The sequence below is a fragment of the Xenopus laevis genome, chromosome 4L, assembly GCF_017654675.1.
Source record: "Xenopus laevis strain J_2021 chromosome 4L, Xenopus_laevis_v10.1, whole genome shotgun sequence".
Classification (NCBI taxonomy): Eukaryota; Metazoa; Chordata; class Amphibia; order Anura; family Pipidae; genus Xenopus; species Xenopus laevis.
Genome location: NC_054377.1, coordinates 103,830,637 through 103,891,126, shown reverse-complemented (window position 1 = coordinate 103,891,126; position 60,490 = coordinate 103,830,637). Strand labels below are relative to the sequence as shown.

Sequence of the window (60,490 nt, the reverse complement as noted above, 5' to 3'; positions counted from 1 at the left end):
GGTGCAGTCAGTTCATGTTTATATTTAGTTTATATTAAGTATACAAAATACTGCATTTCTAGCCTTAGTCTATTTTAGACTTGACATGCCCTTTAAGTCTACTATAAAATCATGTAAACATGAAATGAACCCAATAGACTGGTTCTGCTTCCAATAATAATTAATTAATTGAGTCTAGGGGAGTTGGCCATTCCGTAATTTGTAACTGACTGGATAATGGGTTTTCAGATAACGTATCCCATACCTGTACTTGCCACAAAAGGTCAGATTCATCTGTTTCAGTATGAGCCACAAGTAAAAAAAAAATAAAAGTGAAGAAATTGCTCCAAACCTAAGTACTTCTAGGCAGCTCCAAATAAAGCACTCACAGTTCTCTAGAATGGTTACAAAAAACACTTTTATTGTCTTTAAAAATAAACATTACAAATATTAACTGAGTCATGAAATATACAATGTTACGGATCCGAGTATTTTAACCAGTATCATCAATAACATTCTGCAATTATATTTTCCTGAATACACCAGAAGGGTTAGAGGTAAACATGTAAATATCCTTCCCAGTCTTCATCCATGATCATTGCATAGCAACAGTAATTCAGGCCAGGTTAGTTGAAGCTGTTATAATCACTTTAATATAACATGGGATGAGAATCTATGTAGAACAGAAAGCACTGATGGCTAGTACATACACAAGGACTCTGTAGATTTTCCTTTATATTATCAATAAGGCATTTTGAAACTTTCTCTTGAAGTTATCACCCAATACATGGACTCTATCCCACATTCTCAATGTATGCATTTTACATTTAAAAAAAAAACTATTTATAGACTTTTCGTCTATTCCACACTGTATACTCATAACCCCATGTGTAATAAAATGCACAATGTTTGCCCAGGAGCAGCAACCCATAGCAACCAATAAGATGTTTGCTTTTAAACAGGTGACAGGTGAACACTACCTGCTAGGGGTTACTGCTCCTCTGAAAACATATTACCCCCTTAATATCATGACTGTGCATCAAGCACTAATGTATTACAGATTTCTAAATCTTCCAGCTAAATATTATCTCATACTTTTAGGCAATGCTGGCAGGTGGAACCAGTATAAACATTGTTGCAGCTACCATTTTTCTACAGGTCAATCTACATTTATAGCATTGTTTGAATTACTGAGTGAGAATGGTGACAACTGCTATCTGGATGCTAGATATGGAAATGGACTAAAAGCAGAAGCTAATTTGCATTAAAAAAAATTAGATTTTGGTGGTATGTAATGTTTTGTTTGTACCAACACTACTGAAAACAAAATATAAAATTCCTGCATGATGACTTGGTTATTTGAAGCACATATTAGGGTTCAATACATTTGGGGGTGATTATGAACAGTGGGCAAATTTGCACTTGGGCAGTAACCCATAGCATCCAATTAGTGATGGGCAAATTTGTCCTGTTTTGGTTCGCTGCATAATTCGCAAAACGGGTGAAAAAATAGCGAAAAGCAAATTTTGCCGCTGACGTCAATTCGCAGGCATCAAAACTGTCAGAACTGTCGCCAGCATCTGAACTGTCACCGGCATCAAAATTGTCGACGGTGTCAAAAAAAACTTTGATGCCGAAACGTGGAAATTTACTGTGAACTCGCACCTGCCGAATAAATTAGCCCGTCACTAGTGAAACAGGTGAAAAATTAGCGAAAATCTAATTTTGCAGCTGACGTCAATTTGCAGGCATCAAAATTGTCTTCTCAAACTGTCAGAACTGTCGCCAGCGTCTGAACTGTCGCCGGCGTTGGAATTGTAGACGGTGTCAAAAAAACGTTGACACCGAATCGTGGAAATTTGCTGAATCATGGAAATCCGCACCTGCCGAATTAATTCGCCCATCACTAGTGACTAACCACCTGCAGGTTTAACAATGAAAGCAAACATTTGATTGGTTGCCATGTATTACTGCCCATGTGCAAATGTGCCCACTGTTGGAGACTTTCATTGTTGGGAGTTGAAAGAGGGGGAGCCTGGGCCACATATTAGGTATCTCTAGGTACTCCTCCTCCTTGTGACTTTTTAAACACATATTTATAAAAGGCTTGATGGAGAGAACTCCATATCTTTAAACAGACCATAGGCCTCTGGTCTACTAAACATACAGATTAATGTTACCAGACCACTTGAAAAATCAGGATCACTTCCAATAATAGCTGGGTTGCAGTGATATTAAACCGATTGCAATGAAATCAAGGGAACCTGTGCAGCCCTTCTTGCTGGATTGCCCAGAGATGACTCCATTATTTTACATGATCCTTACTTTAGATGGGGCAGAACACTGAAGCTGTCATACGGGAAACAAAACTGCAGAGTAAATGTGTTATGTTACCATAATACTTAAGAGGCACAGATATAAACCTGAGGAAGATAAATTTATGTTGTATACATTTCATTGCAGCCGGAATGCCAGGTACAGAGAATAAAACTGTTATATTACATACGTGTAAAAACCGTGCATACTGCAATAATGATTTTATTCTCCATTCTAATTCATCTGATACATCTGATGCCTTTTACAAATGCATTGATTGCAATAGATACAGCAGACTCGCTGTCTGCCTTGGACCACTCTGTAGCTGCATTGGATTCTGGCTTGAATGGACAGTACGGCTGTTAATCAAACTAAGGTAGATCTTTCTATGAGTTTTGTTACGTACACAATTTCCTTGCTTAGTAACACTTATTGTTGTACATGAAAAGAAAACAAAGCTTAAGTCAGGCAGGTCCAATTGTGCTGATCATTATGTGTCACATACTGTATGCCTTGCCTCATTAGCAGATCGGAAATTAATAATGCAACATGCATCTATATTAAGCATTTCTTATTTCTCTTAATCCCTACAAGATGGGGTTTCTGCACATAAAGTGGCCAAAGCACAGAGAATAGTCGGAAGCTTCATTAGCGGTTGTTCCTCTCTAGTTTGTGGCTTCAAAGTTAAGCTAAGCTTACCCACCCCTCTGTATTTACCCCAAGCTATCTAGCAGTCCTCTCTGTCATGTCTTTTCACAGAATATTCTCTTTCCATCTGACCATCTGAACTCACATTTTGGACAACCTCACATCATAGGCCACCATGTTGAAGTTGTCCCAACCATATATTTTCTTCTCTGTTGGGTTGTAATCAATCATGCTGGCATAGCCATACTGATTCTTAAATGGTAGACCAACTGGGCGCTGAACCCCTGTGCTGGTATCAAAAGCAAAGTTGACTGTGGTACTAGAAGAGGAATAGCTTCCAACAGTGTACAGGGTGCCGCAGATCATAAATGCATTAGCCACTGATTGCTTGCGAATTTGGGTTTCCCAGCTCTGTTTCACCTCAAGAGATTCAGAGTCTAGTAGAGATAAAACTATGGAGCCTTTAGCCTTTTCTGTGCTATAGATTGCCCACAGACCAACCTCATCAACAGCAAAGTCAATGTCAGTGTAGCCACCCCAAGAATAAGGGTATTGGCCATGGTACCCTGCATTAGGAAGCTCCTTCTGCACAACAACAGACTCTGTCTGAAAACCATACTTTACAATTATTCTAGATTTTCGGCGTGGATAGTATAGAGAACCCTTGTAGACAACAGCTCCATTGCTCTCCATTGAACGAGGAAGAACATAAACCTTGCCTGGGTAGCCCTTGATTAATTCATCAAGATTTTCATATTCAAAAACCTGACGGATATCTGCCCCTACAGTGTTCACCCTCCAGACAGTGTCCAGTGTATATGGAGCCAATGGCTTTGGATCTCTCATCCATACTCCGTACTTTCCAGCAATATTATCAGCTTTCCGATAAGATGTTGGTTCCCCAATCCAGGTCAAGTCACCACAAGTTCCTGAAACAAATATGGAAACATTTTATGAAGGTGAAACACAGTTACAAAGACATCATAAAGCACCATAAAGACATAGCTTTCTAGCACTCCAGGAGTATCTCCAAATGAACACAGATTCACCTATACTATACCGTAGGTCTGCCATTTGATCATTTACCTTTGGGTTTACTTGATCTGCACTCTAAATACAGCTGCTTCTAATCATTTTTTTTAAATGTGACATTAAGGGTAGTGACATGGATATTAATATGTATGGATATGGCACAATGACAAAGGGGTGTGCCAAGTATGGCAGTTCTTCTTTCTCCTAGAGGGGTAATTGGGAAAGGTGCCTACTTGGCAGGATGTTTGTTTCCTGAGTTAGAAGGAGTTGGTGAGCAACATCTTACATTAGGATTCTTCGCTCTTGTGACTGTGTATGTGGATTCAGATTTATTTTCTATGATGTCATACACATGTTACAGTAATTTTACATAAGATTTTACATAAGGGGTTGCTGCACAGCACATTTAATGTACTTGCCATAGGAGATTTAGGCACAAATGTAAAGACCAAGCTGTACATGGAAAGTTTTAATAGCTTTTCGGGAGAGGCCGTTTTTGTACATAAACACTTGCGGTTACCATGACACTAGGAACTAAGAGGCCAAATGAAGAGAGAAACATTGAACGGTATAAATCTTACCATCAGCTCTTGTCGTTTCCGAACTGTGGTTTGCCAAATGGGTTTCTGGTATCATGCGAGATGCTGGAAGTGCTGTTAACTCTGACTTTAGTTCCTGGTATCCCACCGGATCAGCACCCCATCTGGACACTGAAATTAGTACCGTGAAGTCAGAAAAATAGCATATATGCAGATTGTGAAGCATATTTTATTATAGCAATGCTACCATGGTTATACCGTTTGAAATATATATTTTTTTTAAAAAAGATACAAACAAGCATGCTCCAGGGACTGCAAGGTCTGGACAGCTCCTAGGTTGCAAAAATGTAAAGGCACAGATATCGTACATTTGTTTTCCTGAACAATTTAACAAAATAACAATAAACATTTATAAACCAGCTTTCATGAATACTGTCATTTTTTTTTGTTTATACCTTTGTTGGGTTTGGGTTTGGTATCAAAGTGGGAAAGAGGTCGACTATTGGGGTTCATAAAAGTCTCTCCTTGCCTATGTCCTTCCTTCTGTTTTGGGTAAGGTTAACAGTGGTTTATCACCTAGGTGACAATTTTCTGTAGGTCATCCATGGAGCCCAGACATTATAAAAGGATTTTTGAGAGTCTGGTCATCTTTTCTAGGACTAGTACATTATACATTTTGGTTTTTACCATTTGGAAGTCTAGGATCAGGGATTTCCAAGAAGATGCTATGACTTGTTTGGAGGCTGAGAAAATGTGTGATCAGTTTCCTGCGATATTTGTTGCCTCCTGAGGTTCTTTTGTGTATTAATGCTTCCGCAGGGCTTTTCCTAAGTGTTAAACTGGTGACATTTGTTATTAATAGGGCATTCCCAACATATATGCATGAAGTTGCCTTGTTGGCCACAATTTCAGAAGCATAGTGGAGAGCTTGTTGGATACCATTTTGCCAGTTGGTTAGGGACTAAGTATAACTAATGTAAAATATTTTGAGACGTTTCTTGTATTGCTATGTATTGTGTCCTTGAAGATGTCAGACCATTGGTCTTCCTCCATACAAATTAATAGGTCTTGCTCCCATAATGATATGAATTTCAGCTTTTTCAATGGGGTTAGGTGATTTAACTGATCGTATATAATTAAAATAGTCCTTTGTTGAGGGAGATCTTGTAGGCACATTCTTTCATATATTGTTGGGTTTGGAAACTTTTTCTACTTTCATAAGGTGTTTATATAGTGTCTTATTTGATGGTATGGTAGGATTTCTCATCGCAGAATATTATACTTTTCTTGAAGTTGTTGACATGATAGGATTTGTTCATTTTTAGTCATTGAATATATGGAGTGCAAAATGCATGTTTATAAATGAACTAAGTTGAGTTGCTATGAAGTAATTTTTAGGTTGGGGATTCCCAGACCTCCTTCACTTCTGTGCCTGGTATCTGAGAGGAAATTTATATGGGCTTTCTTTCTGTCCCAAATAAATGGATTGATCGCTTTCTGGAGGGAGACCAACATTCCTGTAGGTGGTGAGACTGGAAATAGGTACAGCAGGTGAGGTAGACATTTTGATAGTGGAGATTCGCCCTAGCCAGGACTCCAGGAGGTTATCATTTTTAAAATCCTCTAGATATTTTATACTGTTTGTTTGCCATTGTAGTTGGAAATTAATTTCCAGTATGTTTGGGTTGATGTTAAGAGCTTCTGTCTTTGTTGCGTTTACCTTAAATCCTGATATGTTTTCAAAGTTGTGTAGTCCATTTATAGTCCACATTACCCACCTTGATGCCAGATATTTTAGTTTGTGCTTGAATTGCAATTGGCCAAGGCAAACAACAGGGGGGACAATGAGCATCCCTGTCGTGTGCCCCGCCTGATCAAGAATTTGTGGAAACTAAATCCCATGTGGTGTACAGTTGCCATGGGTCGATCATATAGAGCTGTAATAATATTAAGAAAGTGAACTGGGAAACTACAGCTTAACAGAGTTTTTTGCATATATGTCCATGACACTGTGTCAAATGCCTTTTCTAGGTCTAGTGATAGTAACATTGAGGGGATATTTTTCTCTTTTGCTAGATTTATCAGGTTAGTTATTTTGCGTTTGTTATTGGAGACTTGCTGCCCTGGTATGAAACTTGATTGGTCTCTATGTATTAAGGTCCCCAGAAAAAAGTTCAATCTGGTAGCCATATTTTTTGATAGTAGTTTTATATCTAGATTTAATATTGATATTGGGCGAAAGTTCCTGCAGTTGGTATGGTCCTTTTCTGGTTTGGGGATAACCGCTATTTGAGCGGTAAGGGTCTCTGGATGAAATTTGTGTTTACCCTGTATATAGTTGAATGAATAGTTTATGGAAGCATAAGCAGTGTCCAAACCTGGCATCATTTTGCAGGCAGAACTACTAAACGCCGGCTGGCTATCTTAGAAACCCTGGGAAACTTGCAGCAACGAATCTACAATAAAGAGCCTCATTCCCTAAAGGAGTTGTGTGTGAGTCCTACCCTATGACCAGGTCCTCTCACAGCTTCGTGCTGTTACACAGATGGCATGAATGCATGGCATATGGATTTGTAGCTATTGCTCACCACAATTAAGATGGGGTGTTATGTTCTCAACAAAAGGTTTAGCAGCACAAACTGTAAATACAGCACTGTGTTTAATATGGTAATATTAAGGGGTGGACAATGGGGTACAAAGCTGGAGAGATGCTTCCTGATATTCTGTTGTTTGTAAGCTAGTAGGGCCAGAACTTAGGGTACAAAGTAGAGGCACCAATCTAGGGTTTAATCATTTGGGGGAAAGGGACAGGGAATACAAATGTACTGTAGGTAATATGTCCATTGCTATTGTCCAGATCCAATTACATACCAATAAAAGTGCCACCTCCTTAATAAAATGCCTAGCTATGCATTCATGGCTTTGAAAACAGAATCTATGGTATCACTCAGATGTTGTCCCTTAACACTGTATTGGCTGCAGTTACAGCCGTCTGCACAGCTTGATAAAGGGCTGGAAGGGCTCGAAACGTCGCTTAGCTTGAGGCACGAATAAAGTTCCAATTTTTTCACCATAATCGGAGTGCTGCTGAAGTATTTTCTTAGCCGTCTGCACAGTAGCATTCCTTATCTGATCAGCTCATTTTTAATTCAGCTCTTGGTTTCTCCTCGCCATTCCTATAGCTTCTGCTCTGTGTCTGCCACTATCTCAAACAGAAGGTAATGGTATGACGGTGCAAAGCAGAATGACACCATTGCATTGGGTGCCAAAACTCAGTGACCATGCTCTGTGAGTTAGGAAGAAATAGCTACTAAGTTACTGAACCTAAAGCCTGAGAAGTTAATAACATTGAGCTTTGAGAAAATGGCCAACTCCACCCTAATTACCAGAATATACATTGAAACTTGTAAGAGCACACAAGCATTTGTATTGCTGCTACCAAGTAGCAACAGTTAAGACACTTGGGTATTACTGCTTGTCCCCAAGGACTACAGGTGCAAGAAAACCTTGGCACAAGATCTCCCAAAACCACATGCTGGTGCAATTGCCCTCCGGACCCTTCCCACACAGGCAATTTCGGCTTTACAACATCATTCTGGCTCCAAAATGCAAGAGAAGACTAAAAACAGACAGCTATTTGTGTTCCTTTGCAGACATCACTTAGGACTTTGGACTTGATCTCCTCTAAAATATGCTGCTGCTTTTGATAATAAATGCAGCAGGTAAATAAAGGTACAAGCAATACAGTGAGGCATGTAAAAAACAAATAGAAAACAAATGAAATTTTGCTGCTTGAAGATGCTGTGGAATGAATATTTTCAATAGCACTAACAAGCCATAAATATCTCCCTGACACCAGATCCAAGGAGCTCAGGGCTGTGTCCAGTTACGGGCCTTTGCTACCTAATGAATTTGCCATCAGTAACATAAGGACAGGGACAAGGTTCCCCACAGGGTCAAACTGTCTCCCCTTCCAAACACCCCCCCACTTCAGTATCACATGTGTCCTGACTGCTCATAACATGTACATCAACAACAATAAGCTGACCAGGCTGCTCTGTTTCTAAAAACTGTCCTACTCGCTGCAATACTTCTCTTCATGGTTATTTTTAAAGGGACACTATCCCTGCATACATGGTAAAGGGGATATTTGCACTGACAATGCTAAATACTAGTTACCTACCCTATCCTACCCTCCTGCTCTTCCAAACATGTGGACTAAATCATGCATAATATGTCCCAATGTGGGTGCAGTGGGATTGAGTAGTCTACTGTAAAGTAACTTATAGTAGTGGGGGACAATTTGCAATAAGTCTTCTTCTGCTTTTGTGTTTTCCAAATAATTTATATTTCTACAGCTTTCAGGCTTGGCATTTAAACCATAATCTGGTTGTTATAACTAGGCTTAAAGGCAATCTAAAGAGTTTTATCCTTCCCAAATCACACACACTCCCAATTACAGCTGGGCGCTCCCCATACCTTATCAAAGATGTATAGTAGGATTTGCAGCTGAGTATGTATAGTTAAAGGAGAACTAAACCCTAAAAATTTATGTGGCTAAAAATTCCATATTTTATATACTGAACTTATTGCACCAGTCTAAATTTCAACTTCTCAATAGCAGCAATGATTCAGGACTTCAAACTTGTCACAGGGGGTCACCATCTTGGACACTCACATGCTCAGTGGGCTCTGAGCAGCTGTTGAGAAGCTGAGTTTAGGGGTCATCAGAAACTATCAAGCAGAAAATGAGATTGGCTTATAATATAAACTGATTCTACAAGGCTGATTATTAAATTTGGATGCTAATTGTACTGGTTTCTGCGCTGTCATATAGTAATTATCTGTTTTAATTACTAATCAGCCTTATATTATGACATTGTACTGTACTGTGTACTGTATATTGTGAGTTAGTCCCTAAGCTCAGTGACAGCAGCACAGAGCATGTGCAGTGAATCAGCAGAAAAGAAGATGGGGAGCTACTGGGGCATCTTTAGAGGCACATATATTCACTGCTAAAGGGCTGTGGTTGCCTTGGGCTGATACATAAACCCAAAACATGATGTACAATATTTGTAGCCTATTTCTTTAGTTAAGCTTTAGTTCTCCTTTAAAACCAATCTGGTCCTGACTTCACCTGAGCATACTTTTGGTAAACAACCACTAACAGAAAGCCATGGACAGGAATTCCATTAGCCAGTCATGACTTTGAAGTAAACTTATTGAATATTGAAAAGGTGGTCGATACATGGAATTTCCTCTGAATTAAACATTTTGTAAATGAATGGATGTCCTGGATAGATATTTGGCTTGCAGCAGCACTATTGTGATTTAGCACTGCCCAGGATATGGTCCTTCAGCAGCTGTTGACATACAACCCCGAAATGCCTTCAGCTGTCAGTGAGCACCGGGGGTTGTAACCAAATATAAAGTGTTGCTGTTACCATGTTGCCCACTGTGCTCTCATGTAACTTCTATTACTCACTCTTCCTACCTACTCCCCCACCTGCCCCTATTAGCACCCCTAAAGACCACAAACCTAGCCAGTCGTTTGCATTTGGAACCTACTTTAGAGGTGCCCCTAAGTAATAAAATGTCCTTGTTAAATGTACAGATTACAAAACTTTACATTGTGTTACTATTTATGTTAGTTATGTCCATCCTCTGGCCCATCAGGTGCTATAGAACTACAACTTGCTGCATGCCCCTAGCAGAGAATGTAGGAGAACAGCTGGAGAACAGTAGGCTGAGTTTGCCTTGTTCAAATTATTTTTGTCCTGCATTCCCCCCCCCCCCCCAGGTTCCCCTCCTCTGTCCAAACTGAGTTGAGTTATTTTGCTTTATTACATATTTACTCTTCTTTGTACTTTTAATGGGAAGAACTCAATAAAGAGTAACAGGCGTAAAAAGGATTATGTATCTGCTATGGACATAGGGACACCTGTGCACTGTAAGGATTCTCCCAAAGCTTTTGTGCAGCTGTTTTCCTATATGAGAGGCTTATTGCACCACACATCTGTGCAAGCTTCAAAGTTCCCAATTTATTAAACTGTTTCTTTTCTTTAAAAAATATGCAGCCTTGCATGCCGAGATCCAGAACCTGTAGCCTCCAAGTACTTATTTATTATTGGAAAATCTGCTGCAAACATGTCTGTTACTCAAAGTCTTATAACTGATTCCTACCAATGGCCTGTCTCTCCATTACACTAACACCTTGTTGTCCAATACATTTATAATGTTACCTATGTGCCAGATCCATTCCAAGCGAATACCCATGTCATTGTGGAACTGTTGATACGCACTGCACAGAGCTGTTCTATTCTGCACTCACTAGTAGTAGTGATCCCTTATTTACAGGGACTGGCACACACACACACACAAGTACATACTGCTCAGTTCTTGAGACATACAGAGATTTATGCTGTGGCTGCCTGTGTTTACATTCCTATAAACCAAAGCACAACCAGACCCACTGGCACTCGCCCATTTTATCCATCCATTTTTATCTGTGCAAGTTACATTATTTTCCAATGGTACAGACTGTAAGCAATGGGCACTGGGGTTTCTTATTGTACCACTCAAGAGAAAGCTCTATTGCTGTGTGTTGTCTAGGACTATACTGACTATACTCAATTCTAACTCTGCAGGTATTTCCAAAGTGCAGTCCATTTCTGGAACAACTAAGCGTCAGGTTTAATACCCAGGGTTAGCTAAAGCACAAAGTAACTGCTAGAGGTGTCCAGGAGTCTCCCTGTGCTCTCTTACTTTATGGGCAATGCAAACTACTGTGCTTTATAGTGGATAAACATATTTATTCTTACAAGGTGATGTGCTCAAGTCTGTGCATTAAGAGGGCAGAAAAAGTCTCTACATGTTGTGCCCAGAGGCCAAAGGGCAGACACTGGAACACACAACACATTACCTGTATATGCCCTATACATTGGTGTGTGTTTGTGTGTGTGCTGGGTACACTGAGCTACATTCCCTGTAAGTTACAGTTGAACAGGTACATAAAAAAGAATGCTGGCTTTGGCCAGATTTGTCAAAACACATATTATTACACTTGTCTGATACTGATATTGGTGTGAGGAATTTTAAAAACCCTCCTTGTAGCCCAACAGCATCTATGGGGGGAGAAGTTGGAGACCCTTAATTTACACAGTTGATGAAGTAAAAGTGACAGAAAGCACATATTGCACTCACCTTGCCTAGAAGGCGCTTGCTGGTCCTTTGCCTTAGAAGTGTCTGGAACCCGAGTTCTAGAGCTGCCCCCAACCTGTGTCCTAGAGCTGTCCCCAATCTGTGTCCTAGAGCTGCCTGGAACCTGTGTTCTAGAGCTGCCTGGAAGCTGAGGGCACTGTCCCTGAAGGACTCTCTCCAGTCTCTGGCTCAGCTGCTGCTTTTCCTCTTGCAAAGAATCCTTCTCTTTGAGTAGATCAGCATAAGCCATCTCCAGACTGCCTCTCTGCCCTTCCCATTCATCTTTTTCCATCTTCAGCCTTTGCACCTCCAGCTGAAGATCTGGACCAGCTTGTGACCCTAGACTTGGTTTCAGCGGCCCCTCTCCCCCTAGCAATTGATTGAGTAGGTTCTCTAGTAAGCTAAGCCTGGTGTGTAGAGCCTCCATCTCCTTGTGCCGGACTGAGGCTTCTCTCTGCAGCTCCTGGACAGCAGCCTTGGCTTGGGCTGGCTCGGTGCAAGTGCTGTGTGTAGCGCTGGGCACAGTGAAGGAGTAAGTGCACTGGCCATTCCCATCACTGCTTCTCCTAAACTGACCGCTGATGCCTTGTGCCACCCAGAGAGTCACAACGATGTGTAGGATGACAGACCCCATGATACAGATGTCAGTGCTGACAATGAATGAGCAGCGCTGTGTTTAATAGGAGTTGAGTCAAAGAGGCAATGGGAAGGTGCAAGGAAAGGAGTCCCTGGTGCTGCCTGTGTCTGTCTCTCCTGTATGGGACTGTTCACTTCAACTTTCAGTTAAATAGTCACTTTGGAGAGGGCTGATGGGGGGCTGAAGGGGGCGGGTCTTGGGGGTTGAAGGGGCGGATCTTGGGGAGGGGTGACTGTGCTGCTGGGGGACATGGCAGGAACCATTCAGGCTGCAGCCCCTGAATTACTGGAAACCCTGACACCGCTCCCGGGGCAGCTCACATTGAACATTCCCGCTAGGGGACTGACACCTCTTCCCTCAGGGAATCACCAGCGGCTTCCACTGTCTTGCGCAAAGCAGCAGCGCCCACAGCCTCGCACATTAGCACTTCAGGCGCTCTCTGTATGTATCGCTAACTGTCAGCTGGAAGCTACTGCAGCCGCACCGGAGAAGCTGCGATCTAGGGCTGATGCGCCTCCTTATTAATATGCAAAGCAAAGGGATTTGATCTACTTGGATCCAGCCCCCCCCCACTCCATTTCTGACAGCGAATGTCTGGAGCTACAAAAACGTTCTCTGCTCTGCTCTGTGTATTGAGTGTGAGCAGCAGCAGCCCATATATTGCGCTCTCAGTATAGATCACTGTCTCTGATTGTCTTCTCATTATTTAAAGGGCTGTTTCACTTTTTAAGTATGTTATAGAATTGCCACTTTCAATTAATCTCCATTATTTGTTTTTATATTTTTTTAATTGTTTGCCTTCTTCATCTGACTCTTTCCAGCTTTCAAATAGGAGGTCACTGACCCCATCTAAAACAAATGATCTCTGAGGTTACACATTTATTTTTATTGCTACTTTTTATTACTCTTCTCTCTAGCTAGGCCTCTCTCATATTCATATTCCAGTCTTTTATTCAAATCAATGCATGGTTGCTAAGGTAATTTCGACCCGGGGCAACCAAATTGCTGAAATTGCAAACTGGGGAGCTGCTGAATAAAACACTAAATAATTCAACTAAAAAAATGAAAACCAATTTAAATTTGTCTAAAATGATCACTTTCTACATCAGGGGTCCCCAACCTTTTTTAAGCTTGAGCCACATTCAAATTTAAAAAGATTTAGGGAACAGCACAAGCATGAAAAAGTCCCTTGGGGTGGGCTGTGATCAGGCCCGGACTGGCCATCTGTGGGTTCTAGCAAATGCCAGAGGGGCTGCCATAATATGCCATAGAAAGTCACTATTTAGTGGGCTGGTGGGGAGCTAATTGGGCCTCTGTGTACCTAAAATGCCAGGGCTTCCAGTCAAGACCTGGATGTGATTAGCTACTTGGTAGCCCCTATGTGAGCTGGCAGCCTACAAGATGCTCTACTTGGCACTATACTTAGTTTTTATGCAACCAAAACTTGCTTCAAAGCCTGATATTCAAAAATAAGCACCTGCTTTGAGGACATGGAGAGCAACATCCAAGGGGTTGGAGAGCAACATGTTGCTCATGAGCTACTGGTTGGGGATCACTGCTCTACATCATACTAAAAGTTAGCTCAAAGGTGAACAACTTTACTTGCGCTCTCAGTATATAACTGCAATCTCAGTATATGGCACTGTCATTATAAAATTGCACTCTCGGTATATCACTCAGTATCAAAACCACTAATTGTTTAGTAAATTGGATCTAGAAAGATGCTTAGAATGACATGTACTATGAGTAAGCAACATTTTGTTTCTATTTTACATCCCCTTTATGTTCAATCTATTCATGCAGCATTATAGCATATTAGACACACAAATAGTTACCACCTCTAGTTTAATGCAAGTATTTGATCCATACTCTGCTTAAGCTCCCTGTATGGGATCAATACAGAAATAGCTGGCATACTGAAAGCAGCACATCTATTGGATGAAGACAGTATTGGAGAAAATTGTCTGTCTTTCCTAATTTGGGCCCAGGGTTGTTATTGGTGGGATTAGGTTGATGCCCACCCAATCCTTTCCGTGGACTGCAATAAAAGACAAGATACATGCTTTCATTGTAAAGGACACAAAGTCAAATTAACAGTGGTTGGAGAGGCCTAACATATGAATTCCTTGATGCTACTAAATGCCCAGCCTGAGGCAGGCCTGGACTGCTAATCTGTGAATTCTGGCAAATTCCAGAGGTTCTGCTGTACAATGCCATAGACAGTCACTATTTAGTGGGCTGGTGGGGGTAATTTGGGTCTCTGTGTGCTTAGAATACCAGGGGGCCTATTTTGACTCACTTGGAGAAAAAAAAGTATTCTGCTTGTGAAAGTGTGGGTGAGGTAATGCTTTCAATCTACATACTGTCTGCAATGATATCTGGGGTAAATGTGCTTATAATGCTTTTCTGTTGTAATCATACTGGTATTGCTGGGGTTAATGTGCACATAATATATTTCTGCTTGCCTCTTAATGGAATGTCTGGGGTTAAGGTATTCATATTCTATTTCTGCTGCAATGTTACTGCCTTGCTCGGGGTTATTGCAGTCATTATCCAATTTCTGTAGTTAAAGGGTTAATGTGCTCATTGTGTGTCTATAAAGTGATCTTACTGGCATGTCTGGGGTTAATAAGCTCATCATTTGTTTTCTGCTTTGCTCTTACTGGCATGTCTGAGGTTTATATACACATAATTAATTTAGTAGTAGTCTTGCTGGGATATCTGATAATTAAGGCTAAAGGGTTTTCAACATTGTAGTATGTGTGGTGCTTAAAGGAAGAGTAACATCAAAACATGAACGTGCAAAAATATAATACAGTGTTGCCCTGCTCTGGTAAAACTGGTGTGTTTGCTTCAGAAACACTACTATTGTTTATATAAATAAGCTGTTGTGTAGCAATGGGGGCAGCCATTCAAAGGAGAACAGGCTCAGGTTACACAGCAGATAGTAGATAAGCTCTGTAGAACATAATGTTATCTGTTATCCACTATTTAACCTGTGCCATATAGACTTTTTTCAATTTCCGCCATTGCTACACAGCAGCTTGTTTATATGAACTATAATAGTGTTTCTGAAGCAAACACATCTATTTTACCAGTGCAGGGCAATAGTTTATTATATTTTCATTACTTTAAAACTTACATTTTTTGGTGGGTCTGTTCCTTTAACTTTCACCTTAGACCCCACATTTCATTGAGGTGGCTCTACTCCTCTGTGTACATAATTGTGTACATTTTACACACAACACACATCACCTGAAATTTCTTTACGGGTCATGTGCGATATTTACACCTGTAGCAGGTTACCAGAGATTTTGTTTGGGGGGACCAGAACATTTTTTCCCCATGGCCTTCAAAGGTAAGCCACTGCTGTCATATATACACATAAACACTCAAAATCCATCATATACATACACACACAGTAAATAATCAGACATTTTATTATTTATAATAACCAAAGCATACCTTCCAACACTTTGGAAATATAAAGAGGGACAAAAAAGTTGCTGTGTGCAGTGTGGCACATTTTTGACCATGCCCATTTTTGTGGCCACAACACCTTATTACCATGTTAATTTTACAAATTTTGGCAATTTTTTTCAGTTATTACAGTTTTGCTAATGAAGGTGAATTGCCCTTCATTAGCAAAATTGTTACAAAAGTATCTTATCTGCAGTTGTGGCTGTTCTGGGCTCTCTGCCAAAAGTCAATTAAGTTAGAAACATTGTTTCTTTTTCTGCCTGTTCAGTGCAAAGAAAATCTGGACTTTCCAGTAAAAAAGAGGGACTGCTGGTTGAGCTGTCAAAAGAGGGACTGTCCCTCTAAAAACGGGACAGTTGGGAGGTATGCCAAGGGAAAGAAGTTCAGTTTATAGGAAAAAAAGGGGTTAAAGAAATCCAGTTTTGGGGGCGTTGCTGGTAATTATGTTTGTGAATGTTTTGGATGTTACTAAACTGATGTTCTGAACAGCAGCTACAGGGTTCTGGATGGTGCATATTTATATGTTTATGTTCATTTTCCCCAATTATAACTCATTAGGCTCATTAGGCTGCCGAACCATTAAAGTTTCAACCTCCAGGTTCAACCAATCACAGGCTGAGCAGAAATAGACTCCTGCAAAGTGTTGTACAATGTTGTGTTGCTCTGCTGGGCTTTTGCAGCATTGTCTTATATTTGGAAATGTGCACAACTTCTCTGTTACAGCTAAATACTGCACCAGGTCCGAAATACAGCTTTCTGGATATCGGGTTTCCGGATAAGGGATCCTATACCTGTACCAGCATGTCTGGATATGGACTAAGAGATCATATGGAATTCCTTTGATTCTACACTCCAATAATTCAGCCCTAATTTATACTCAGCCTCTTGGACCCACATTATCTTGTACCTTATCTGCAGATCCCCTGGTAAATGACTTTGACACCTCACACATAGATTGATATTCCTTTTTGTTGGTCATTTGACCTATGAGCTGAATGTTGTATATATACCAGAGAGCACCACAGCTTCAGTGTAATCCGCTTGAAAAAGGAACTAAAATGTTCTGAAAGCTTGCTATGATTATATTAGTTAGCCGATAAAGGTATCACCTTTATACCACTTTTGTAATTTTTTTTATTTCAAAAGGGTTGCTCTGTAGCTAAATACACGGAATCAAAGTCAACACTTATCCCAAGAGGGTTGACTTCATAAAGGTTGAAGTTGAAGTTGATAAAAATAATTCTTAAAACCATAGTTTTACAAAAGTTTCTATTTATTTTTTTAGGTTGTGCTACAAGGATGATGCTGTGAAGTCTTTAGACTGCTGAAACCAGCCCTCTCAGCGTTCCTATAACTGCCCTCTAGATACAGTATATGACTTTGAGCATTGCGCTAGTTATGAGCAGGTTGGAAATTTCTGACCCCCCTACCAAATCTCATTCATTGCTTCACAATGTGGCCCAAAGTCCCCTTAAATGTTATGGTTTGCACCCAGCCAGACACACCTCTGATGTCATAGATGGGTGGGATAATTCGCCAAATGGCAAAGGCCCTGTATGAAGTTTAACCAGCTTCCATAATAAACCTGTGCATGTCGCTCACTGTTTTGGGACATACCCACTTGAACCAAGTAAGTTTTAGGTCAATCCACTCAAGGAAGGCCCCCAACCCATATTTTACCATAGCATCATCCTCAATTGACACTTTTAAAACACTAGAGTTTATCTAGCACTAACCGGCCATGTGTTCCATTGGTTCAGTGAAAATTTTCTTGATCTATATGCATATAAATTGGCTAGAAAAGACCAATGCGTACAAGCACCAAGCTAAAGACAGCAAATATTTTAAATGGTAGAAGTGGCGTCCCGCAGCAAGTAAGAATTTTTAGATCCTGCTGTTCTACTGGCCTTTCCTAGTCCTTTAATTTCCACCTTAAATTTACTTTAGTCACAGTCAGAGTCAATGGTATTAAAATAAACATGAGAAAGACCTAGCTGTTTTGTTCAAAAAGAATTGGGTCACTAGCAGTAAATGTATTTGTAAAACCTATTAGAATCATAGTATATTTATTGTATTTCTCTTCTATTTTGCAATAGATAACTTAAAAAGGTGCCCCAATGGCCACTATAAACACTTGCCTGTATTCAGTCGGTCACTAATGTTGTTATTAATTGTGAGTACAAGTGACGCCATCTAAGAACAATGCAGGGCAAAAAATATGAATATGATTTACCAAAACAACCACTAACGTGCGTATTTGTTGGTGCATTGCACGTAAATTGTAGTGGATTAATCTTTGCATGTGACAGCAATTGTGCTGGAGGTCTGGGGAATTTCTGCATTGTGGGTAAAAAAACATTACAATTTGTATCTGAATTTTGCACTTATTCATGTTAAACTACATCATAAATAAGCCTTTTTAGATGTCCTAAATCGCTGTACCTACAGTTGGTCCAAGAAAGACCACATGGCAAGTTAATGCTTATATATTTGTGTGCGCCAGTATCACTTTAACTACTTCTAAACTGGCACTTTATTATGATATGTCAAGCCCTGGGAGAATGTCTCCTCTTGTGTTTTTTCAGGAGCAGTTATTTCATTATGTAAAGAGGCAAACAGAATTTATGGAAATCACTGTAGTTTATAATTCCTGCTATTACAAGTAACCAGCAGGGTGCACCCTAGGCTGAAGCACAGATTTCTCAATATCTTTCTCTATTTCACTGCACTCCATACATACATACACAGTTAGTTTTGTGAACAAGTAAATATGTGAATAAAGTAAAAGCTAAGCCCATGATCTCCCCAATCCCCACAACTAAACACCTTTCATTCAAGAAATAGTGAATCTGCATGCCAAGGCCACACCAACAAAGTATTTGTTTCTAAATAATTGCATTTTATTTCTGTTTCCATGACTTTGTCTGGCCTTGTATATATATTGCTTGTCTGCTAATGTACAAATGAGACCACTAGAATGGAATCTCTATGTGTACATACAAAGAACATCAAGTGTTGAAGATAAATCAGTTCCTCTGATGTACAGTACATACAAGATACAGCATATCCAATTCTTGTCTGTGTGTGAAATGCAAACACTTCACTTGAATGCCTGCCTTAAACTATAAGGATGGGCAGCTTCACCCAATCTAGTACCATGGAAACCTTCATAGTGTGATAAACACTACTGCTGGCATAATGTTGCAGCAGCACCTAAATGCCAGAAATAAAGCCCCTTCTAGGGAAATCTTATGAAGTATTGATGTCATTTATAAACAATGCTGTGTCTCAAGTAGGGTCAACCTCTTTAGCGGCATGTTCCAGTACTCTGACTAAACCTGCTGACTCCTCCAAGCCGAGTCGGAATCCAATTGGCTTGGGTATGGCCTACCCAATGACGTAGATGACCCATATTATGTCCAAAACCTGATTTCGCCCAGCACATAAGTGGTATTCTTGCACCTCTTATGTACCCAAGCCCATTACCAGTGCACATTCTCTCTGATCTCTAGGTTAACAGAGCTGTGTATGAATTTATATAAAAAAAAATACAAGCAAGCTGAAAATAAGCCAAAAACACAAGCAAAAAACTTACTCAAAAGAGTAGGCTTTTAAAACAATAGCGTTTGCAATGGACTAGTGAATTCAATGGCTGCGGTCACTGGCATAACTATAGAGGAAGCAGACCCCACGGTTGCGGGGGGCCCAGGAAAAAAGGGGTATATATCCAGTATTGTAGACTTGTAAGCAGTAAGGTACACTTACCAATACTAACAGGAGGTCCAGGTGCTCAAGCCCCAGATCTTCAGCTTGGGGAGGTAATATCAAACATATTCAATTCACTTGTAGGCTGGCACAGAAAACTTGACTTTTCTCCAAAAATGTGATGCAAATAAAAATTATTTACGCAAAAATGAACATCTCAGAGTCTGGCCTTATGCATTTCATGCCTTGTGGGCACTTAGTCATAGGCTCAGGCTCACTGACTATATATTTAAAATATAAATAGATAGTAGCATTCATAAGATAATGCAAGATTAGCCATTCAGCTCCCAAATTGGGACATTATGGTGGCCACTTATGTGGGGGGTAAAAAGGATTCTGTTCCATCAAAACAAGTGTTAACAGTACCACTCCCCAAACTCTGATATTGTCGAAGCCAATATGTAATCTTACTCCTTATTGTTCCATTATTGGTTCCATAATTATATTTGTTCTCTGCCTCTTCCCCTCTTTTCTTCCATTGCGAATTCTTCACTTTTCAAAGCTGTAGGAAGCAATTGTAGTGGGACACCCCAAAAGCACAGGTCCCAGCTTAACCAAGGTCAAGTTTTCAAATTCAGCAATATTTTGGGAAGTCAGAAATCTCAAACATAAATAGGTTGGCCAATAGACAACTCTTTCTCATTTTATCTCAACCCCTCTTTTCTACCGGAGTAATGATACAAGAAATTAATAGTGTTGCTCGAAAAGACACCCCTTCCGTAAAAGGGAAGACTTTTTCTAAAGTTGGAACTGAGTGCTGAGTTCAAAATTGTCTCTAAAAGTCATGTGCTCAGTGTGCCTGCACTTTGAAGCTCATTTGGCACCAGATCTAAAAGGCCTGTTATTGCAAAAGTACCTGCAGCTGCAGCTCTTTCCACTCTGTTGTTGATGTTCAGCTTCATGACCCTATACTAGAGCAATAAAATACTTTACTGAAATGTCTTATATATATATTGAGATTACAGTTGTACAGACAATAACAAGCCTCACAAGCCAAACGAAGTCTGATTTACTAATAATTTGTAGGCTTCTAGTTTGCTATAATTGGGACAATCAGCAGTTCACAGATATCGGTCATGTTCATTGGGGAAGAATAGATATACCAAAAACCATTTCATATGTTACGCTTTGTACATGTATTCTAGCTTTAGGTTTGACCTGGAGCTTAGAAGCTATTCGGATACATTAAGAATCATCAGCACCTATTGTGATAGCACAGTCATCACCATGTGGACATTCCTCTGTATGAGATCTATGGACTCTACTGGCTTATTCCCCTGAGTTTTACACAATTCATATTAAAAAAGGTTTCTCCAATGGACACTGTTTTTCTCCGCTGCACCTGGACATCTGAGTCACTCCATGTAAACTTGGGTCTCCATGTTGAGAATCTGGGTTGGTAACTGAGCATGGGATGATACCAGAGACTGAAGTTTCCAGAAGGCCACATACTTTATGGCTTTAGAAGAAAACAAATTGGATATTTTGTTTGCTTTTGTGTTTAAAATCTCTGCTTTCGATTACATTTTGAGCTTCAGTTTATTTTCCTCATTAGAATTGTTCCAAAGGATAGATATTTGAGAGCTGTTAAGGCTATAATGGCAAACAGAAAATAAATCAGCAGGAAAAAATGCAAACATGAAATACATCTCAGCTGGATTTTTACTTATCCAGTCCCCAAACTCCCAGAAGTTAAAAGCAATAACATGCTGAATGCTATCTTACAGCATACTGTTGTGCCTTAAAGGAGAACTAAACCCTAAAAATGAATATGGCTAAAAATGCCATATTCTATTTACTGAACTTATTTCACCAGCCCAAAGTTTCAGCTTCTCAATAGTAGCAATAATCCAGGAGTTCAAACTTGCCACAGGGGGTTACCATCTTGGAAAGACACTCGCATGCTCATTGGACTCTGAGCAGCTGTTGAGAAGCTAAGCTTAGGGGTCGTCACTAATTGTCCAGCAGAAAATTAGGTTTGTCTGTAATATAAGCTGATGCTACAAGGCTGATTATTAAATTCTGATGCTAGTTGCACTGTTTTCTGTGCTGCCATGTTGTAATTTTCTGTATTATTTACTAATCAGCCTTATATTGTAACATTTTTATTCTATGTGTACTGTGTATTATGAGTGGGCCCCTAAGCTCAGTAAGGGATAACAGCACAGAGCATATGCAGTGAATCAGCAGAAAAGAAGATGGGAGCTACTGGGGCATCTTCAGAGACACAGATCTTTACCGCTAAAGGACTGTGGTTGCCTTGGGCTGGTACAGAAACACAAAACATAACGTACAACATTTCTAGCTACTTCTTTAGTTAAGCTTTAGTTCTCCTTTAACCATTTAACTGAAATACATGTTTATATAGTACCTACAGTATTTATAATAAATGTTACTTCTGTTCAATTTGTGGCCTAAAAATGGTCTATTTGGGTTCATGGCGCTATGTGCACCACTTGTTGAGTCCACCAACCCATAGATTTGATTGGCTGGACAGTGCAAACAAGGGTTTGTATCTTGTAAGACTATCCCAACTAACGCAACAGAAATACATGTATAAATGTAACTCAATAATCAAACATCATTACAACGAACTGCAATTATTTGTGACTATTCCTTTTGTGTCACCTAGTCACTTTATTATAGGAGGAGTAGAATTTCTCATGCTTTTTAATGGAAGAATGTTGTATACAATACATGTGAGCTTCCTGGATCATATTAATGAAATTGTTATTAGGTAGGGTTCTTTGTAATTTTTGTAAAAATGCCTCACAATTGTATTGTACATTGTGGGGCACATTTACTAAGCTTGAGTGAAGGATTAGAATAAAAAATACTTTGAATTTCAAAGGTTTTTTTTTGGCTACTTCGACCTTCGACTACGACTTCGACTTCAAATCGAACGATTCGAATTAAAAATCGTTCGACTATTCTACCATTCGATAATCGAAGTACTGTCTCTTTAAAAAAAACTTCGACCACCTACTTCGCCACCTAAAACCTACCGAGCACCAATGTTAGCCTATGGGGAATGTCCCCATTAACTTTCCTTGCTTTTTTTGATAGAAGGAAAATCGTTCGATCGATGGATTAAAATCCTTAGAATCGTTCGATTCGAAGGATTTAATCGCTCGATGGAATGGTTTTTCCTTCGATCGAACAAAATGCGGTAAATCCTTCGACTTTAGATATTCGATATTCAAAGTCGAAGGATTTTACTTCGAGGTTCGAATATCGAGGGTTAATTAACTCTTGATATTTGACCAATAGTAAATGTGCCCCCCACATTTTAGTAGTATGGTCTGTCATAACCCGAAGAGGGTAATGTCAGTAACTAAGCAGGAGTGGAGTACCAGGGAGAGAAGGGCAGCAGGTATGGAGGTATACACATACAGTACCTTACAGTATATGCAGGAATATGCTAATTCTTCACAGGGATATCATCAGAAATCTTGGGGCTCCATACATTTAAAAAGACAGGCATCCTGACAGCGGGACCTTTGGATCTATCACTGAGACCCAGTTAATTATTTGCCATTGCAGATGCAGGAGGACACAGATATTGTTGCATAAAAGAAATACAGAAACCGGCTGATGATGGCTGTACCTCTGCACTAATAGGCCTATTTTTTATTCTTTAAAATATTTTGCATGATTGCATATTTACTTTGTTCTTTTTATTTACATAGTGGTCAGCCTTGTAATTTAACGCAATAATTTGGCAACAAGGACTAGGGGAAATCTGCCCATACAAGGTAAGAACCCCTTATTATGCCAACAGACAGACAACATGTAAAGCATGTGCCAAGCCAGCTATAAACATTGTGTACAGCCTATTGTAGTCCTTGGGTAACTGGATTTTTCCACTTATTCCTATCAATGTTAGACCAAGCCACCATCAGATATTAATCAGTAGGGGCCCATATAGGACCAGTAGGCTGTGCCACGTTACTAGCCACTATATGCCCAGTGTAAGCGTAATTGTAAGTCTGAGCTTATTAGACTTCAGTCTGATGGTGAGTGGCACCACTGCTTTCATTCAAATAAGTACAGGTATGGGACCTGTTATCCAGAATGCTCGGGACTTGGGGATTTTCGGATCACAAATCTTTCTGTAATTTGTTTCTTCATACCTTAAGTCTACTAGAAATTCATGTAAACATTAAATAAACCCAATAGAATGGTTTTGCTTCCAATAAGGATTAATTATATCTTAGTTGGGATCAACCACAAGGTACTTTTTTAATGTAGAAAATAGAAATCATTTAAAAAAATGTGGATTATTTAGATTACATGGCGTCTATACGAGATGGCGTTTCTGGATAACGGCTTTACAGATAATGGATAGCCTGTATACCATAAGTTCTAAAAATAAAAGCTCTAGTAATGGGAAAATCATGATCAGAAAGATTGATTACAGCACAGAGGGAGGCTGGGTTAAATTGATATGCCATTATGAGTACATAATCCAAAGCATATTGTATAAATGAGCCTTAAAGGAATAGTTCAGTGTAAAAATAAAAACTGGGTAAATAGATAGGCTGTGCAAAATAAAAAATGTTTCTAATATAGTTAGTTAGCCAAAAATGTAATATATAAAGGCTGGAGTGAACAGATGTCTAATAAAACAGCCAGAATCCAACTTCCTGCTTTTCAGCTCTATAACTCTGAGTTAGTCAGCGACTTGAAGGGGGGCCACATGGTACATTTCTGTTCAGTGAGTTTGTAATTGATCCTCAGCATTCAGCTCAGATTCAAAAGCAACAGAAATGACCCATTTGCCCCCCCCCCTCAAGTCTCTGATTGGTTACTGCCTGGTAACCAGGGTAACCAGTCATTGTAAACCAAGAGACCTGAAAAGCAGGAAGTAGTGTCCTGACTGACATGTTATACATGAAATCACTCCAGCCTTTATACATTACATTTTTGGCTAACTAACTACAGTATATTAGAAACATTTTTTATTTTGCACAGCCTATCTATTTACACAGTTTTTATTTTTACACTGAACAGTTCCTTTAAAGTTGCTGTACTAAGTGGGACAGTTGGCCTTAAAGTGTTTTAAATACCCCTGGGGTCAATATTACAGCACAGCAAATCCCAAGTGTTAAAAGTCTCATTTTCCTTTATATACTGGGACATGTATGCAATAAGGACATGAGCTTGGACCCAAATCTTTTTATCTGTGACATTTACTGGAGGGGTGCAATAAAAAATCACAACATTATCTGTTGAAGAAGACCTGTCTGTAACGCCAGACCACTCTGCAATCGGAATCTGTGTTCTAATGCTCTCACATTTATCCTCCACTTCTCTCTATCCATAGAGCACTTTCATTTCATGCTTTAGGATATAGCACTTCTCAACTTTGGTGGGCAAATTTATTGTAGAATACGTAAAAGGCTAATAAATGTAACCACCTTTTTTCATCTGCTCTGTAAGGGCTCTGCCTCATTCCTGCTTTAATTACCCAGGTGACATTCATTATTGTGCTTAGAGTCCCCACAGGCCCTGCAGATGTTGTTTAACTGCAACACTACAGTGATATCTGCTGTATGGATTGATTATATGGCTGTATACCCATTGACTAACAATTCTTAGTTTTCTTAACAATTCTTAGTTTTTAATTCAAGCTCAGCTGACATAGCGCTATCAGAGTATTATGAAGAAACTTGCACACTAAGACCTACAAATCCAATTAGGTTAACATTATGGCTTCCACAACCAATATTTTCTAACTAGGGATATTGCTGTAATTTTTGGAGAAAGTCTTAGCCAATAGCTGTTGTAATTGCCTTTGTATAAATTAAGCAATATGGAAATAAATGCAAAAAAAAAAATACATTTCCTCAATTAGGTAAATAACTTTCCAGTTTGGCACTTTGACTAAATAACCTTCAAACTCTACAGCAATGGAAACAAAATATATTTACCTGCATTGGATCAGGATGTATATCAAATTATTTACCATCTACGGCAGTAGAGTGCAGAATTAATTATTTGTCTGTGGGGATAATCACATTATAGTTATATATACCTGATCTACAAATATTTCTTTTCAGACAGGTGACCAATAAATGCTACATTTGGATTGGTTGGTTTGGCTTATAAGACCTGGTGCAGGTATGGGACCTATTATCCAGACCAGAATGCTTGGGTCCTGGGGTTTTCCAGATGAGGGATCTTTCCCTAATTTGGATCTCCATGCCTTAAATCTGCTAAAAAATAATTTAAACTTTAAATAAGCCCAGCTGGATTATTTTGCCTCTAATAAGGATATTATATCTTAGTTGAGATCACGTACAATGTACTGTTTTATTATTATTATTATTACTACAGTGAAAATGGAAATCATTTTAAAAAATTGGAGTTAGTCAATGAAAATGGAATCTATGGGACATGACCTTCCCGTATTCAGAGCTTTCTGGATCACAGGTTTCACGATAAAGCTGTACAAACATTGTTATTATTATTATTGGACTACACTGTGGCACAGTGGGTAGCACTTCTTGCAGAGCTGGGGTCCTGAGTTTAGTTCTAGCTTGCTGTGCTATCTGCAGGGAGTGTGAAGGACAGCACAGAGGTAGAACATTATTATTATTAATTATTGTTATTTAGAGCGCCATTATATTGCACAGAGCTGGTGGGGCCAACTTGCATGTTAGGAACAATGTAGAGTGCCTTATTGCACACCCTGAGCACCTATAAAGCAACAGGCTCAGAAGAGCAGCACATTGCTGTAGGTAAGTGCAAGTAGTACAATCACTAGGTGCATAGGATTTTAATGGGTGCAATTAGCACTTCCTTCCATTAATAAATAAGATATTTTGAGTTCATGGTTAATCAGCAAAGAAGGTGTTTTTAGCGTTCTATTAATTCTTTATTGTCTGTGGAACATTTGTGTTTTATGAAGGATGTTGGGTCAAATGGATAGAAAACATATGATCTGTCATATGCACGCTACATACCATCGGTAAGCATGTCCATGTGTTTCTGCAGATTGTAAGGAAGGCTGATGTGCAATTGCAGGACCACTAACTGATCCTACACCAGGGGTTTCAAATGCATTATGCCTACATGTCTTGAATGAACTTTGACTATCCCCTACAAACAGTTCATCTCTGCCTTCCAGAGTCTGTTACTTGTAAAATCAGAAGCTAAATGCGTTGTTATTTTAACATGCTGGGGAGTTAATATAGCTTAGTTTCATGGCATATACCAGTGATCCCCATCCAGTAGCTTGTAAGCAACATGTTGCTCGCCAACCCCTTGGATGTTGCTCCCAGTGGCCTCAAATCAGGTGTTTTTTATTGTATTCTAGGCTTGGAGGCAAGTTTTGCTTGTATAAAAACCAGGTGTTCTGCCAAACAGAGCATCATTGTAGGTTGACAATCCACATATAAAATGGCACTTATTTGGCACTCCAAGAACATTTTTCATGCTTGTGTTGCTCCCCAACTCCTTTTATATCTGAATGTTGCTCACAGGTTCAAAAGGTTGGGGATCCCTGGCATATACTGTATAACTTGACAGTCCATCTTTCAGTTTTAGGTAAGGACAGGGAGGTGATTTGCTAAGGACACCCAGTCTCAATAACAACCCTGGAAAGATAAAGTTTGTACTTAAAGTACAAATCACATATCATTGAGGAATAATTGTTAGCTTCTGTTTAATACACATGTCAGGGGTGCCCAACCTGCTCCAAAAAGACTTTATTTGTCTGCAGGTTTCAAACACTGCCTGAAACTACCTGGCTCTGTGTCCCCAGCATCATACTGGCTTAATGATATTGCAGTTTGAAGAAATCTATCAATGTACCTAAATGCACAGTATTATACAGGCTCCCAGGCTTCTAAACCTTGTTGACACAAAGGAAATGAGGTTAAGAGTTGTCTCTTGGTCCATTGGCAGCAGGAGGCAAAAGAAAACACTAGGGCACTTAGGTAAACTTCCATCCTGTCCTGCTCGAATGTTTTAGATTCCTGCAGTTCCTGGCAAATAACTCCAAGTGACATAGTGGCCCACCCAGACATTTGATGTTCCTACAGAAAAAAAGCAAAGCCCCACACCAAATATGTTCAAACTGTTCCTGAAAGACAAAGGTTCGCCAAGAGTTATCCCTCAGGAAACGATCATTTAGGCACATTCTCTATGGTTTAAAGATCATGTTTCCCAAATGTAACAATTTGTTGCTTTATAAAGGAAACAGAAAAACCGCATTGCTCCCATTCAGATTTTTTCTCCAGTAAATAATGCTTACAGATGTTTACATCCTATTTATAAGCAGAGTTTATTGTCACTGTGCTGACACATACATAGCAAAAACAGATAACATAAAGCAGAACTTTCATATATTTGCTGTCACTATGGCAGTTTTTTTGAGTCACAAACACCATTAGTTTCAACATCTTACTTGCTTCTTAAATCGGTTGTACACCTTAAAATTAACTTTTATTATGATGTAAAGAGTTAAATTCTGAAACAATTTACGATTGGTCTTCATTTTTTATTATGTGTATGTTTTTTAATGATTTAGCTCTTTGTTCAGCTGCTTTTAATCTTGTAATTTCAATAACTACATGGTTGCTAGTTTCCAAATTACACTAGCAACCAGGTAATGGTTTCAATGCAAGACTGGAATATCAATAGTTGATTGCCTGAAATGAAGGATAAGTAAACAATATTAATAAAAAAAAATTAATAAAATTGTAGCCTCACAAAGCATAAGTTTTTGGGCTACTGGGGTCAGTGACCCCCATTTGAAAGCTGGAAAGAGTCAGAAGAAGAATTTAAATAATTTTAAAAACTATAAAAGTTAAAAGATGAAGACCAAGTAAAAGGTTGCTAAGAACTGACCAGTCTATAACATACTAAAAGATATCTTGAAGGGGAACCATTTCTTTAATGCACTACAGCTTTCTCTAAAATTCTCCTTCTTCTTTGAATACTTGCCTGGTATTATGCTTAGCACTGCTACTGGGACAGTTTAGAAAATACCTGCCCCTACAAATACATTGGAATCTCTGGAGGGGAAGATCAATTTAAAGAGAGTTATGGTGGCCATACACAGAGAGATCCGCTCGTTTGGCGATGCCGCCAAATGAGCGGATCTCTCCTCGACATGCCCACCTTGAGGTGGGCAATATCGGGCTGATCCGATCGTGGGCCCTAGGGCCCAACGATCGGATCCTAACGAATAGTAATGGGCGGTCTGATCGCGAATAGATGCAGCCGCGATCCGACGGGATTTTTTTGTCCCATCTGATCGAGATCTGGCCGACTTTCGGCCAGATCTCGATCGGGGAAGCCCGTCGGGGGCCCCATACACGGTCCAATAAGCTGCCGACATGGTCTGTTGGCAGCTTTTATCGGCCCGTGTATGGCCACCTTTACAGTCAGGGGCGTAACTACAGATGATGCAGACTCTGCAGCTGCAGGGGGCCCAGGAGGTATTGGGTCCCACGAGGGCCTAATTAACCTACAATTTCAATAAATATTGGTAAAAGAGGTCAACTTCTAGACATTTTGGGGGCCGGAATAATAATTTGCTGTGGGGCCCAGTAACATCTAGTTTGGCCAGCTTTGCTTTGTCTTTATTAATAAAGCTAATCGCCTATATTTCATTATACTACCTGATGCTGAACACAACTTGTTGAGTTGGTTAAAAATAATAACAATAATGTACCATTATACAGGGCAATGTGTTTTAATGAAAATATGACTACCTCCATAATCACTGGTTTAATCGTGCCATACAGCTACCAAGTAGTCCTAATGAACAGCAGCTTTTGTGAATAATGAAACAGGCATATCATTCTATAAATATTTACACCTGGGTTAAACTTTTTCTCAGGGGCAACATATTAAGTTTAGGGAGTGAACTTAGCAACCCAAACATTAGTTAAGAATTAATTATAATACCATTGTACTGAAAGAGTGCAACAGATATTTGCTGACAAGTTCTTCTAAAAAGTATTTTAGCTTCTCCTTCTGGGACCAGAAAAATGTGAAATATAATGTGGAAATATTACTGGTTCACTGTCAGTTATTTTTCCAACACAAGTATAGAATGTGCCCTGGTGAAGCGATTAGGAGACAAAGTTGTGGAATTGCAGGCAAGTTGCAACATTTATGCTCAGATTGAAGTTATTTTATTGGAAATAGGCTTTTTATTATTGATAGCTCTGTAGGAGGCAAACTGAGATGAGCATGTTTGGACAGCTTTCATCGGAACAGATAGGCTGTATTCAGGTATTTTATATACAGGAACTGGGTGACTGGTTAATAGTCAGGGGGGCAAATTTAGTACAGGGCGAAGTGACTAACACGGGTGAAAATTTGCGATTTACTAGCAGTTGCTGGCGTAACTTCACTAGCGAATGCGATAGACTCTAGCGGTACTTCACTCCCTAACACCTGACAAATTTGCGCTCTGGCGAATGGACGCCAAATTCTCTACGCAAATTCACTAAGATGCGGATTTTACTGAACGTTACCTCTTGCGCCAGACTTGTCTTTGCAGCCTCAGACCAGGCGAAGTGCAATAGAGTAGATAGGAGTTCCTAAAAAAATAGTTGAACATTTTCCTAAGTCCCAAAAAAGCTGGCATCTTTTTCTTCTTCAGTGTGATAGGCTGAAAAAGAGCGTAACATTTTTTTGGGGTAACCGGCTTCCCCCCTACATTTCCTAACACATGGCACATAAACTATACACTGAGATCATAACAATATAAAGGTTTCCCGGGCTTGTGTAGTGTAATGTATTTGCTGCAACATATACGTCATTGAACTTTAACTTCCGGCTGTATGCAAATTAGGCAACGCTAGTGCAACTTTGCTTGAAGCAGTAATGGTAGCGCAACTTCGCCAGCGTTCATCGCCCTGGACGCAACTTCGGATTTTAGTGAATTAGCTTTGTCCTGGCGAATCTACTCCTGGCGAAGTGTTGCACTGTGAGTGAAGCCGTCGCTGGCGAGTTTTCGGAGGTTAGTGAATTTGCCCCAGGGAATGCAATGAATAGTATGGAAGCCAAGATTATGGAAAAACTGTAGTGCTATAAGAAAATGATAATATAGCAGAGTTTCATAGCACTTAATTATCAAGGTGGAACATGTCAGATATTTGGATTAAGGACATAACTATGTCTTGATTCTGTGTTCTTGCCTGGAATTCTACAGCTGACTGCACCCAAGGAAATGCAAGCTCCGCTGACCAAGTATGATGTATCAGGTGCACTGCACCTTCTTCGTAAAAGGAGTCCCTTATGTCGTTCATATCTTTTCAATGCTTTGGATCTTTCGGCCCCACTTTGTATTCAGCTGCTGACTCCCATACTTTTTCTATGCGGAGGCTCCTACCATGAATTGCTGCTCTTACAACTGCCAAGTGAAACCTTTGCCAGCCTGTTCTATTCCTGTGACTTTTTGTGCTTGCGTCATGCTCAGGGCTGAAATCCAAGCTGGCAGGTAACAGGGAGAAGGGCATGAATGGTTAGTTTATAATTAAAAAGGGAATGTACTGTAGGAAGCGCATGAGATCTGGAAGCACATCTATACAATGCTTGACTGAATGTCTGGCCTATGACATCATTGGCTGCTCATCTTTAACATGCAACGTCCCACAACAGACAATATTCACCTATAATCTCCAGTTAAACAAACACACAGCGAGACCTGTAAAACCTCACCTGACACTCCGTTAACATATACTTGGCCACAGCTACATGTGTTTCTAAAGCTGCTACCTTACACATGCACAGCCATTTCAATTTATCGTCCTGAATTTTTCCAAAAGCTTTATTCTCATGCCAAACACAATCACACGCAAGCTGCCTTCTCCATCAGGCAAAGCTTTCTAAACCTAACACCTGACATTTGGAAAAAAATGGGATGAAAAGTTGCCTCAACAAGAAACTAAGTGATTTTGGGAGACTGAAGCAACACATGGCTTTTACCAACAGCAATTCACATTATTGCCCATGGGAAAGCTTTTACAGGAGATAAGTCGCCCACAGAAGCAGAAATTCATCACTGTGTCATTGAGTAATGAAAGAATGAAGCTGGTTAGGGTTGTTTTATCTGGAGAAAGGGCCCTGCAGGGGAACATGATTACTCTTTACAAGTACGTTAGAAAACATTATATACAGATAGCGAGTGATCTTTTTTCAGAGAACAAAGAATAAGAAAAGAAGAGACCAACACTTAATACTTCAGGAAAATAATCTCCATTCGAAGCAGTGCAAATGGTTATTTATGTTAAGGACAGTAATGTTGTGGAATAAATGTAAATACTAATGTTCTTAACACAGACTCTGTTCACCCTTGTGCATTTATGTCTACAAGGACTCTATATTGTTGTTGTTTCCATCATCAAGCTCTCCATGTGGTAGTTTCTCCAGGTTACACAACCATTCTTTTTACCAAATGTAAAATCCATTATGTACATGGTATAGGCTTATTTTTATTACTCCCAGTCATGGGTCTCGTTGTGTTGATTCTCCCCCTGCTACGGGGTCTGGAGCGCTGCATGTGGAACACCAAGGCGACTCAGTGAGTGACGGCTTGGTTTCATGTCTCGCTGTTGACAAAGAAGACCTTAAAGGGATACTGTCATGGGAAAAAAATTTTTTTTCAAAATGAATCCATTAATGGTGCTGCTCCAGCAGAATTCTGCACTGCAAAGACTTTTTTTTATATTCAGTTTTGAAATCTGACATGGGGCTAGACCTATTGTCAGTTTCCCAGCTGCCCCTGGTCATGTGACTTGTGCTCTGATAAACTTCAATCACTCTTTACTGCTGTACTGCAAGTTGGAGTGATATCACCCCCTCCCTTTTCCCCCCAGCAGCCAAACAAAAGAACAATGGGAAGGTAACCAGATAGCAGCTCCCTAACACAAGAGATAACAGCTGCCTGGTAGATCTAAGAACAACACTCAATATTAAAAACCCATGTCCCACTGAGACACATTCAGTTACATTGGGAAGGAAAAACAGCAGCCTGCCAGAAAGCATTTCTCTCCTAAAGTGCAGGCACAAGTCACATGACATGGGGCAGCTGGGAAATTGACAAAATGTCTAGCCCCATGTCAGATTTCAAAACTGAATATAAAAAAATCTGTTTGCTCTTTTGAGAAATGGATTTCAGTGCAGAATTCTGCTGGAGCAGCACTATTAACTGGTGCGTTTTGAAAAAAACATGTTTTCTGATGACAGGATCCCTTTAAGTGAAGGGTCTGGGGCTTGGCAACCGCACTAGGATCGCTGCGTGGTGAGCAGCAGTTTTATGTAAATATTAAATTGTTTTGAAGGCGTGTTTAATAAAGTAACTTTGAGCCGACTGTTTATATTTCGTGTATATGGGTCTCATTCAAACAAATTTCTGTTATGACCACTGTCACTATTCATGTTGGCATTTTTCAAAAGACTTCTACCATGTGGAAGCATTGATTTGATATTGTTTCTTCCCAATTTAATTCCACATCCAATAGTCCAATGATATCTACAACAATGTAACTGGTCACCCTAACACTAACCAAAGCCAAAAAAATACTATCATTTATATACAGGAATGGGATCCATATATCCAGAATGCTCCGAATTACGGAAAAGCTGACTCCCATAGACTCCACTTTGTCCAAATAATTTTTTTTTTAAATGATTTCCTTTTTCTCTGTAATAATAAAACAGTAGCTTGTGCTTGATCCAAACTATGATATAATTAATCCTTATTGGAAGCAATATTGGGTTTATTTAGGGGCAGATTTATCAAGGGTCGAATTGAAAAAAGACCAGCCAAAATTTATTTAAAAAAAAAATTTTTTTGCAGGGGAATAGTTTGTATTTATTTGAATTCGGCCATACAAATCGAAGTAATAGCGCATTCAATCAAATTTGAATCAAAGTTTTTTCCAAAAAAAAAAAATGATTTTTCAAAATCCAAATTGACTCCAGTTCTATGAGGTCCCCCATAGGCTAAAACAGCAATTCGGCAAGTTTTAGAAGGCGAATAGTCAAAGTAGAATTTTTAAAGAGACAGTACATGATAAATTTCGATATTCAAATTTTTTTCAAATTCAAATCGAATTTGGACTATTCCCTCGTCGAAGTACACAAAAATTAGCTCTAAATTCCAATATTTTAAATTTGAATTTTCACTTCGACCTTTGATAAAGCTGCCCCTTAATGTTTACATGATTTTCTAGTAGACTTAAGGTAGAATGATCCAAATTACGGATTCGTTTCCCCGGAAAACTCCAGGTCCAAAGCATTCTGGATAACAGGTCCCATACCTGTATTTGGTTTTCAGGAGAATCTAGGAGAAAAAAAATAAATAAATAAATAATATATATATATATATATATATATATATATATATATATATATATATATATATATATATATAGGTATAGGATCCCTTATCCGGAAACCCGATATCCAGAAAGCTCCGAATTACGGAATGGCTGTCTCCCACAGACTCCATTTTATCCAAATAATCCAAATTTTTAAAAATGATTTCCTTTTTCTTCATAATAATAAAACAGTAGCTTGTACTTGATCCCAACTAAGTTATAATTAATCCTTATCGGAAGCAAATCCAGCCTATTGGGTTTATTTAATGTTTAAATGATTTTCTAGTAGACATAGTGTTTTTATACAGGTCATGGAACTCCGAGGTAACTTCTAATATCCTCATATTTTACAACTGGGGGTACTTTATTTATTATAATACACAAGTTTCAGTGAGTCATGTGACAGAAATGACATCAGAACTCACCATTTATAACTGATGACATCAGAACTCACCGTTTATAAGGATATAATTTACAGGATATTCATGGCTTTTGTGTATTATATATCTATATATATCTATATATACATACATACATACATACATACATACATACATACATACATACATACATACATACATACATACATACATACATACATCGTTATAGGGTCTGCCAGTCTTTTTGTGTTGAAGGCAAAAATTTAACAAAGTACATCAATCATTTGTTTGCACATAATAGTGTTAAAGCTGCATGAATGCTTGTAAGTAACTCCTTTATGATTATTTTGGATGTTATATTTTTTCCTAGCAACAAATAACTTTTAAAATACTGTGACCTACTGAAATCAATATAATTATTTATAAAAAAAAAAAAGTCATATATGCCACTTTGTCAAATGGATTTTAAAGGTGGATAATAAAGTGTGAGTAAAACAAAGTAACATTATTAAATTGCTGCAGAACACGTCATTAACAAAAACACTAAAATGGCTAAAGTCTTGCAATTAATTTCTTTAACGGAAGAAGACAAAAAGCAAATGGTCATAAAGCATCACACCTGTATCAGAAATGTAATTGTTATAGTCATGTTTAAAATATATAAATAAATAACACAGATTTAACATCTCAACCCATATACATATATTATAGACTTTTTGGAAATAAGAGGGTGGAAGAAGGGGCTGATAAGAACTTTATCACTGACATAAGTCTACTACTTAAGGCATAAATAATTGGGGGGGGTACAGTAATTATTTGCTATGCTGCATAGCTTGGCACTTAAAATATTTCCTCTTTATGGATTCCTTAAAACCTTTATAAAAACTTACTCATACGGTTATGAAACAGAATGTAAATAAAGTTCTATCAATGTATCTAGAATGTGTGGAAGTATATGGCATCCTGTATACTATGTAAAGTGGCTGTGTTAACTGGGAAACCTAAAGAATAAATGATGGTGTATATAGACCATTGAGTACCTGGAAATATGAATTTTAGTGCATGTGGGAGTGGGCTTTTGTCTGCGTAACTATGTATACTATTGCCAGCTATTCACTTCACACATTAGATATACTTGTTTCCATATAGGAGTGACAAAGTAGTGACAATATTGGATTCTTCCTATTTTTCACCAAAACACTTTGCTGAGCCTCCTAAAAAGAGGTCACTTATCCAGTCCCATTTGCATTACAATAATGTTCTTTCAGCAGATTCTCTGTGGATATCCCTCCATAACGATTTGCCCATTACTAAACACTATCCCCTATATGTAATATAAGGCACTAAGTTTGCCCAGGAGCAGTAACCAATAGCAACCAATAAGATGTTTGCTTTTAAAGGAGAAGGAAACCCCCAGGGCGCTAAACCCCTCCCCCCCTCCCCTGTGCTGCCCCCCTCCCTCCTCCCCCCTGGCCTACCTGTCCCCCTGGGCAAATGCCCCTAACTTTTTACTCACCCCTCTGCGCAGGTCCTGTCCACGGAGTACGCAGTCGCCATCTTCTCCCACGCGCGTCTTCTTCCTGCTCTGATCGGCGTTTTCTGGCGCATGCGCAGTAGGAACAGGTACCGGTACGGCTCTACTGCGCATGCGCCGAATGTCACGAAGTGAAATCGGAAAACTTCGTGACATTCGGCGCATGCGCAGTAGAGCCGTACCGGTACCTGTTCCTACTGCGCATGCGCCAGAAAACGCCGATCAGAGCAGGAAGAAGACGCGCGTGGGAGAAGATGGCGACTGCGTACTCCGTGGACAGGACCTGCGCAGAGGGGTGAGTAAAAAGTTAGGGGCATTTGCCCAGGGGGACAGGTAGGCCAGGGGGGAGGAGGGAGGGGGGGCAGCACAGGGGAGGGGGGGAGGGGTTTAGCGCCCTGGGGGTTTCCTTCTCCTTTAAACAGGTGACCAGTAAACATTACCTGCTGATTGGTTGCTATAGGTTACTGCACCTGGGCAAACTTAGTGCCTTTTATTACATAACCCTACAAATCTTTTGTTTGTTTTTTAAGTGCTGCTTGTTACAGTATGAAACATCCCAGACAATAAAACATATGTCTAAAGAAAAACTTTTAGCTTTGTTTACAAAGCCTCCAACTATGTTCCACTATATAGATATTTTTTGGAGATATTACTACTGCAGTTCTGGCATAAATATTGTAATATTGGCACTTGCAGCTTCAGAATAGGCACTCACAACCATAAATGATACGCCACTAAATCTGTATAGAAAAAAGCCTCTATAATTAAACCTTGCTTTTTACAAGCAGGGAAAGCCAAAAAACATTGACAGCTGGTAGTAATTGTTTTAACATCTTTAGATGATAGACAATATATACTTGCTCCCACAGGTATGGGAGGATAGCAAAACAGATATGAGGGCAAGCTCTTGCACAATATAATAATTTCTTCTGTCTTTAGTGGGGATAGATGGTTCCAAGAACAGCAAAGGGAGCTGTGTTATGCTCTGTCTTTAACATTGCCACGGCTTTGATACAGCAACAAATATAAAGCAAATTCTGCATTGGTATAAAATACACTTATTTGGATTGAGGCTAACCAAACCCACGGGAAGGAAGAATTATTCTATTACCGAAATGCAAGTGTGAATAGAACCAGTTTTTTCCCTTCTGGACAGTCATTTCATAAAATAATGAATTGTCAATGAATAATAAATTAGGTTGAAGAAAATCTCGGGAATGCACGGTGCTCCAGCCAATCCTGTTGATTTACACAACTACCTTCCGTAAGAATATTCCACAAGGAATGTAGACTTTTTCTCTTTGATTTGCAAGGAATAGAAGTGTAAAACAATACACTGTGCAGCCCTGAGGGAGAAGAGGGGTTAAAACAAGAGAACAAATATAACCGACAGTTCTGTACAGTTTGCTGCAAGAATCAGAACCTCCAGAAGCTCTTGACAATGACGAGAAAGTTAGGAGCGATACTTTAGGATAATGGGAACTGCATGGGAAAGAAAACAAAGAACATTACAAAATTAAAAAACAAACATTACTGGTACTTACATTACTAAAGGTAGAATTTTATGTACTGTACAGTTGTATATAGAGTGTTTTCAGCAAAGACTTTTTATTATGTTTGCTCTTTTATCTACCTAACTTACTAAATAAATATTTTTATTTATGGATTTTATAGTAAAAAAAACTTGAATTCTAGAGTTTTTTGGCATTCAGACTTTAATAAATAACCCCTATATAACCCCCTATATAAAACCTGCCTAAAGCTGGCCATAGACTTGCAGATTATTAGGCTAAATTGGACGAATGAACGTTTGTTCCAATCTTCTGACCTGCAACTAACCATTCAGATATATAAAGTAGTAAAGAGAACAAATCACATGATGCTCGGGCCATTAATTGACAGACAGCAATCGTATGAAAGTTATATCCGACAAATAGTAGTGTAAGTCTGCCATTGATATCGCAAGATAGGCAATACATGTAGAGATATTATCGGAAAGAAAAGACACAAGTCCATCAAGTTCAACATTTAAGGGGTTATTTATCAAAATCCTAAAATATCAGAGTGTTTTCTAAAAACTACTCCAACCAAATCCGCATGGGGTTTTCCCCTTATTAATCTATACATTTTTCCGAAAATTTCCTGTGCTGGAAAAACTTATCTATAAAAAATCCAATTGTACAAGTTTTTCTCATTTTCCACTTGGATTTTTGCCTGAAAACCACTATATCTCAGATTATTGCACAGAACCCAGCGCAGATCAGGATATCTTCAGGACTTCTTCTATTTACTTCTACAGGAACTCTGCACGTCTGAGTTGGAGGACTTTTTTATTCAGACTTTTAACACCCTCTGTGTTTAATAAATTCTGAAAAATTTAAGTTTTTTTCCCACAAAAAATTTGGATTTTATAGTAAAAAAAAAAACTTGAATTCTAGAGTTTTTTGGCATTCAGACTTTAATAAATAACCCCTATATAACCCCCTATATAAAACCTGCCTAAAGCTGGCCATAGACTTGCAGATTATTAGGCTAAATTGGACGAATGAACGTTTGTTCCAATCTTCTGACCTGCAACTAACCATTCAGATATATAAAGTAGTAAAGAGAACAAATCACATGATGCTCGGGCCATTAATTGACAGACAGCAATCGTATGAAAGTTATATCCGACAAATAGTAGTGTAAGTCTGCCATTGATATCGCAAGATAGGCAATACATGTAGAGATATTATCGGTAGCTGATATAAATCTTTTAACCTGTCTCATTGACTGAACGACTAACCGGTGTGGCACGAAAAATGCCACACGGTCCGAAAATTGTAAGAGGCTTTGTTTCTTAAGATAGGATCTTTGCGTCTTTGGCCAGCGTAACTGCTAGTTGATCCAGAGGAAGGGAAAAATCACTTTCTGTATTTTCGATCAGCTATACGCTGAACTGTAGAAGCATTAACATTAAATTCAAATAAAGGGGAGAAGTATCTGTTAATCACAAAGGCCTGTTTCATGTATAAATGTCTATGGAGCTTCTGAGTAGGCTGGAGAACATGGAAGCAGTATATAATTCACAGCTCAAAAATGGAACCTGCCAAAAGCAGACTACATGGGGGTCACTTACTATTCACCAACACAACATGAACCCTAGCAGATAAGGCACTTAGGTTTGTGTTCAAGTGATGTGTTGGAGGGGTTGTCAAGTCCTGAAGTAGGATAATTAAACCCTCCCTCAAATATAAATGGAATCGGCTTATTATACCAAAGACTGCTGTGCAAACAGGGAACAAGTCAAGGGGCTAAGCGGCTGTTGACAAAGGATATTCTGGTACAAAACATGTAATGTGTTGCATAGCTAATAAATGTTGTTATATGGTATAGTGTGCTCCCTCCAATTTAATTATTGTTGCTAACAATCCTTTTGTGTGCTAAGTGTCCCTATAAGAAAAAATAAGTACTGCTGTTTTCATCAAGAACAAAAAATCTAATAGTAATTGCTTTTAAAATACATCATTAATAGACTCAAAATTTTACCAAGTTTATGAGCAATATACTTACCAAGAACCACTAGTAGGATGATGACAAAAGCCAGTGCTATAATTGCTTTCATCTGTAAAGCACAATAAACAGAATGTTAGCTGTATGATTAACTTGCTTAATACCCATGAAAAAAGATCTAAAAAACATGCAAATCGAAAGCCATTCCTTGCTGGCAATGTGAAAAAAATACAAGGAGGTATATGTATTACAGTCGGTTGCTTTACTTACCTTACATTCCCTCCACCACATTTGTCTCCTTAGCTGTCTTGATCTGCTACTGAAGGCTGTGGCATTATCTGATAAGCTCTCTGTAGTAGAACAGAGATAGGAAAATTCTTTAGGGTCAGGCCACAAAGGGTGTTTTGGGGAGATTTGGTCGCCTGGCGACTAATCTCCTCGTTTTTGCGGCGACCAATCTCCCAAACGCCTTCCCTGAATATGCGCCGGCTAAAATGAAAAAACGCGACGATTAGTTTTCCGAAGTCGCCCGAAGTTTCTTCATGAGGCAGCTTTGGGTGACTTCGGAAAACGAACCGCCGTGTGTGTGATTAGCGGTTTTTCATTTTAGCCGGCACATATTCAGGGAAGTCGTTTGGGGAGATTGGTCGCCGCAAAAACGAGGCGATTAGTTGCCAGGCGACCAAATCTCCCCAAAACATCCTATGTGGACTTAGCCTAAGAACGGTGCATAAGTTAGTTGCCATTTCTTAGCACGGAAATAATTGCTGCATATAAATTAGAAAATAAATAGATCAGGGATTTCTTATCTCATAACTTTTAGCAGAGGTGCCATTACCTGACTTGTCCTGCAGCTCATCCAACCTTTCTCCCCTTTCGATCACCCTTGTGATGTTTTCTTGCATAACATCAATGACTTCATCCACCTGGTTCTGTACACTGCAAAATACAATTGTAGCCTGATACAACAGCAAATAACTATTTTCTAGAAAGGCAATCTTATTTTTAGTTTAGTTTCCATCATTAATATTTTTTTAGTGAACCCATACACTACTTTGCGGTTTGCATGCAATAAAGTACGCCACCTTGTAAACCAAGCTAGTTTGTGGTTTGACTGCGTTTCAGAAAGCTCTGTGCAGATGGATTCAAGATTTCTGTTCATAGAAAAGGTAAAGCTATGGGCACACAGGCTGATAACTCGGGCAGTTGTGAGTATTTTTACAGGCTGAGAGAAGCAGATCTGCTCAGTGCCCCTGCTAATTGATTTGAATCTGATCTACCTGTGTGTACTCACATACACACACACACACACACACACACACACACAGCAGAGCTAAAGCTGAGGTCAGCCCAAATACTCAAAAGGAGGTATCTCCGGGCTGACTTTATTTTATAATTTAAAATCAATGGAACAGGGGCACGGAGCAGATCCGCTTTTCTTAGCCTGCAAAAATATGCAGGCGGAGAACAGCTGGAGCATTTAGCCCGTGTGCCCATAGCACGTGCTGAGGACAGTTTTGCAATTGATTGAAAATGCTTTTTTTTACCATATTTCAGACCATTCAGTATCCCAATATGTTCACTTTAATTTATTTAGAGAAAGTAGATCAGTTTGGAACTATATCCTAATTTGCATTTCACCCATTTACTCTCCACCAGTTCTGAGATGGAACCGTTATTTAGTGGCCAGGGAGCAAAAAGGTCACATTCCTGCACAGGAAAAAACGACGTACAGAGAATTTGAACTGTCATTCACACCATCTTATTCAAAGAGGCCACAACTCTTCAGACTGGAAGCCGCTACTTGCAGCTGATGAGATATTATTGATCCCTATGGTGACAAAGCACAGTTTTTAGCTAGTTGCATCAATCTCTCTATGCACCATTAGCTTAATGCACAAATCTACCTGTACAGGCCCTGGTGAACATATATGTTCCATTTAATTAGCAGCATATGGTTATGGGTCATGGAGATTTAGGAGCAGAATACACTGTAGCAGTACTTTAGGACAGTAACGCAGTATCACGGATGTGAAGAAGGTGTTACGTTTACCAAGGCTGTTTTGGAAAACAGAACCTTAGCTCAATAATTAGAAAAACATATCTCTGACTCAGCCCTAGATAGAATTTATTTGAATTCCGCTGATTGTTTCCTATGAGAGGCGTAAAGAAGAAATGCATCAAATGGCCAAATACACATTGGCAATAGCCTTCAATCGTGGAGCTATTTTAATTTGCATCTTATTTAGAAAATACCTTATGCACTATCACTGCACATACATGGTATCTTTTTAGGTCACACTTAACATCTGTAGGGGTGGAGTATAGCTGGAATGCCTACTTAGTGCGCTCCCTGTAAGCAGCACATTATACGGCACAGGAAAATTTTGCCGCAGGATTCCGAAGGTTAGAAGACAGTAGTGAAGATTAGGGTAGTCTCATTATATGTAGACATCTTTTTGAGAGGGAATTATAGGGGTGGTTCACATTTAAGTTAAATTTTAGTATGTTGTAGAATGGCTAATTCTAAGCAACTTTTCAATTTTATTTATTTTATAGTTTTGTTTTTTTTTAATTATTTGCTTTCACCGTCAGACTCTTCCCAACTTTCAAATAGGGGTCACCTAAAAAACTAATGACCTGAAAAGCTACAAATGTATTATTATTGCTACTTTTCAATACTCATCTTTCTTTTCAGGCCCTCTCCTATTCATATTCCAGTCTCTTAATCAAGTCAAAGCATGGTTGCTAGGGTAATTTGGAGCCTGGCAACCAGATTGCTAAAATTACTGCAGAATAAAAACTTAAATAAATCAAAAACTGCAGATAATAGAAAAATGAAAACCAATTGCAAATTGTCTCAGAATATCACTCTCGACATCATAATAAAAATGAAGTCAAAGGTGAACAACCCCATTAAAGGGGACCTGTCACCCTAAGAAGTGATTCCAAATTCTTTTCTATCATGTTAGTTGAGCAAAACAGGCTTTTCTTACACTATATTTATTATTTACATTTTGTTTCCTTCAGTCTTGGAATTACACAAACACAGCAAGCAGGCAGGAGCCATTTTGCGGCAATATTTTATTAAGACAAATTGTGTATCACCCCAAAATATTTTGTTTGCACAAAAATGGGGAACCTAATGCCCATGTGCAGTGCCCTATATAATTATAGAGCACGAGGAGGGAAGGGGCAATGTGAAAAGTGCAGTGACCTGTAGGAATTGACTGCCCCACCTCTATGCCTCAGGCAAAGAGGCGGATCAAATAATATTTGATTGACAGCTCAGATTTTTAAACACCCTTTATAACAGGTATGGATGTTTTAATGAAAAAACAGAATTTGGGTTCCATGTTTAATTTGCAAAGGACTTCCATTGTGCAGCTTTTTATGTGTAGGTGACAGGTCCACTTTAAGGGCAATGGGATACATGACTCTTCAGCTGGCTAAGAAATGTCCACAAATTCCTGCTGAGGCAGCTAATGGAGTGGGGAAATGCCTGAATGCACCAACACTGGTGCCTTTCATTCAGAAAATGACAATTAGATCAACATAGCACCACAAAGTGAATTATAAGACTAGTACAATCTGGCTATGCTAACATAGAGTTGATATTGACATTAGAGTTCATCAAAGGTGCAATTTATTGGACCAGTAGGAGAAAAGCAGAGGAAATAAGAGATCTGACATTGAAACTAAAAAAAAGATTTTGGTTTGTTAGCTTTAATGGATTATTGTTATGTAGTCTTTAAGAGGACAGGAGTTCTATAGACAATACATGCTACATACGAGCAGCAGATGTCAAAAACTGATCCTAGCAGCTTTTATCCCATTAAGTGAAAGGAGTAAGCAGAACAACAATCCACTCAAGTCAAAGCGGATTCTCAGCACATCAGCACAACTGCAAGCGTCAGGAACCTTGGTGAATACCCTAGTTATCAGATGGGGACACTCTGGAGCTACACAAGGCACCAACTTGCAACCCAACCTGGGATCTCTTCTCAAAGGGACACATATAAATTAAAAACTATAACATTTCTAAATGTTAAAAAAAAAGCAAAAAGCATTTTAGTTTCATACATCGCACTGTACCACAGATCTACACCTTGGAAAATAATGGCAGCCATATACTGTGAATGAAAGTTACAGTTTGTGCATTATCACAGGTGTCTGAGTTATGTTTCGCTCCTGTCGCCAACGAATCTTTATACTTTTACTCATCCAACCCAATGTTTAGATTTAGGTAGCTTATTGTACTAGATGCATTAGGCTCTCTTACATGTCCAGCGATAGCTACAAAATAACCCACCTTACCAACTCTAGTAATGTATTTATTAACACCACAGGGAACCTGACAGAGAATCTATAGCCATGTAGAGCAGATTTATTTATTATACAGGTACCTCTATCAGTGCATGAGTAAAACCCATATGTACCGTGTGATATTTCATAAACCTATGATAAATATATCTCTGCAGGAAGCAAGCTGGGATAGTTCAGCTGTCTCTCATTAGACTTACTGTCTGATCTTGTCATTCCTTGGTCCAAACTTAGGTGCTGAAGGTCCCCTCCTGGCAAGAAAAAAAAGTCAGTCAGTTGTATATCATGTCACTGCAAAAGATCACGGCCATAAAAAAAAAAGGAAGGCAGACAGAACATAACTGCGTGGGTGAAATTATGAATAAAGAGTATTAGTGTGAATTGATTGTATACCTTACGTTGTTTCATGTGGATTTAACATCTATAAACTAACAACTGTGCTGGTGTCATGATCTGGAAACTCCCTTAGGTTCAAAGGTAAAACAATGAAAACACTATTAATATTTAATCAAAAACATAGTCCCAAATTGTATCTTTTTGAGCTTGTGATTGAAAACTGAATGCGTACTTTAAAATGAATGGCGACTATTTGTATTGCATATCCTTTTTTTGTACTATGGACATGTGAACTGGATTTAGGTGGGAGTTTTACACAAATATGCTGTAATGGCAAAAGCACTTCAAGTGAAGAACCATACCCTGTTCTTCAGAGCATTACAAGGACACACCAAATTCAATATTGCGCAATGCTTAAAAGAGAACTAACCCCTAAAAATGAATATGGCTAAAAATGCCATATTTTAAATAATGAACTTATTGCACCAGCCTAAAGTTGCAGCTTCTCAATAGAACAATGATCCAGAACTTCAACTTGTCACAGGGGGTCACCATCTTGGAAAGTTTTGGCGACATTCACATGCTCAGTGGGCTCTGAGCAGCTGTTGAGAAGCTAAGCTTAGGGGTCATCGCAAATTTACAAGCAGAAAATGAGGTTTGTCTGTAAAATAAGCTGATGCTACAGGGCTGATTATTAAATTCTGATGCTATAGTTGCACTGGTTTCTGTGCTGCCATGTAGTAACTGTCTGTATTAATTACTAATCAGTCTTATATTGTGACATTTATATTCTAGGTGTATCGTATATTGTATATTTTGAGTTGGCCCCTTAGCTCAGTAAGTGACAGCAGCACAGATTATGTGCAGTGAATCAGCAGAAAAGAAGATGGGGAGCTACTGGGGCATCTTCAAGGGACATGGTTGCCGTGAGCTGGTACAGAAGTCTAAAACATGATGTACAGCATTTCTAACCTACATTTTTAGTTAAGCTTTAGTGCTCATTTAACCTCTATTTATAACATTCCTTTGCAGTTTTATCCTGCAGTGTTGTGGTATGGCTGCTTGACTTGCTATGTTATACTGGCCACTGCAACCAATCAACTTCAACATCAGCAATGACACTACAGGGGCTCGACTCTGCCTACAACTTTGCACTCAACCCAAACTCTGATGTAGCAAACTCCTAACTACAGACAGCTTCATGATTTAGCAAAACAGTAGTCAATCCAGTCCCCTAACCTAACAGGGTTAAAATCCTTTTGCTTTCATCACTTAATGCAGCACGCGACACACCCATCTATAAAATTCCCTGGGCAGGACCCCAGTATTTTGCATTGCAATGCCAGGAAAGAAAAACAGTGCTCATATCCAATTCTAAACTGAATGAGCTGCCTTAAGAGGTATTACAGAATAAAAACAAACATTGTCTAGTGGCAGTGCTATATATAGGTAATTAGGAAAAGGAACAATACCAAGGTGGTAAAGGAACGTTTGGGACCCTTTGACTAAAACCGGTTTGGGTTTTCCCCCATGCCAAATTTCAACATTTTTCAAAAACAAAACGGTTTGCTCTTTCAAAAACCAGATTTCAGTGCAGAATTCTGCTGGATCCACACTATTAACTGATGCGTTTTGAAAAAAAAACATGTTTTCCCATGACACTATCCCTTTAAAGTCATGAAGGTATGAATGGAGCTCTGCAATGCTGCTTTGTAAATCTGGTCAGGCATCAGACCCGTTGGTTTCTTAAGGGGGTGGCTCACTTTTAAAGGGGTGGTTTACCTTTAAATTAACTTTTAGTATGTTATAGAATGACAAATTCGAAGTAACTTTTCAATTAGTCTTCATTATTTATTTTTTATAGTTTTTTAATTATTTGCCTTTTTCTTCTGACTTTTCCCAGCTTTCAAATGGCTACCCCATCTAAAAACAAATGCTCTGTAAGGCAACAAATGGATTGTTATTGGCACTTTTTATTTCTCATCTTTATATTTAGGCCCTTTCCTATTCATATCCCAGTCTCTTATTCAAACCAATGCAAGGTTACTAGGGTAATTTGGACCCTAGCAACCAGATGGTTGGAACTTCAAACTGGAGAGCTACCTAATACAAAGCTAAATAACTCAAAAACCACATATAATAAAACATTTAAATAAATTGCAAATTGTCTCAGAATATCACTCTCTATATTATACTAAAAGTTAACTCAAAGGTGAACAACCCCTTTAAGTAAACTTTTAGAATGTTATAGAATGGCCAGTTATAATCAACTTTTCAATTGGTCTATATTATTTCTTTTTAATTATTTGCCTTCTGTTTCTGACTCTTTCTAATTTTCAAATAGATCCCACTGACCCCATCTATGCTCTGCTCTGCAAGGCCATGTATTTATAGTTATTGCTACTTTTTATTACTCATCTTTCGTTTCACGCCCTCTCCTATTCCTATTCCATTCTCTTATTCAAATCAGTGCATGGTTGCTAGGGTAATTTGGATCCTAACAACCAGATTGCTGTAATTGCAGACTGGAGAGCTACTGAATAAAAAACTAAATTAAAAAACACAAACAAAAAATGAAAACCAATTCCAAATTGTTTCAGAATATCATTGTCTACATCATGCTAAAAGTTCTCAATGGTGAACAACCCCTTAAATAAACTTATTTTTGCAACTAAATAACTTTAGCTGTAACTATATCTATTTAGATGGTGACTCTGGCCTGTTTATGCAGCCAATAACTACAAAGACTGCAAGGGTCCTCAAGTAATTTGGCTTACTGTTCACAAACTGAATCTACTATATTGCCCAAACCTGCCTTTCACTTATTGTCATATTAAAATATCCAGGGATGTTGCTAACTTGCTCGTCCATTGCCGTTTGCTTGGATCCCTCTGAAAGCAGTTCCAACAGATTTGCTGTCCCCAAATTGCAGTTGGTCTAACTGAGCTTTAAATCAATTCAGCTAAGGCCTCCTGTGAGAACCAAGTACGACGTCATCAACAAAGCCAAAACTAACAGGGGTACACAAGATTACCTTGACATTTAAACAAACAATTACGCATTATTTTTAAATGCTATTAATGAAGCGAATGTAGGACATTTATCATTATATTCACACATTTCAGATTAGCACGTTAATTATCAGCACCTTATAGAAGGGTATTGCATTTTAATACAGCCTTGTTATTGCTATGTCAAAAAGCAGACTGTTCGAGACAGAATTCAAAGCTAGCGTGATATTACATAAGGAATAAAAAAACAAAACAATAGAGCCTCAGACAGAACTCTGCAACATTTCCAAAGTAAACGTACTACCTTAATCTATTTATACCATCAGTTCTTGGCTTGATTTGATTTTGAACCGTATCCTGGTTGGATTTCATTTACTTCATATGTGAAAGACTAGCACAAACAATCTAATCTATCATCTTTTTTTTCTTTTTGCCACATAGCAATATGAGAAAAAAAACTACATTGGATTAGGCTAATTATACAAAATATCTATTTTTTCCACTGTTTGGTTAAATTTAATGTATGACACTTAGCTTACTTTGAGTATGTTATAGAATGGCTAATTCTAAGCAACTTTTCAATTGGCATTCATTTTTTTCTTTTTTTTTTTTTTTAATAGTTTTTTTGAATTATTTAGCTTTTTCTTCGGACTCTTGCCAGCTTTCAAATGGGGGTCACTTTCCGCAACTAAAAAACAAATGCTCTGTAAGGCTACAAATGTATGGCTATTTCTACTTTTTATTACTCATCTTTCTATTCAGTCCTATTCAGATTACAGTATCTTATTTAAACCAATGCATGGTTGCTATATCAATTTGGACCCTAGCAACCAGATTGCTGAACTTGGAAACTGGACAGCTGTTGAATAAGAAGCGAAATATCTCAAAAACCACAAAAACTTAAAAAATGAAAACCAATTGTAAATTGTGTTAGTAGATCACTCTCTACAACATAGTTAAAGTTGATTTAAAAGTGAACAACCCCTTTAAATGTTTACTTTTAATTGTTATGGAATTGTTATGGAATATGCATTATAGCAGTGATTTAAAGAAATCTATAATTTTCATATTAAATAAACACAGAAATAATTTGGTTTGACAATCATGGCAATCTTTTAAAGTGCAATTATAAAATTCAATTGCACTTAATTTACAACTGAAAGATGAAATTATTTGTCAGCCACAAAGGATCTTTATGGAGCAAATTTCTAGCACTGTACATTCTGTAAAAACTAAGAGCCACACTAGCACTCATTTCCCATAAACAAATGATATACCGTCATAGACTTAGAAGTTGACAGGACTCAGCCATGCCTGAACTTTCCTTTGTATTGATTTTTACTCCCACACCTTTTTTCCATGTAAGATAATCATGTTTAGATTTTTCCAGGATGTATTACAGTGTACTTAAATGTAAATGCTTTCATGGTGACTTGGGTAAAGTCAAATAAACACACAGGTTTTCTAAAAACTGACAATTATATGTGATATTGAGTGGAGGAGGGTTGAGAATTAGGCATGTTAACATCACTATCCTGATATTAACAAGGGAACACCACTGATGCACCTTTGTGTGACATGCAATCCATAGCCTAAAACTACTCTTGCAGCAATATTATGCAAATGCATGTTTGTACTAGCCTTTTATACACAGCTAATAATACTGAAAGTGTGTGGTAGGTGTGTTTGTTTCTGTTGAAAAACACAGGACCAAAATCAAAATCACTTCTAAACTTCCCAGTTTAGATATAGGGCATTCCAGTAATCGTGGTACACATTTGCAACTGGATATCTGCATCTTTAGTACCATAAGTCCAATGATTCCAACTGGCAGTAATTAAAGGAGAATGAAAGCTCCAGTCCATGGGGGGGGGCAAATGTTAGGTCCATGGGTTGTTTGTGCACCCCCAAGGATCATAATGATTTACCAGATACCCCAGGCCAGTGCTCCTGTTAGCAGAAAACTGCACCGGCCCTGGGTAATTGAGAACGAGTGATCCTCTTCCTCCCTTCTTCTTTTTTCATAATCCAGCCGACATTTGCGCAGCAGAGCCAAAAAGCCGGCTACTGTTCATATGCGCCCACGACAACAAAGAAGGAAGCAAATCGCCTGCTGGCAAGTGCCCAGAGCTGGTACAGTTTTCTGAGATCAGGGATATCAGGTAAATCATTACAATCCTTGGGGTACCCTAATATTTAGCACCAACCCCCACATGGATTGGACATTTCCTTCTCCTTTAAAGGAGAAGGAATAGCATTTAACACTTGGGGGTGCCAAAAGTTAGGCAGCCCCAAGTGACTACTTTTACTTACTTGACACCCCGGGCCGGCGCTCCTATTAGCAGAAAACTGCACCAGCCCGGGTTTCTTCTAGTGACCTACATGGAGAGATCCTCTTCTGGCTTCTTTGGGTCTTCTCTCAGTTGCCCATGCGCAGTAAATCGCAAATCAGGAAAAGGTTGGCTATTTCACTCTACTGCGCATGCGTCTGCCCCGGGAAATTTGAAAACTGGTGACGCAGGAAGAGAATCTCTCTGTGGTGCACACTAGAAAAACCTCGGGCTGGTGCGGTTTTCTGCTGATCGGAGCACCTGCCCGGGTGTCAGGTAAGTAAGTAAAATGCTATTCTTTCTCTTTTAAAAATGGATGAAAAAATATAATAACAATAAACTCACAACACAAATGAATATGTGTCTCCTGTTAGCACAGGATGCTAGTAGATTATGCTTTACCTATAGAAACCAATAGTTTTTTCTTTCTGTCAAAATCGCTCTAAAGCAATTCTGGAGAACAGATGTGATATACATATTATTCTTCAGTAAAATGTGTGCATAAATATAAATATATATGTTTTTTTTTTTAAATTAGACTAAGAAACTTACAGGAAGAAATCTTCTTCCTCATCTGAGTCTTCTTCCAACAGATTCCTCTGAAAAAAAAAAGTTTTAACGTAAATTGGTAGCATTAAATATATGCTCTTTATGGTTGCAATTATTCTGTTTTACCAGGACTAATTCAAGAAGTAATGCTGACAATGTATTTAAAATGTTTAGTTTCAGTCTAATAAAAACATGTTATTATGTTTCACACATCAAAGGAAATTCTGATCTTCCCATGCAAGAATGGCTTTATGATTTGAGGAAGCTGGCTGTCATTCTTTAGTCTTTTAATGGAGATGTACAATTTGTAACTGATATGGGACCTGTTATCCAGAATGCTCTGGACCTTGGGTTTTCTGGATAAGGGATCTTTGGGAATTTGGATCTCCATACCTTAAGTCTGATAAAAAAAATTATTTAAACATTAATGAAACCCAAAAGGATTGTTTTGCCTCCTCTTGCGCCCATGAGCAAATTAATTCAGAATAGATCGTTTTTTAAATTAAAGTGGACTCCAAAAACTGGAAAACAAGCTAAGCATTCTATGTAATAGACAATGATCAATCTAAAAACAGACTTACCCTTTCACTTTTAACTGATCCTGTAACCTCCTCATCATGGAGGTGCCTCTTGAACTTTGGAGGCATACTGGGGTTCTTTAGATGCAAAAATGGGCTTTCTGACAACGATCAGTGAATGCTATGTATTCGTTGCAATATACAGCGGTCAGCCTTTTGCAGTAGAAAAGAAAAGTAAAGATACAATTAAAAAAAAGACATTAATATTCAGGATAATAGCACAGTGAGCTGTTTCGGGTGTTTTGAACACTGTGAAATTAAAGGAAAACTAAACCACCAAAATAAATACTTAAATGGGTTGTTCACTTTTGAGATAACTTTTAGTATGATGTAGAGAGTGATATTGTGAGACAATTTGCAATTGGTTTTCATTATTATTTAAGGTTTTCGAGTTATTTAGCTTTTTATTCAGCAGCTCTTCAATCTGCATTCTAAGCAATCTGGTAGCTAGGGTCCAAATAACCCTAGCAACCATACATTGATTTGAAAAAGAGACTGGAATATGAACAGGAGTGAGCCTGAATAGAAAGATGAGGAATAAAAATTAGCAATAACAATCAATTATAAGTTGCACAAAAATTATACTCCAAAAATGTTAAGTTCAGTATAAAAAATCAATATTTATTGAATACAAAATTTAAAAGAGTAGGCATACTGACCCATTGATCCTCCGTCTTACGCGTACCAGTGGGTATGAAACGCGTAAGGCGGAGGATCAATGGGTCAGTATGCCTACTCTTTTAAATTTTGTATTTAATAAATATTGATTTTTTTATACTGAACTTAACATTTTTGGAGTATAATTTTTGTGCAACGGATGATTGGGCCCTATTGGACTGGGGGCTGTATTCCAAAAAATTTTTGGCCCTTGGGACTGGCCTTTACATGCAGCGACTGGGCGTTATTAGCTTTAACAATCAATTATAGCCATACAGAGCATTTGCTTTTCAGAAGCAAATTTCAAAGTTGCAAAGAGTCAGAAGAAAAAGGCAAATAACTATGATTCTATATAAAAATAAATAATGAAAGCCAATTGAAAAGTTGCTTAGAATAGGCCATTCTATCGCATACTAAAGGTTACCTTAAAGGTGAACCACCCCTTTAACAAACAGATGCGTATCCTTAAAGTTATGTCACTTTAAAGCTCTGAACAACTGAACATGACAATTATTTTTATTCTTTCCCTTAATTTAAATATGTAAAAATCAGTGTTTGGTTCAGTATTTGAAAATCCAAAAACTATGGATACGGTGCATCCCAGTGTATACATAATGGCCAAATAATCTGGAGGATTTATTACATTTTGACTTCGTAATATGAAGTTTTTTTTCCTGCTGAAATTTAAAGCTGAGGACTTCTCCTGCACATATCTACTGTACATGTTTTTTCTTATAACATGTCTAATTAGTTATGTATAGGACTATGAAACACAATGGTCATAGAGATGTAAACCTAGCTGAACTGGGCAGGATATACATGATATATGAACATACTTAGAATAACTGTCTCACGCATTTGTAAGGAAAATCATGGCATTTATATGATCACTTTATTGGCTAACTGAGACAGATAATTCTCCACGCTTTGAAGGAATGTCTGAAAAAGAGAGAAGAGAACCAGCTGCCATTAAAACCTGCCAATCTCAGCTGGCCCATAAATGTAACACACAAGAACCGTCAAGAAAACAAAAGAATAAAATAAATGACCCTTCATGAATAGGTTTGTGAGATACAGGACAGCATCCCTTGGATAATATTTGGCATATGATGAAGGCAAACGAAAGTGCCAGTTATATACATTCCATTTGCTGCCAATACTAACCCACCCCCACTCCACCTAGATTCTGCATATACAAGGGGGAAGACCACAACATGGAACTACACACAGAGACAGGAATATATGTTTTTTTTTTCTCTTTACTGGATGAACTGATACATGAAAGCAGGTTGCAAGAAACAATATTCAGAGCGTGGTTTCTATGTGACTATATATGTAAAATATAAGAATATTGCAAGTCACACAAGTGCTGTTCCCAAATAAAGGCACAAGGTAGTAACAAGTGACATCACTAAGCACTGATTATAAGTGATGACTTCACTGCACACTATCTCTTTATCTACACACACATTAACAGGAACTTGACAATGACAATAGTGAAGCAATAAGTGGCTACATCGGTGTTGCTATTTATGTTTAGTACAGTAACAGCAGGACTGGGAAGAGGCATGAATGGCAAGACATTAAAGACCGAGCCATCTTCATCACTGGCAGTGACTGTCACAAGACAAACTGACTACTAAAAAGCAGTCGGACGGCTCATAATAAAGGGCATCACTCCCACCTAGAGCCGCTGTGAACCCATCATACCTGTGTGGATGTGGGCCCCGCGATGCTCGGTTCTTAGCCTAATCACTGGCTAACATGGCGCTCCAGCTGATTGTGATCCATCCATCCATCGCTCGACACTCGATTCATCGTCCTGTTCCCTTTAACCCTCGGAATAATCTATAGTTCGGCGTTCTCACAGTGCGCAAGCGTAAAGGTACAGTGTGAAGCCAACCTGCCAGCATTACACTGCTGCTGTTTTTGTTTTTTTAACGTTTCGTTATTTGCATTTACTGACGGCGGGAAACGTGTTTATTTGTGTATTAATGACGTCCTTTTATATAAAATAGAAACAGGGTTTGGCTGTTCTTTATAGTTGGTCCCTGTACATAATTAGGGGTTACTGGGCCTTGTTCCTAGTACAAGATTATACTGTTTTTCCTCTTCTCCATTTAGACTGTTAGCACCTGTGGGAAGGGTTTGCTTGTTGTAGCAGTTGTATTTTGTATTAAATCTGTATGTGCAACGTATATACACCTTGCAAGACTGTCTACCTTTATCTGCAGAAGAAAGACTGATGACCAATTCAAAGAACTGGACTGTTCCATTGGGGACAAGGATGGGATCAGTCCCATATATTGGCAGTGGTTTCTAAAGGTAGATTCTGCATTCAAAAACAAAAATATGAAATCGTCTGCCCACAGGAAATTAATGGTGTTGGGAGCTAATTTATTCTTTACTGAGCGTACCTTACTCTGGCTCTCCCAAATCCAACATGATTATGGGAAAAATGTGTGATTTAAAGTAATGCAATTCTGCTAAAGATCACAATTGTGTTTTTATTTTAAAGGAGACATAGTATGTAAAAAAACAAATATGTACAGCCAAAAGTAAAACCAGCACTATATAGTATACATTATTGCCTACAAAATTAGTTTTTTTAAATGTATCCTTTATGTCTCCTTTATTTTAAACAATTCAGCCAACACACTTCCTTGAACATTAATAAATCAGTCCGCCAGTCTCTAACAAGCAAGGCCCTTTCTTATATTAGGCAGCTGTTGCAAGAAATCTGTATATTTGATGTTTGAATATTTCCTTCTATTGTTTACTTCATTTTCCACTCAAAAACAAAATATGCAACATTCTGCCCACAGAAAGAAAACTTAAAGGGGTGGTTCACCTTCAAACAACTAGTTGTTTTCAGATAAATCACAAGAAATAACGACTTTTTCCAATGACTTTCTAATTTCTATGTGTGACTGTTTTTCTAATATTGATGGGTCAAGTGTCTTTTTTCACCTTCTGAAGCAGCCCTGATACAATAGTTGCTAATACTCCAGAGATGCTGCTGAGAAATGTATCAACTTAATGTTGCAAAATTGTAATCTGAGTAAATTGAGTCTGCGCCTGAATTACTGAGCTGCCAGACTCAAACATCAGAGACACGAACATTCAACTTTAAACTTAGATTTTGGAAAAACAGTAAAAAATAAATAATGGAAAGTAATTGGAAAAATACTTTATTTCTGGGGAACAATCTAAAAACAACTGAATTACAAAAAGTGTTTGGAAGGTGAACAACCCCTTTAAGGTGTTAGGGGCTTTCTGCTTAAAGGAGAACGAATACCATTTTACAATTGGGGTTCCAGAACGTAGGCACACCCAAGTGACTACTTTTACTTACCCGACACGCCGGTGCTCCTATCAGCAGAAAACTGCACAGGCCCAGCTAGCAACACAGAGCGATCCTTTTCCTGCATCTTCGATTTTCAAATTTGCCGGCTTTTCTCTTATACTATGCATGTGCAGCCACGAGAAGGAGCAGGAAGAGGATCTCTCTGTGGTGCTTGCTAGAAGAACCCCGGGACGGTGCGGTTTTCTGCTGATAGGAGCACTGGCCCGGTGTGTCAGATAAGTAAAAGTAGTCACTTGGGGTTGCCTAACTTTTGGCACCCCCAAAGGTAAAATGGTATTCATTCTCCTTTAAGAGGCTATATCGTACTCTGGCATTCTCAAATCTGGCCATACGCAGTCCAATAAAAGCTGCCAACTTGGCCCTTCCAGGCAGCTTATTGGCCTGTTTATTGAATACTCACAACTGCCTGCTCGAACGATATTTGATCAAATGGTCTTCAAAATCCTATCGATGTGATCATTGCCTGACTGGTCCCCATAGACCAACAGTATGATCCGATGTTTGTCCCCCGGGCCAACAATCATATTAGTCTGATTTGGGTTGGTAATCCGTCAAACATCAGCTTGTATGGTGACTTTGCAAAATGGCCAGATCTTTACATATTTGGTCAGATATAATATAAAAAAAGATGTTTCCTTAGCTTTGTCTCTGATGAGCAGGGCCTTTTTACCTCTTGTATTGGTAAGTTTTTGCGTGTAATCTTGCATGTAACTTTCTGGTGTACAGTGCTGCAGAATATGATGGCATTTTATACATAATTGTTAATTATAGCAATAATAGATCTTAAAGAGCTACATTTTGTTATGATTGGAAAGGGAGTTTATTCAATTCTATTTTTATATTGTACGTATAGTTTTTCCTTTAAGTGCCTAAAAAAGACAAATGTCAGGTTTAAAACCATGGAGACACACATAAAAGCCATGGAAGAAATATGTTATTTGATATGGTGTTGGCAGCATGTGAAGCATGTAGCACAACACACGACTTTTTTCCATGACCAATTGGCAATGGAGTGTCAAAACCCATACACTGTTAGGGGTATATTTATGAAAATGTGAGATTAGAGCTTACTACAGAAACATTCACTGACTTTCTATTCATTCCTATAAAATTTTTAGAAGCAAATTTATCAAATGGTGAATTATAACCTTCACCCGTTGATAAATACTCTTCTAAAAATCCCATAGGAATGAATAGAATGTGAATTACTTTTTTTGTGGTGAGCTCTAATCTCACATTTTGTTAAATCTTCCCCTTAGTGTCTTGTCTTTTTTATATTTTATTGTTAACGGGAAGCACAAAAGGGGATATTTATAAAAAAGGAAGCAGTAAAGGTCCTTGTCACAGTAGAAGCCGGCAGCCAATCAAAGCTCTGTCTTCTCACAGGTAAATGTTTTAATGCAGTCCACTATGAGGTCTGCCTAGTTTCTGATTGGCTGCCATCTTACTGTGTGAAGTGCTGAGGGCTGCCAGCACAAAATGTAGTATTTAAAAGCACATTCCTTTTGTTTTAGAAGTGTACAATGCAACTGCAAAGACTTTATTCTTGACACAATATAGCTCTATCGAAGTCCTTTGATCCCAATGATCCCACAAGTCAATTGACAGACCAACAACAGAACTTCCAGTCCTTTACGTCTGATTTAAGGCTGCTTTTCCAAAACAGTTTCCACAAACAGCTGTTTCACTGGTACTAGGGTCCCTAGCTCCAAACATGAAAACAAAGTGCACATGAAAAATGAAAAAAAAAAAATCAAACCTACATTGTTGTCTTCTGAAATATTGCCTTTTTCATTTATCACATTTTTGCAGTGCAGGAATTAATTCTAATTCTGTACAGAATTTATTTTCTGTAGTTTTTAAAGCTTAGCAAAGGGACATCTGTCTGTACGCTTCAATGATTCAAAATATGCTTGTGGTATGTGCTTAGTTTGTACTACAAAGTATTATCTCATAACCCAGTACGGAAATACTGCAAGGGCCAATGTTCTGTCTGGAAACAGAGAGGTGCATTGTGGTACCTCAGCCCTGCCCTGCAAATCACCTCGCAGCAATGTAATGCAAAGACTGTCCAATCCCCATTCCATTGGGCTTACAGATTCTCTGTGAAAGTAATCAGTCTGGTTAACCAACACAACATCCTCCAGGCCAAGAATAAACTGCAAATTATTAGGCAGGCTTTTTATTTTACTGAGGTTTTCTATATATATGTGTGTATATATGTGTGTATATATGTGTGTATATATATATATATATATATATATATATATATATATATATATATATATATATATTATTATGATAAATCAAATTCATTAAAGGGGAATTATCGTGAAAATGAAAATTCATATACGCTTCTTCATACTGAAATAAGAAACTTTCTAAATACTTGCATCCTTTCTGAAATAATCTATTCACTTTTCCTCTCTCGCTCGGCATCTGTTTCTCTTCATTTTGTCTTCATGCAGCAGTTGGGTGTCAGATTTTCATTAACAGTTAGAGCCAATATATCTTATAGGGGGGGGGGGGGGCGGGGGCTTCCTTTCCTAGCAGATGAATTAGAGCTCACTCAAATAACTGATTCCAGTACAAACAATATCTAACAAAATAACTGCCTTTTGCACAAATCCTGCATGTAGAGAGACATGATGTCTGGTGATTTTCATAGAGAGCTCTAATACATCTTCTAGGCAAAAGGAGCTCCCCTATAAGATATATTGGATCTAACTGTCAATGACTGCCACCCAACTCCTGCAAGAAGACAGAATGAAGAGAAACAGATGCTGAGAGAGGAATAGTGAAGATAGACTTGATTGTTTCAGAAACAATGCAGAATATTTAATTGACTGTATTTAGAAAGTTTTTTATTTCAGTATGCTGAAGCTTATATTACATTTTCATTTTCGCGATAGTTTCCCTTTAAGACAAGGAGATGTTGGTGGGGTAAATTAAGCACAAGTCTATGCCACCTTTTTTAGCATTCTCCATAGAATCCTTGATAATTATTAAGGATTGTTACGGTTACCTGCTAAATCATTTCGTAGGAGCCTATGTGCTAAATAACTTCTAGAAAACACTTAAAGCTAGAGACTAAGGGGCAAATTCATCAAGGGTCGAATATCGAGGGTTAATTAACCCTCGATATTCGACAGGGGAATGAAAATCCTTCGACTTCGAAAATCGAAGTCGAAGGATTTAGCGCAAATACTTCGATCGAACGATCGAAGGAATAATCGTTCGAACGAACGATTAAATCCTTCTAATCGAGCGATTCGAAGGATTTTAAACCAACGATCTAAGGATTATCCTTCGACCAAGCCCATAGACCAAGCCTATGGGGACCTTACCCATAGGCTAACATTGGGTTCGGTAGCTTTTAGGTGGCGAACTAGGGGGTCGAAGTTTTTTCTTAAAGAGACAGTACTTCGACTATTGAATGGTCGAACGATTTTTAGTTCGAATCCTTCGATTCGAAGTCGTAGTTGAAGGTTGAAGTAGCCCATTCGATGGTCGAAGTAGCCAAAAAAAACACTTTGAAATTCTACGTTTTTTTTTCTTCTATTCCTTCACTCGCAGTTAATGAATTGGCCCCAAAGTGTGGTTTTAAGTAAGATTTAATGCAGATGCAAGTCCACATAATAGGCAATAGTCTGGGCAGGTGGCGGCAAACAAAGTCCATAACAGGTCACAAGGTCCTACCAGGAAATCAGTAGAATAATAGGACGGCATAGGATAAGATTCACAGGTACTCTGGATACAGGATCTCAAGAGGCTAGTAACAGTGGATTAATAACCCCTTAATTGCACTGCTTAGTTGCACCTAATGCATTTGCAGCTGAAATCTGGAACAGACAGAGGGAAAATATACATTATCACAAGTTACAAGACAGAGCGCACAATACCTCCTGTGACTTAGCCAGGAGGAGCATGATCAACAAACAACAAGTCCCCAGCTCTATACAAGATAGTTCCTGATAGGGATACGCCAAAGCCATAGGTCCACATCAACTTGAAATACCCATGCTCCTGGTGCACAAGCATCAAGCTGAGCACTCTAAACTCTTAGGCAATCAGGACAGCAGTGGATGTCTGCTGTGCTACAGTTCAGGATGGGGAGAATGTCATGGCCCACCAGTGGTACATTGTGATGTTTGCATCGGGATTCCTGATGCTTACAACTTCAATTATGCTGTGATGCTTGAAGCTCACACAAAGAGAACTTTAAAGGGTCAGCACTGTTTATATTATGTGCTCAACTATATGTCTACTTGCAGAGGTCATTCTTATTGTCTAACTGCTGAGTGCACTGCCAACAACACGTTGCTTGTCCTGACCAAAGCCTGTGAATCGGACTATGTCTTGCCAGTTGCCTGGCACAGCCTGAGTAAAGGTGGCTGCTTCTAACCATAAACATTGCCTGACAATGACATTCTTTCACCTAGTCCTAAGCTACTTGTCCATGGGGTACAGCTCTGCCTCACTGGGGGTTCCACGAGCGTCCTGCCATTTGGGAACACTGAGTAAATAAATGCTTGTGATAAAAATATTAGTAAAACCTTTAACCCATTCAGTTCAGTAGTTCCTATCATACATAGCAATGATATGCAGGTACAAAAATGTCAGCACTAATACTATGTTTTAAAGTTGCTTGCTCTTTAATTAATATTGATATTGCCACTGTGACATTAAAAAGTTTAAAGTGTCTGACCAAAACTGGCAAAAATATATAGTTTTCCATAATATGAGATGTTACATGCAAGCCAACTATTTGCATACAACCAGTACCTGGCTATATCCCCTACTTAACAATATACGTAGTTACTGTATATAGGTAAACAAGCCAACTTATGTACTATACTGGGCATTTTTCACTAAATGAAGCTTACCCAACAATTGCCTGGTAGCTGGATGCCAATGCAAAGTGCTGGAAATAGTGACAAGCAGATGCAGGGCTACAGGATGGGTTTCTATTCTCTAGTCTAAAGTCTCTAATAGTTCATTCACTAAGAAGAAAACATTGCGTGTCTCCAGATTTAATAAAATTCAGAACAGGTATTTACCAAATAAAAAGTATTTTTTTCTCTATGTTCAAAAATTTACAGAGTTGGATTGGCAGGAAGAATGATTCTATCCCTGGACTAAAAAGTCTAATAGTTTTCAGTTCAGGAAACTGTTTTTTTTGCACAGCAGTTTATGTGCCTATATAAAATGTCCCGTCAGTTCTGACTAATACATAACAGGTGCATATTTTAACGCCCAAAGACAAATGTTGTTTTTGAGTGCAGAAATACGAATGGGAGAACTAACCAAACGAAGTTTAAATGTAGAAAACAAATTTAACAATAATAAAACGGTTTGCCAGACATTAAGGGGCACATTAACTTAGCTCGAGTGAAGGATTCGAATAAATAATACTTCGAATTTCGAAGTATTTTTTTCGCTACTTCGACCATCTAATTGGCTACTTCAACCTTCAACTACGACTTCGAATTGAACGATACAAACTATAAATTGTTCGACTATTCGATAGTCGAAGTACGGTCTCTTTAAAGAAAACTTCGACTACCTACTTCGCCACCTAAAACCTACCGAGCACCAATGTTAGCCTATGGGGACCTTCCCCATAAGCTTTCTAAGCTTTTTTTTTGATCGAAGGAAAATCCTTCGATCAATGGATTAAAATCCTTCAATCGTTCGATTAGAAGTATTTAATCGTTCAATCGAACGTTTTTTCCTTCGATCGTTCAATCGAAGCATTGTGGTAAATCCTTCGACTTCGATATTCGAAGTCGAAGGATTTTACTTCGAGGGTCGTATATCGAGGGTTAATTAACCCTCGATATTCAACCAATAGTAAATGTGCCCCATAGTGTACAAAACTAAATTAATTGATGTTTAACATATAACCCATGATGTTTGAACAGCAGGTCTGATGCCAGCAAGGTTGTTCATTTGTACAAAATACATACTCTGTATTTAAATGTAACTA

General features: G+C 38.6%; 2 protein-coding genes across 3 annotated transcripts; both read right to left on the bottom strand.

Annotated features, from left to right (window-relative positions):
* Nucleotides 1-379: 379 nt before the first annotated feature.
* On the bottom strand, nt 380-12,494 carry myoc.L (myocilin, trabecular meshwork inducible glucocorticoid response L homeolog). Its single transcript, XM_018258612.2, has 3 exons — nt 11,718-12,494; nt 4,557-4,685; nt 380-3,872 (listed from the first exon to the last, which is right to left on the bottom strand). Exons 1-3 carry the CDS (start codon nt 12,346-12,348, stop codon nt 3,085-3,087), a joined length of 1,548 nt encoding a protein of 515 aa, XP_018114101.1. The 5' UTR covers nt 12,349-12,494; the 3' UTR covers nt 380-3,084.
* Nucleotides 12,495-36,603: 24,109 nt separating this feature from the next.
* On the bottom strand, nt 36,604-53,002 carry vamp4.L (vesicle associated membrane protein 4 L homeolog). Of its 2 annotated transcripts, none has more exons than XM_018258610.2 (8): nt 52,845-53,002; nt 50,481-50,630; nt 49,903-49,949; nt 43,874-43,924; nt 40,189-40,289; nt 39,621-39,700; nt 39,411-39,462; nt 36,604-37,340 (listed from the first exon to the last, which is right to left on the bottom strand). In XM_018258610.2, the coding sequence occupies exons 2-8, from the start codon at nt 50,544-50,546 to the stop codon at nt 37,312-37,314; spliced, it is 426 nt and encodes a 141-aa protein (XP_018114099.1). In that variant the 5' UTR covers nt 50,547-50,630; nt 52,845-53,002; the 3' UTR covers nt 36,604-37,311. The 2 variants fall into 2 exon arrangements, with proteins under 2 accessions (XP_018114099.1, XP_018114100.1); XM_018258611.2 differs by lacking the exon at nt 52,845-53,002 and adding an exon at nt 51,971-52,083.
* Between the last annotated feature and the right edge of the window lie 7,488 nt (nt 53,003-60,490).

What these genes read in the sequence shown, in the direction of transcription:
- vamp4.L (XM_018258610.2), bottom strand. Translation starts at nt 50,546, where the DNA reads ATGCCTCCAAAGTTCAAGAGGCACCTCCATGATGAGGAGGTTACAGGA. An exon ending in GATCAGTTAAAAGTGAAAGG is followed by an intron (nt 49,950 to 50,480) that starts GTAAGTCTGTTT and finishes TTTTTTTTTCAG; the next exon opens with AGGAATCTGTTGGAAGAAGA. An exon ending in TGAGCTGCAGGACAAGTCAG is followed by an intron (nt 39,701 to 40,188) that starts GTAATGGCACCT and finishes GTTCTACTACAG; the next exon opens with AGAGCTTATCAGATAATGCC.
- myoc.L (XM_018258612.2), bottom strand. Translation starts at nt 12,348, where the DNA reads ATGGGGTCTGTCATCCTACACATCGTTGTGACTCTCTGGGTGGCACAA. An exon ending in GCAAGCGCCTTCTAGGCAAG is followed by an intron (nt 4,686 to 11,717) that starts GTGAGTGCAATA and finishes TACTAATTTCAG; the next exon opens with TGTCCAGATGGGGTGCTGAT. An exon ending in GGAAACGACAAGAGCTGATG is followed by an intron (nt 3,873 to 4,556) that starts GTAAGATTTATA and finishes TATTTGTTTCAG; the next exon opens with GAACTTGTGGTGACTTGACC.